The sequence below is a fragment of the Chaetodon trifascialis genome, chromosome 11, assembly GCF_039877785.1.
Source record: "Chaetodon trifascialis isolate fChaTrf1 chromosome 11, fChaTrf1.hap1, whole genome shotgun sequence".
In the NCBI taxonomy this organism is placed as follows: Eukaryota; Metazoa; Chordata; class Actinopteri; order Chaetodontiformes; family Chaetodontidae; genus Chaetodon; species Chaetodon trifascialis.
This window is the reverse complement of record NC_092066.1, coordinates 19,828,352-19,883,552: the sequence shown is the minus strand read 5'-3', so window position 1 is coordinate 19,883,552 and position 55,201 is coordinate 19,828,352. Positions and strand designations below refer to the sequence as shown.

General features: G+C 41.1%; 2 protein-coding genes and 1 pseudogene across 2 annotated transcripts in view; all 3 read left to right on the top strand.

The window, feature by feature from the left end:
- Nucleotides 1-9,982, top strand: part of LOC139338373 (solute carrier family 22 member 13-like) — a 13,857-nt gene extending 3,875 nt beyond the window's left edge. The window contains exons 8-10 of the mRNA XM_070973311.1: nucleotides 394-502; nucleotides 1,919-2,125; nucleotides 9,913-9,982. Of these exons, the coding sequence (XP_070829412.1) occupies nucleotides 394-502; nucleotides 1,919-2,125; nucleotides 9,913-9,982 (386 nt within the window). The remainder of the gene's footprint in view (nucleotides 1-393; nucleotides 503-1,918; nucleotides 2,126-9,912) is intronic.
- Nucleotides 9,983-17,635: 7,653 nt separating this feature from the next.
- On the top strand, nucleotides 17,636-31,851 carry LOC139338838 (solute carrier family 22 member 13-like). Its single transcript, XM_070974115.1, has 11 exons — nucleotides 17,636-18,010; nucleotides 18,100-18,203; nucleotides 19,255-19,409; nucleotides 20,149-20,317; nucleotides 20,404-20,524; nucleotides 21,502-21,596; nucleotides 23,192-23,406; nucleotides 23,496-23,604; nucleotides 23,747-23,953; nucleotides 24,410-24,420; nucleotides 31,430-31,851. Exons 1-11 carry the CDS (start codon nucleotides 17,636-17,638, stop codon nucleotides 31,849-31,851), a joined length of 1,983 nt encoding a protein of 660 aa, XP_070830216.1.
- Nucleotides 31,852-39,778: 7,927 nt separating this feature from the next.
- On the top strand, nucleotides 39,779-54,586 carry LOC139338836 (solute carrier family 22 member 13-like; annotated as a pseudogene).
- Nucleotides 54,587-55,201: the final 615 nt, after the last annotated feature.

The following is a 55,201-nucleotide window of genomic DNA, read 5'->3' as shown; positions in this document are numbered from 1 at the left end:
GACATCGTGCCAACTTAGGAGACAGGAAGTGTGCACCATTTCATACCATTGATGTAATGAGTAATCTTTTGTTAAAGAGTATCTTTGTCCATAGTTAACTTTGTTGTTGTGAGCATACTACCATGCTGACAATAGTATTACATTGAACTGTACCTAAGTACATACCTTTAGGCATTTTAAGGATTTTTTAGTTGTGCTTGTTGTTGCAGATCTCTAGTGATGGCACTTTGGTCATTCAGCCATTCCAGCACTTTTGTCCTAAGTGAAATATCTCAAGAAGTATTGGACAGATTGCCTCAGTCTAATAACAGAGTGCTCTCATGGCCGTAGACTGCATGTCTTGTTCTTCAGTAGTTTGTTTCATTCATCATACTCTGTGTTATTCTGTTCAAGGTAATGCTGTTGCTGTGACTGTGCTCGTAACCTCGGGACGTTTTTTCATAAACTGGGCAGGATCTGTATGCAATGTGTACGTTCAGGAACTGTTCCCAACATCAGTTCGGTAAGCTCCATCTCACTGCAGTGAATGATATAGTTCACCACTAGTTCACCAGAAATCACATTCACGAGCGAAGTAATGTATTAAAGATTTATTGAAGTTATGTTTAGTTATGGTTGCCAACTTCCTTCCTCATTCTCCGACATATGGTATCATCCGGGTTTCCCCAGAAGTTATAGCAACTAGAGGATATGATGCTGTTGACAGGCAACCAAATGCACTATTACCTCATATAAAACTACAAATGTATCTGGGTTTAAACATTGTGGGAAACATTTGGGATAATGTAAGTACACAACTCAACAGAATAAGTAACATAGGTCTAATTGTTTTTAGACATTTTAATGCAGAAATGTTACATATTACGTATATATTTAAATCAGTGCTGTCAGGCGATTAAAAAAATTAATCTAATTAATTACAGGATTTGTAATTCATTAATCTAATTAATCGCATTTTAATCTCATGTCTGCTAAAGGTCCCCAAATAAAGAATTTGAATTCTAGGGCATTACAATTCACTGACATTCACATTACAGCTGGTGAATTCTTTTCATCACTGTAGTTCTTGACGGTAGCTGGAAATTGGAGTCAGATGACGCTATCTGAAACGCCTCTTTTAGGCCCTCGTCTTCCACGATTGAAATCGGCCTGCAATCAGCAGCAACCCACTTTGCGATTGAGTTTGTCAGTTTTTCTGTCGTGGCTTTGCTCATTCGTTTTCCTAACTCAGCAAGTGTGGGTTGGCGGAGTGAGCTCACGGTAGCACTAGCGGCACTAGCAGCAACTACATGTTTAGCGTTTAAATGATAATTCAGGCTGGAGCTGCTACGGTGATAGGAAAATTCTTTTTTACACAAGGTACAAATCACTGCGTTCTTGTTAATAGTCCCGTCTTTGTTCTTTTTATAAATAAACTTGCCGTTCAAAGGTCCATGTAGGCTTGCCTCGCTCTCCGGTGTCGCATCCATGTCTGTTGTCACCCTGCTTTTGACTACTGGCGCAGGTAGGATGCGACCTGCCACTACCTGCCTACGGGTCACTCAAAGGGCCAAATTTAAAATGCTTGCGCATTGACTTGCCACTCATGATTAATTGCGTTAATTTCTATAGCGTTTTAATTTGCAGCGTAATTAATTAATCTAATTAAGGCATTAAACTGACAGCCCTAATTTAAATATTAGAGAGTGTACTAAATGTTAGAGAGTAGAGTATTAGTGACAAATATGATCAATATGTGGGTCAGCTCAGAAACTGTTGGAGCCACATATGGCCACGACAGTCCTCCAGTACCTTCAGTGTTTACTGACGCCTTAGTTCAAGTGTCAGTTGTTACAGTCAAACTGGTCTTTGGAAAAATAGTCTTTCAGGTACTACATGAACAAGCTGTGCATATCTGAGCTTTACATATCTGTTTCAGACAAACTGCCTCTGGTTTGGGTTCCATTGCAAGCAGAGCTGGTGGCCTGCTGTCTCCATTGCTCAACATGTTGGCCGTGTATCACTGGTCCATACCCACTGTAGTTTTCAGCAGTCTTTCTTTGGTCAGTGGAGCTCTCAGCTTCCTGCTTCCTGAGACCAGGAGAAAAGAGCTTCCTGATTCAACAGATGAGGCTGAAAGCAACAGGTAAGCAAGCTGCAAGCTAATAGCATTTTTGATAACACCTCCACCAAGGTCATGACTGTACACAGTCGATCCATCTGTTGGTGTTAGTGAAGTGTGCAGTATAACAACTCCAAGATTTATCACTGCATGTGTGAATTAGATAAGTCTGTCTGTAAATCTGTGTGTTGTGTATGCTTCAGGGGTTAAGCAGGAAAAGCCTGCTGACCCATGAGTGAAAGCCTGCATTCTGATAGCAAACTTTATTTGAATTAATGCAGTAATTATTTTAAAGATACATAATTTATTGTTGTTATTGCAATTTTTATCTTTGAAATGTCAACCAATATTAGCTACTTGTAGTTGTGGCGGAGGAGGGGGTCAAAAGGACCTTTAAATGTTGTCAACAACGCCACCCTGGGAATTTCACCCAGGGAATTATTTTTCCCAAATATAAGGCACACAGGTTCGTTCACTTAAGTCGGCATGAGACGTGGTTCCCAGTTTTAAAATGAACGTTTATTAAACAATTAATTTTAAAAGCAATAAAGGAACACACCATTCACACAGGATGAGGGAAGGGAAATAATCTAATCAGGGCTGGGGCCTAGTGGATGGAAAGGGGACTAGTGTTGGGGAGGAATCCACAAACGAAAGAAAAAGGGAGTCAACTCAAATCACCGGACAAACGTGTCAGACACACTCAGTGAGAAAACCTGCTCCCAGGACACAGCAGACAGGGGGGACGCCACCACCAACCACCGACACCTCCACCACTGGCCTCCAGCAACTGAAAAGGGGGGGGGGGGGGAATTAAGGATTTAGTGGGGTTGCAACCAAACGAATCACAAAAATAAATCAAATCAAACTGTAACAAAATATAATGGGCAAATCACAAGTTCAAAATTAACAAAATATTCCAACTAATAAATGCCCAAACTAAATAATGCAATCAATGGGGACGAATAAAGGAAAATTGAATTGAATTGAATTAAATATAGAAAATCTTTCAAATCAACCTAACAAATGATTAACAATACACAAAATCAGGATCAAACAAAAATATGCAACATAAGCCTATACAGATAACCCAGGAAAAAGAATGTAACCCGCACTGTCGCGCTCTCAGTCAGTTAAGAGGAACCAAACCCTGGTTAAAAGTTAGTGCTCTGGCCAGCGGCATCCAGGCAAGCAGCCGGCAACAAGTGTCTGTGCACACGCCGTTGTGACACGTGCGCGAGGCCGTGCCGAGAGAATCTGCAGCAGCTTCTGTAATGTGACTGAGGCAGCGGCGGAAGCGCCGTGGAGACAAGCGGCCGCGGAGACAAACGGCAGCAGAGACAAACAGCCGTGGACACAGAGCAGCAGTAGAGACAAAACACCCGTAGACAAAGCAGCAATGGAGAAAAGGCGCCGGAGACAAACAGCAGTGGAGACAAAGCAGCAGTAGCCTCAGCTATCAGGTTCCTGTAGCCCTGCACCAAGAACACACTATTAGTTTTGTAGGTTGTGCTAAAAATAATGCGGTGCACGCTACAGTAGGTGTACGTACCTTAATAGCAGCTACAGTCACACACACACACTTGCATGAGAGGAGGGAGGGAGAGAGCTCCACACAGCCGCCAGCGTTTACCTGTGACCACACCAGCGTTAGCAACTGGATAGCATCAGCCACACCGCAAAGAGAGAGGACACTTACCACAGCTGATACGCGTAGTCACACATACTGTACGGGGGCACGGAACCACACAAACAGTTGCCCTATGACAAACACAATGCCTTCAGCACACTGACAAGACCAGAAGCCGCGAGGTGAAGCAGCGTGCAGACATACCCGTAGAGCCAAACAAACCAATACGGAAGTGACGCAGGCGATGACGGGGGTGCAGAGAGAGAGAGAGAGAGCTGGTGGGAGTGCTGCCACTTTTAATACCGGCCCACCTCGTTAATGGCCAGCAGTAGCGCTCATGAGCAGCAGCCAGTCACCCAGAGGATAAGCACCTCTATGCTGCTACATTCTGCCCCTCCTCCTTGGATCGTCGTCCCGACAATCGACAAATTAAAGCTATCATAGCGAGCTAGCTCCAGGGTCTGAACAGGGCAGAAACCGCATTGGACACGAGAGCAGGCGCATTAGCAACCTGGGCATCCCCAGCTGCCCGTGGGAGATGGTGTACATTGGAGTGCTGGCCAGCGTTTTGCCGTGTGGTCCGGCGTGGGGCCACCTGGCTGGCACCAGGACCACTGACCAAAGGAGCTAAAGATGTTGATGCTCCTGAAGGTGAAACTATTAAAGGGGCAACCTGACAAGGGTCTGGGACTGGTGGTGGCACTGGGGGTTGGGACATGGTCGATCCAACGGATGGCACGGCAGAAGTAGCTGCAGAAGGTTGCTGGCCAAGCACAAGCAGGTCATAGTCAAATGAACACTCCCCTTCGGTTGATGGTCCTTCTGCAGAAGGCGAGTTATGGGAAGAGGCACGACTTGGCGAGTCCACTCCAAGGACAGCCTTCAGCATATTGCGATGGACCTGTCTGACCCTTGTCTCTTCATCCACTGGCACAATGGTGTACACCGAGCCACCCTCTTTAGGTGCCCTCAACACTCGGTACCTCACAGAACTCCATCGATCTCGGGTCTTATGGGGCCCCCTTGCGTTAAAGTCCCGCAAGAAAACAAGCTGCCCTTCACTCAGTGGCAGCCCAGAAAGCAAAAATCCATTGAATCAACATTGAGATATAGTCATGGCTTAAAATTGAATAAACATTGATGTCAGACATTGAAAGTTACATTGAAAGCGCTCGTTATGATCAACATTGAAATAATGTAGAATTTTCAATCAGTCTAAACATTGATTCAATATTTATTCAACTACATCATTTTCAACATTGAAACAATGTAGAATTGTCAATTAATCTGAACATAGAATCAATATTGATTCATTTATAAATGCATTGAAATTACATTGATTCTACATTGCAACAATGTTATTAATTAAAGGACCATTACAGCACTTTTCAGCCTTCATCTGTAGGTTTTAAATATGCTTCATGCAAGGCAAATTGCATGAAGCATACGCGATTTGAAGCGTCATTTTGCCGGGCGACGCGATGGACGCGATGCGCAGCGTGATGGACGCGTTGGCCGCGAAAATCGCTCTCATCGTGTCGCCCCATCGCGTTATCGCTTCATCGCTCGAGTTGAAATAATTGAACTTTTGCGGCGGATTCGCATGAAGACGCACCGCGACAGCCTATCAGCGTTGAGATCGTCACCGACGTGCTGACGTACGGACATGGTCGATGAGAGAATGAAATGGCGGAAGAAATGTTGTTGTTGGGCGGGCTTGTCGCGCGACGCGATGACGCCGCAAGGGGTTTTTGTACCAGCGTTAAAACTGGAGCGTCTGGCGCGACGTGATTTCATTTGGAGCGCGATTAAATCATTTTCATCGCGTTTGGTGGGAACGGAGCGTTAGCCTGGCAGGGGGCAAGTAAAGCCTGGTGGCCCGCCAGGCTTATAATACACTGGGGGAAACCCTGAACCCTCAGCGTAGCCTCTGCACACGGACACACTAGCGTTAGCTAGCGTTATCTAGAATGCTAGCGCTAGCTAATGCTAACGACGCTAATAAGCTACAACCTCACGGTAATAATTCACAAAGTTGACATGCTGGTGAAAATACATTGTGTTCTCATTAGGACTTACCAGTTTGTCTTCTTTTGTCACTCGAAGATAATAAAAGCCGCTAAAAGCTGCCAACCGCTGCCAACTGTTGACTGGTTTGAACTGGTTTGGTCTCAGGAGAGAGCAAGTCTCGTGGGCGGGGGCACAGGTGCACAACCACAACATGCCATACATTGAAACCATGTCTATTTAATGTTGACATTTCAACATTGAAAACCCAGCATCTATACAATGCTGATTCAACAACATTTTTTCAAATGTTGAAATGGTAGCTCTGATTCAATATTGAATAAACATACTGTAGATTTTTCAACTTCAACCAAAATTAACCAATTTCACCAAAATTCAACGTTGAATCATTGTATTTTGCTATCTGGGAGATCTCTAACGTGCTGGTCGTGGACTTTTTTCCGACGATCAGCAGTCTGTTGCAAACGTTCCCTGGCACCTTCAAATGCTACCTGCAGTCTGGCTTGGTGCTCTTGCACCCACTCGTGAACAGACCCACCAACAGGACTCTCAACTCTACCCAGCAAGAAGTCTATTGGCAGTCTTGGTTCTTGACCGAACATCAAGAAAAATGGAGACTCTCCGAGTAGGGACAGCAACGGTGTATTTACTGAAAACATCAGTCAAAACCAAGACATTTGACGCCATTCTGGGTGGGCTCTAGAGTGGTATAATCAATGGCAAGGATTTCATTCGCGCGTGAAGCCAACAAATGACCCATGAAGCCATGAGCTTGCTGCAATGGCTTGGGCATGGCAGTACCAGGAAGCATAGCTTCTACATTCTGGGGACCAGGTGGGTGTTGGCGTGACAGAGCATCCGCATTGGTGTTGCTCTTCCCTGACCGGTGCTTGATCTTGAAATCAAACGAGGCTAACTGGGCTGCCCACCTCTGCTCAGTGGCGGCCAATTTGGCGGTGGACAAATGACTGAGGGGATCGTTATCAGTATACACAACGCACTTATTACCCAGCAAGTACTCTCAAAACTTCTCCGTCATGGCCCACTTAAGGGCCAAGAACTCAAGTTTCATGGAGCTGTAGTTCACCACGTTCCTTTCTGTGGGTCTAAGGCCCCGGCTAGCATAGGCTATCGGTCTTACTTTGCCTGCCTGCACCTGAGAAAGAACCGCTCCCAAGCCACCATGGCTTGCATCAGCCTGCAGAATGAATGGGAGGGCAAAGTCAGCGTATGCCAACACTGGTGCGGTGGTGAGCTTAGCCTTCAGTGTCTCAAAACTCTGCTGACACTCATCAGTCCAACACCCGAGAAGCCGTTGATCAGTCTTCCTACCAGTCTTAGCACTACACTCAGCTACAGCCTTGTGCAGGGGTGCTGCCAATTTGGTAAATCCCACCACAAACTGACGATAGCAACTGGCGAAACCGAGGAAAGAACGCAGCTCCGAGGCAGTAGTGGGAATCGGCCAATTGGCAACCACTTCTATTTTGCTCGGGTCTGTGGAGACACCATCACCGGAAATCACATGGCCCAAGTAGTGTACTTCTTTCTGAAAGAAAGAACACTTGCTGAGCTTAGCTTTCAGACCTTCTTGTTGAGGCCACCACGAGACTGCCAACCACGATTGGAGGGAGGTCACGAGGAGAACTGCGAAGGATGGGGGGCACGCACTCCATCACATTCCTGTGCAAAATGTCCCGGCTGATTACAGCGCCTGCATATTATGGGACCAGTACGAGGTGGGCGACTGTATTGATGGGAGTTCTGCAGCTGAGCAATGCTACCCATGAGCTGGTCAAGTTGCTTTTGCTGACGCTTTAACATTTCTCTCATCTCACTCATCTCAGACACCGACGGGGACGGGACAACAGCCTGCGGCCTCGAACACCATACTGGACACCATACACTGAGGGGACCGACTGGCTGCGACCTCTCACACCACCAGGCAAGCCTTCACGCTCCCACCGGATCGCCTCTGCTCTAACTTCCAGCAGCGTGTAGTCAGACTGCCGACGCACCAACTGCTTCAACTCGCAGCGCAAGGAACTATTCAAAACGTGCTCAACAAACTGGTCTCTCAAAAGGGCTTCAGCATTGGGCATGTCAGCAGGCGTTTGCTGCTTCACCCTCTCCATGAGGCCCATCAAAGCAAGGGAGAACTCCTGAAGAGTCTCTCCTTCTTGCTGCCTCCTGGAGAAGAAAGCCTCCTGCAGTGCAACATAAGACTCTGAGCACCCATACAGCTCCTGTAAAATGGCAAGTATTCTAGCAGGGTTCTCTCTGCGGCAGAGCGGCTGGATAAATGTCGAGCCCTCATGCTCGCCTGCACCTCCTCTATCCACTCACTCAACCCTATACCTGTTCTTCCTCTAAAGATAGGACACTTCATATCCCTAGGCACAAAGACCAGTCTCTCTGCTACAGGGAGACTAGAAGTTCCTGGACTAGAAGTTCCTGGATCTCTTCCTCCATGATTGACACAAATGCACTACACTACCAGCAGTTAATATGGTGCAACGGCACCACAAAAACCTGAGCCTGTAGTAGGTACCTCACCAAAATGCTCAAAGAGATCCGCCTGGAGCCACTGCTGCTTTGTCTCCAAACTCTCCAATCTGCATACACAAAAAAAAACAATTAGGGCACAATAAAACAAAAAGAGAAATCAGTAAACACAAGACAGAAGGGGGGGGGGGGGGGGGGAACACACGTCTCAGCCGTTTCAAAGAGTGATCCTGCCAACAACGCCAAGTGTGACGGAGCGAAGCGGAGGAGGAGGTCAAAAGGACCTTTAAATGTTGTCAACAACGCCACCCTGGGAATTTCACCCAGGGAATTATTTTTCCCAAATATAAGGCACACAGGTTCGTTCACTCAAGACCGCATGAGACGTGGTTCCCAATTTTAAAATGAACGTTTATTAAACAATTAATTTTAAAAGCAATAAAGGAACACAGGACGGGGGAAGGGAAATAATCTAATCAGGGCTGGGGCCTAGTGGATGGAAAGGGGACTAGTGTTGGGGAGGAATCCACAAACGAAAGAAAAAGGGAGTCAACTCAAATCACCGGACAAACGTGCTAGACACACTCAGTGAAAAAACCCGCTCCCAGGACACAGCAGACAGGGGGGACACCACCACCAACCACCTCCACCACTGGCCTCCAGCAACTGAAAAGAGGGGGGGATTAAGGATTTAGTGGGGTTGCAACCAAACGAATGACAAAAATAAATCAAACTGTAACATTAATGGGCAAATCACAAGTTCAAAATTAACAAAATATTCCAACTAATAAATGCCCAAACTAAATAATGCAATCAATGTAATTAAACAAAGGTCAAAGAAACAAAAAACAAAACAATTACTAAATTAAATATAGAAAATCTTTCAAATCAACCTAACAAATGATTAACAATACACAAAATCAGGATCAAACAAAAATATGCAACATAAGCCTATACAGATAACCCAGGAAAAAGAATGTAACCCGCACTATCGCGCTCTCATTCAGTCAGTTAAGAGGAACCAAACCGGTTAAAAGTTAGTGCTCTGGCCAGCGGCATCCAGGCAAGCTGCCGGCAACAAGCGTCTGTGCACACACCGTTGCGACACGTGCGCGAGGCTGTGCCGAGAGAATCTGGAGAATGGAGAAAAGGCGCCGGAGACAAACAGCAGCGGAGACAAAGCAGCAGTAGCCCAAGCTATCAGGTTCCTGAAGCCCTGCACCAAGAACACACTATTAGTTTTGCGGGTTGTGCTAAAAAATAATGCGGTGCACGCTACAGAGAGAGAGAGAAAGAGAGAGAGAGAGAGAGAGAGAGAGAGAGAGCTGCCGCTTTTATACCGACCCACCTCGTCAATGGCCAGCAGTAGCGCTCATGAGCAGCAGCCAGTCACCCAGAGGATAAGCACCTCTATGCTGCTACATTCTTAATCTGAAAAGTACAACACGTCATCAAATATGAAAACATGAACCAGGAACATCCTCCATTTTGAGAATGAAGAAAGGACAACCAAACAGCTTTCATTTTGTTCCTGTAGTTTTGCTGAGAAAAACATTAGAGCAAAACTTATTATATAGATGGTAACATATAATACACTGGGGCACTGTCCAGTTGAACTAACCTTTCCATGTGTTACATTTTTCCATAGAAATAAGACCACCTTGAAGAACCAAAGCAAAGCAAACAAGCCTACACACGCCAAATCTACCAAACTGTAGTCTGAATACTTCCATGACTTTCCTGTTGTTGTTGATACTCAGCACGGTAATGTTGATTGGTCGGCTGGTTTGTCTGTCCAAGGCCCCACTTACATGGAATTTGCTGTAGAGAGTCATTGTTTTCAGAATAACTTCATAACTTATTAGTGCTTTAATGTTTTCTGTTTTGGACAGTCCATTATTTTTCTTGTAGTGCCATCATCAAGCAAAATGTCATCTTTACACACAAGATATCCCAAAATGTTGGGAGCTGATACTTTTGGAAGTTATTGCATTCTCCATTCATGCTCACAAGGTGACAGACCCTTTTAATTTCACTGACACCATGGTTTTAACTTTATTCTGTATTCCTATCCCCTTTAGCTTCTACAAAGTGGGCACTAGTCTACCTGGGGTCCGTACAAAACAAGAACAATAAAAAGACAACAATCAGAGTCACATCGTGTCAACACAAAAGCACAATCCATACCAAATACAAACATCAGAAAGCAAATGGCTGACTTTACACATGAAGTTGCAAACAGTAGCAATCTACAGTGGAAACAAGAACAAAATTTTAGGTGAGACTCACTAATTCCTTCTCCTGTGACTTTTTAAATAAGGATCTGTTTTCAATCTGCTTGATTGGCTGGGAGCATATTCCAGACAGAACCTCCACATGGAACAGTTCTCATTATGCAGTTTGTTCTGGTACTACCAGATGACCTGTGCTCTAGCTAATCTAGCAGCCCTCTTCTGTGCAGTTTGAAGTTTTGTTTTGTTTTGTTTTGTTTTTTAGATATTTTTTAGCAACACTTGACCAGATGATTGGGCAACATCAATTATAATAGAACACGAAAAATGCAAAATCTTTCTTTGCAAATATCTGTGGCCTGTCCCATCTTGGAGATTATGTAATCAGTCTTTTCAGACAGTTAATTATTTAACGTTCAACTGACTCTACTTCTTGTGCACAAATTTTCTATTTTCAATCAGTCAATACTCAGTTTTCACAGTATTTGCCTTGAAGTAGCATTGGAAATAAATTCCTAACTGTTTTCTTTTTTCCGAGATCTGGTTTCCTGATCCATATCTGATGATTTCTAAAGTTCCCAATAAAAGCAACACTTGACCAGATGATTGGGCAACATCAATTATAACAGAACATGAAAACCTGCAACATGCAAAACCTTTCCTTGCAAATATCTGTGGCCTGTCCCATCTTGGAGAGTATGTAATCAGTCTTTTCAGACAGTTAATTATTTAACGTTCAACTGACTCTACTTCTTCTGCCATCCTCAGCACAAATGTTCTATTTTCAGTCAGTCAATTACTCAGTTTTCACAGTATTTACCTTGAAGTAGCATTGGAAATAAATTAAGCTAACTGTTTTCTTTTTTCTGAACTCTGGTTTCCTGATCCATATCTGAAATATGATTTCTAAAGTTCCCAATAAAAACTGTTCACAGTGGTGTCGGTGGATTTTTCTGAATGACAGGCACATTGTGGAAATATATATATGTCTTTGGGAAATCACAGCTTCTCGAATGTAATTTTTTTAAATCCTTCATTGTATTTGGGCGATGACGCACATCTCAGCAGTGGAAATGTGGAACATCTGCACATGAAATGGAAACTGTAAATGTTAGATATGCTTTTTTTGTGCTGCTGGGGAAAATTTTGTTGTGACGGGCTGCAAGAACAAAATACATAGAAAAAGACAGAAAAACAACAAATAGACAAAATGAAAGTCTGAAAATAATATTGAATTGAGAAGGATGGCTCAGTTTCATGATGAAAGATTTTGAATTGCGCTATTGCAGTTGAAAAATATATAACACAGAAAAAAAATTTACAAGCACTGTGAAAAATATTACACAGGATACGTTGCACAGACGTAATGATATTACCATGTGTTGACATAAATAACAGGGTAATGCACAATGTAGGTTTGTGATGTAAAACAACATCAGCACAGTGCTACATTAAATGATTCTGGAGTTTAACAGTCTGACTACAGTTGGAATTAAGGACCTGCGGCAGTGTTCCTTCTTACAGAGTGGATGCAGTAGTCTGTTGCAGAAGGAGCTGCTTAGGGCCCCCACTGTCTCATGCCGGGGGAGAGAGGGGTTGTCCATGATCGATGTCAGCTTGGCTAGTATCTTCCTCTCACCCACCTCCTCGATGGTGTCCAGAGAGCAGTCCAGGGCAGAGCCAGCTCTCCTGACCAGTTTATTCAGTCTTTTCCTGTCTTTCTCAGAGCTTTCAGCCCGAGCAGACGACTGCAAAGAATATTGCAGATGCCACCACAGGGTCATAAAGTGTTTTTAACAGTGTCCTGCTCCTTCCAAAGGAGCTCAGTCTTTTTAGCAGATGGAGATGGCTTTGGTCCTTCTTGTCATCTATGGTCATCTATGGTCAAGACATCTATGGTCCTCTCCATGGCCTTCATCAGATGAGAAGAGGTTAAGGCTGCTGGACGGAGGTGGTTTGGATCTCTGGGGTGCACAATCTGTGGTCTTTGGAACTGGAACCATACAAGAAGTTTTCCACAGGGCTAGAACTCTTTCCAGAGACTGATGACATCAGGGCCTGTAGCCTTCCTCCTTGGGCTATTGCTGTTGAGTGCTGATGTGAGATATCTTTTTATTTTATTTTATTTATTTATTTATATATTTATTTATTTATTTATTTGTTTGTTTGTTTGTTTGTTTGTTTGTTTGTTGTTTTTTTAGCCTTTATGACAGTGACAGCTGAAGGCATGACAGGAAATGGGGCAGAGAGAGAGGGGCAGCAAATGAGATGCAGGTGGGACTCGAGCCTGCGGCCACTGCAGAGGACCGACAGCCTCAATGCATGGGGTGCACACCCTACTAGCTAAGCTATAGGGGTGCCCCTGATGTGAAATATCTTAAGCATATTCTTTGCTTTTATTGAACTGAGGGATTTGAGTACTGTTTTTCAGGACTCAGTGTTGGTACTTTACTTGCTTTACAAAATGTGTACTTCCGTACCCATGTTAAATTTGAAATGCAGGACTGCAGTATTTGAGTACTTTCCAACATATGACAAAATATGACCAGGTTGCAAACCAAACCACTGTTAGGAGTGATAACAGCTTGATTCAATAAGTAAAATTACTGTAAAACAGTCAATTTTAAAGACAGGGCACCAACATGAAATATTTTAAATACTATTACAGTTTTTCTCAGTGGCTTTGGTACATTTCTTGAATCATCCTTTACATTTGCATAACGGTTAGTGCATTTCTCAAAACAATTCGTACAAATAGCAAAACACCATGGATTACCTGCAAAAGGCAGTTACTTGCTCAAAATCCTTAGTTCATCTCTCAAAAGTAAATATCTGTGTCCATGAACATGTCAGTGCCATCAGAATGATAAGTCCTTGTGTCAATGTGTACAGATAAGACAGTCAAATTGCTTAGTCATGTTGTCAGTATAACAGTGTACTCTGGAGGGATGTTCTAATGTAAACTATGGCTAAAGTTTTAATGACAATTATTGTAAATTGGGAGTTACACCTTAGTATATGTGGGAGATTGATTGCAAAAGACTGGACAAGATTCACATTCACGCTTTTACTGTTTGTACTGTGATTTGTTGATAGACCATGTCATTGCAATACAGAATGGAAAAGACAGCACTGCACAGCACAAAGAAAAAAAAAAAAAAAGTAGAAATGTGAACATAGGACAATCTCCTTAGGGAAAACTGTACATGCAGTGCTATAGGAATTACAGTGCAGTCTTCCTTTACTTCCTGACGTTCCACAAATTTCCCTTCATTAGAGAAAGTCATGATTCACCTGGGAGCAATTTCCAATTCAGGACAGATTTAGGAAAAAAGTCTTGTGGAAATGTATAGAAATATGCTTGACATATTATGACAACTTGTTCAACCATTTTGTATGTAAAGACTGCGATGAACTAATGCCTAAATGTTGTGGGGGGGTGAGACTATTCAACAGAGACCCATTATAATACAGTTTGATCAACATGACATAAGCAATTGATAATGTAGGAAACAGCAGAGAATTGTACACAATCATTTGCATGGATGTACCCAAGTATTTAGAACTTGTTCAAAGAAATGAGAAACCACTTTTTTGATGTGTACATGTGACACAATGATGTGAAGATTGAACAAGTAGTTTTGAGAATTTCAATTCTGATCTGACAAATGTACCAAAGCGACTGAGGAAAAATTGTAAGATAGCACCACGTCCCGGTCTGTTGACATAGTTATATAAGTAAAGTCAAATTGAAGAGCAGTCAGCAACCCCAATTCCTGCTTGTGATGGTAAACACATCTATAAAGATGTTTGCTAAGATGCTTTTATTTATGTTCACATTCTATTCATTTGTCGGGGACCAAGTACAATAGTTGGTGCATGTCTAAAGGCAAGGCAAGGCAAATTTATTTGTATAGCACAATTCATACACTAGGCAATTCAAAGTGCTTTACAGAAGCATAAAAATCCATTAAAATCACACATTTCAAAGAAAGAAAGAAAGAAAGAAAGAAAGAAAGAAAGAGAGAGAGAGAGAGAGAGATTAGAAGAGAAGAGAATAGAAAAATAAAAATAAAAATAAAATACAATTAAAGGAAAATTAAAAACAGAAGCCAGTAAAAGACAATAATTTAGCATTTAAAATTATTGAGCAAATATATTTACTTTAAGTAAAAGCTGTAGCAAATAATAATGTTTTCAACCCTGATTTAAATGAGCTGACAGTTGGTGCAGACCTCAGGTATGCAGGGAGAACATTCCACAGGTGAGGAGCATAATAACTGAAAGCTGCTTCACTTTGTTTTGTTCTCATTCTGGGAACACACAATAGACCCTGTCCCTGATGACCTGGGAGGTCTGGATACTTCATATGGAGTTAATAAATCTAGAATATATTTTGGTCCTAGACCATTTAATGCTTTTTAGACCAACCACAACCAGGATTTTAAAGTCTATTCTTTGACTCACAGGAAGCCAATGTAGTGATCTGAGGACTGGTGTGATATGGTCCATTTTTCTGGTGTTTGTAAGGACTCGTGCAGCAGCATTTTGAATCAGCTGTAGTTGCCTAATTGATTTTTTGTTTAGGCCAGTAAAGACTCCATTGCAATAGTCCAACCTACTGAAAATGAATGCATGAACAAGTTTTTCCATGTCTTCTTTGGACAGACATCCCTTAATTCTGGTTATATTTTTCAGGCGGTAGTAGGCTGATTTGGAAATCAGCTTTAAATGGTTGCTAAAATTCAGGTCAGAATCAATAATTACACCAAGATTTCTGGCTTTATCTGTTGTTGTCAGTGACATGGAGTTAAGGTGAGCACTGATCTTTGACCTATCATTTTTGGGGCCAAATACAATCACTTCTGTCTTATTTGCATTAAGCTGAAGAAAATTCTGGCACATCCACTCATTGATTTGATGAATACATTCACTTAGTGAAAGTAAGGGACTGTAGTCATGTGATGACACAGAAATATAAAGTTGTGTATCATCTGCGTAAGTATGATAAGAAATATTATGATGCTCCATAATCTGAGCTAGGCGCAACATCTGTTATCTGTAAAAAAGGCTGCAAAATCATTGCATGACTTGTTGGATAGCAGCTCAGGAGGGACGGATGCTGTGGGGTTTGTCAGTCTATCCACAACAGAAAACAAAGTGTGGGCTTTATTACAGTTTCTGTTGATAATCTCTGAGAAGAATGCTTGCCTTGCCTTCTTTAGTTCATGGTTATAGATGTGGAGGAGTCTAAAGGAAGTGTTCACATAGACCTGTTGAGAAGATGAATCCAAAATTGGAAGGCATGCTGGTTAAACCAAGGTTTTATTTAGGGGGTATGAAAAACAAAGGAACATAGAAAAAAGAATCAGATTCATATAGGAACTGATTCTGTGTATGTCCAGAAGAGGGCGTTGGTCTATTGCAGGTTATATTGAAAACAAACTGGCTGGGCTTCCATCCAATGGTATCACAAATTTTAAATGAACTTCAATAAAATTGGCAAAAGAAAATGCAAATGAATGTTGGTTTCCATCCACTACCATTATGTGATTATTAGGAGTTGGTTTTTCAAGAAAAGCATTAGGTGGTGCTAATTAGTAATTAAAAGAGCAGCAGGTTGAACCTCAAACTGTTAAAAAAAGAGAAAAACATGATGAAAATATGACACTTGTGGGCTATTGTAAAGAGGCCTCTCTTATTGTTCAGCTAAAGAGGCTCAGATGAGAATGGCGGGAAGTAGAATTTAGGATGACCTATGCTACTCTTGACCAGCACCCATGGCTCCAAACTGGGAAAGGGTGGAGCAAGCTTGGGACTTGGTTTATCCCTGAAGAGGGTCCATGTGTTGTTGCCTGAAGACAGGGCCATGGCTGAGAGGATCGGCTTCCCTCCGCTGAATGTAAGATAGAGCCCAAAGTAATAGTCATGCAGAAATTAAGAAAAGGCTACTAAATAACACCCAAGTGTTTGGATATCCCAATAAGCACTGTTAATCAATAGTGAGGAAATGGAATCCGTCCCTCAAACTTCAGTGTCTCCAACAATCCAACAAATACACTGGAGGGGCTACAGAGGTCAGTAACTGAGAGTGAAGTCATGGCCTTATTACCAGTCAATCATATCAAGGGCTTTGCATAAAATTAGCCTGTGTGTCAGGCTGGCAAGAAAGAAACCATTATTCAAGTAAAACACACCACAACACACCTGGATTGAGCCAGAAAGCATGAGAATGACCCAGCTAACATGGGAGAGAAAGTATTGTGGCAGATGAGACCAAGAAAGAGCTTTTTGGCCAAAATGAAAAACTGCCTGTGTGCTCCAAACCTAACATTATCTCGACAAACAATATGCCCACATTGGAGTAGGGTGGTGTTAACAATACTCTGGGGATACCTTTTCTCAGCAGGGAATGGGCATTTTGTGAGAACTGAAGGACAAAATACAGGGAGACACTACAAGAGAACCTGTTTTAGCATGATGCAAAACTGAAGCTTCAGAGGAAGTTTACTTTTAATCAGGACAACAAGCCCAACCACAAGACCAGAGCAATACAGGTGATTAAACATAAACTTTTTATTTTACATTGGCCAAAGTGCAGACGTCAGTCTGATCGAGAATCTGTGGCACTTGTGGTTGACAAATGTCATTCAACCAATGTGAAGAACCTGGAACAAATGTGCCTCAAAGAATGGGGCAAAACACTCCCAAATAGTGTGCAATGTTGATGAGGTACTGAATCCAAATGACTAAAGCTGTTATTGTAGCAACATGGCTCTACCAAGTGTTAATGTGTAGGGGTTGAATACTTACGCAAGCAGCATTTTTCCTTAAACAGGTCTGTTGAAGAATAATTCATTTTACCTTTGAAGAATTACTTATTTACTTATGGGTTTAAAGAGGGTGGAATACTTTTGCAAGCAAGAGTAAAAGCATGGAGACAAAATGTCACAACAACATTCGAACTGGCAGATATTCTTCAAAATGAGCTTAAGGTAACACATTTTGCAGATGAATAACAGTTATATATTAACCAGTCATCTCAATAGTTAAGTTAAAAATCAGTGGATTAAACAAATGGTTTATATTTAAGCCTGTGGTGCAATCTATTTTAAACACAATAAGATAGCCAACATCGACATGGCTGATTTTGGAGAGATCCTAAGGAGCATTGGAGAATTTGGATTATTCCAGCAGCTTAATCTGATTGCACTTGCTTTACCAAATCTCAGTCAGTCTTTTTTGTTAGCAAGCCTTGTTTTTATCGAGTCAGTTCCAGAACGACACTGTAACACAGACTGGATCCTTAAGGCTCACTCTAACCTGACTGAAGATGAGCAGCTGAACCTGACGGTGCCCCGGAAGGAGGATGGGACCTTCAGCAGGTGTCGGATGTTTGTCCCTGTGGACTGGGACATCGGTGCCATCAGGGAGTACGGACTCAATGAGTCCACAGGGTGCCAGAATGGATGGGTGTACTACAACATGCATTATAAAGCTACCATAGTCACTGATGTAAGTAAAGACTGTAGACTAGCAGGCAGTTTTTATTCAATTACCTTCATGAAACATTTCAATGAAAATCGTCATTTTTTTTCTAACAGTTCAATCTAGTTTGTGACAAGGCCAACTTGGTGGAAGTGATACAGGCAGTGTTAATGGCTGGTATTTCTGTTGGTTCCCTGATATTTGGACCTTTTGCTGAATCGTAAGTGTATTTCATGAGTTATGGTCAAGTCAGTCAATCATATTTGTGTAGCCCAAATCACAAGTCAGTCAAGGGGCTTTACAATCTGTACAGCATATGATACCCTCTACCCTTAGAACCTTGATTTGAAGAGCGATCTCTCCCCAGAACGGACACATGTGCGACAGATGTTAAGTGTACAGAACAGACAAACATAAAATTTGAATATGGGCAATCAGGATGACAAAATTACAGACTGTAAGCATATGTGAAGAATGTGGATCTGTGAGGAAATGAAGCAACTTCACGGATCAGATGTATAAAGTAGAGGTCAACCAATGTGCTTTTGTTGGGACAAATCAATATTGATAATTAGTAATCAAGGAGTAATCAATATTTGGCCCAGATGGATATTTGTAGTAAAAATTAAAATCTTAGTGTCAAATCTTTGAATAACCAGTGGTCAAACGTAAGTACATTTACAGTCAAGTCAAATGTACTAGACTCAAGACTCAAGTTAGATTTTGAATGCAGGACCTTCACTTCAGTATTTCCACGCTGTGGCATTGTAACTTTTCCTGAAATAAAAGATTTGAGTACTTTTTTCACCACTGAGAAAAACTCTTTTGTTTTTAAACTTTGTTTACAAACACATGTTTAATTAAATACTCTGAAAGTGACCTTTTCAACATTATCTTAAAACTACACAGCCATCCCACCAGTATTTCTTATGAAGTTAACTGAACATTTAAAGTTCCCATGAAGTCAAACCATACCATTACAGTATTGTCTGTCCGCCTCATCTAATTTTACTCCTCTGCTCTCATCCACTAAAATGATAGAAAATCTACCATCTGTCAGAATCTGTGTAAATGCAGCATTAAAGACAAACATTTCCCAGTTTAAGCATTTCTCTTTCAATCATTAGTCATCAAGCTCATGGTTGCTCTTCCTGTCAATGTCTTCATAACTTCTCACATAACCAGCTGCTCTCTTAATTTAGTGTGTTTATCATCAACTGTTCTTGAATAATAATCAACGGAATCATTTTGTTCATCTCTTTCTCTTGCAGGTTTGGTCGCAAACGAGCAACTCAAATTCCACTTCTTGTATGCCTCATATTTGGTCTATTAGCAGCGCTATGCCCCAATGTCTACTTATATTTAGTAGCGCAGTTCTTGGTGGGAATTGGAGCTGGAGGATTTCATGTCAACTCTATTATACTGGGTATGTATACTGAGCTTACATATGTAGGACAGGGTAGCAACTTTTGACTGTTTTAATTATTGGTTATAATCACCAATTCATTTTTATTCAGTCTATGAAATGTAACTGGTGAAAAATGTCCATCAAAGTTTGTTAAAGGCCAAGTTGACAGTGTTTAGTGTTTTGTATGACCGCTATTTCAGTTTCTGAAGTTGACTGACTTTTGAGATTAATGAAACAATATAATATTTCATTTTAGAGGCATGACTGGTATGTCCACTGTGTGGAAACCTGGATGCTATCAGAGTTTAGTGTGGCTTTGACCTGATCTTTATTGGACTTGAACAACAGAAAATAGCGTAACATTTACCATAGGTAACACATAGGTTCGTCTTAGCTCTTGTGATGTCAAGAGTGGAAACACACAATTTGAAAATGTAAGTCAACACCCTAAGAGTTACTAAAAAAAATAAATAAATAAAAGCTTGATCTTAAAATTTTCCCTATTTTGTATTGTATGAGGACTTACTAGTAACTATAAATGCCATTCAAGAATTATGCCATGACTTAATTTTCATGTCTTACATGGCCATGTTGATGATTCTGACTTTGTACCTAAAGTGTGTAGCTTTGGTCTAAGTCTTTCAGCACAATGCTATGAAGATGGTCATTAAATGCATAACTCGTTTCCTACACTTATTTTACATGAGTGGTTGTTTTCATGTAACTGACCACAAATTTTATATTTCTTTCATTGCAGCCACTGAATGGATCGGAGTATCCAAACGATCATGGGGAGCATGTGTGTCTCAGATATTTGGTGGAGTTGGACAGTGCATCCTCGCTGGTGTGACATACGTCATCCGAGACTGGAGACTGATTCAGCTAATTGCAGTCGCCATTCTTCTGTTGCCTGCTATCTACATCTGGTATGCATTAACTTTTTAACAGCCCTTCACTGGTTGATTTGTAAATGACGAACTATTTAATCTGTCACTTTCTTTGTTTCTATCAGGTTTATTCCAGAGTCAGCCAGATGGTTGTTAAGCAGAGGACGGACAGAGGAGGCTAAACAGTTGATTGTCAAGGCAGCATCCATCAACAAACACACTGTGCCAGAGTCTCTGCTGAAAAATGTACAAAGGCGTAAATCTGCCACATGTAGCATTTAAGCATGTATTTTCTACTAGAATTTCTATGACACATGTATAATAACTGACACCAAATGAGATCACTGGTGAAATTTCCCTTCAGACAATCCTTCCAAGGGACCCCCTGAAGAGCTTGTTGATGAGCTGGTAGAGTCACCAACGCTGGGTCCTCAATTTAAATGTTTCTCAACCTCTTTTGAAAGTTCCACAATGAACATGTGGTTATTCATGCTCAAGTCAGCGGATACTGATTACTTGGATCTATTTATTTATTTATTAAGTTAATTGCCCCTTATTAATTAATTTAGAGAGAGAGAGATTTCTCATTTGATATTGATTTATTTTGTTATTATTAGTTATTAATACTCAATAACTTTTTTATTTCTTGTTTTTGTCTGTTGTATTATGCAAGTTTTTAGTAAAATATGAATGACTTAATACTGAAAAGTATACAGGATGTGTGTAGTTAATACATTTTCTGTGTTACATTAAATAATCAAATAAGAAACTTTTCAACCAACACTGTTCCCAGTAGAGATCTCTCTCTCTCTCTCTCTCTCTCTCTCTCTCTCTCTCTCTCTCTCTCTCTCTCTCTCTCTCTCTCTCTCTCTCTCTCTCTCACACACTCACACACACTCACACACACTCACACACACACACACACACACACACACACACACACACACACACACACACACACACACACACACAGATAATGACAACTTCACTTGTGTGATATCAGTGTGTACTAAACTGTGCAATATCCATATTTTCTATGTGCAATAATGTGAATTCAACCATTGCCCCGTTTTACTAATTCTATTGTTCACTTATGTGTTATATTATGTGTTTTTAACTGATACTTCTTACTTATGCGCTATCCCCTTTGCTTGTAACATTGCACATTCCTGTGCTGTGGGATGAATAACAGATTATTTTATCCTTTAATGTTTCTGCCACAGATTGCAGTCAAAGAAAATGTGAACAAAGGAGGCATAAAAATAATTTTTAGATCACCTCTACTGACCAGATATCTCTTCATTGTTGCATCGGCATGGTAAGTTGAAATGATACATAAACAGTTCTGTATTAATACTGATCACTAATATTGTAACCTTTGATTTATAGTCATTTTATGGTAGCACACTGTCACAGTCCTGTCTGGTTTGTTGTTTTCTGGGTTTTTGTTGTGTGTTCACACTGTTTCCCTCCTGTGTTCCTGTGCTCCTCCCCAGCCTGCATTTTCCTGCACACTTTCTCCCCACACACGCTTACTTTGCTTTAGTTTTAGTTAGTAAAATTAGTAAAACCACTGTCTGCCTACTGTCTCCTGCAATTGGGTCCACCTGCTCTGCACAGAGTGACTCTACCAATTATGGACCCAGCAGATGCTGTATCTGATTTCTGACCTGATTTCTGACCTTCTATAGTTACAAGAGTTTTGGAGGAAAGTCTCTTGTGAGGCACACAGGGAGGCAGCTATGTCTTTGGCACAAGAGACAGTGTTCTTAAAGCCTTGGTTAAGGAACTCCATACCTGGATGGGTCACGGACATTTTAACACCCCTGCTTCCCAGCCAGCTAGCATCCAGCATGCTAGCCTCCAGCTAGCTCTGCCTTTTCCTCTTTCTGAGTTTTTTCTGCTAGACCTTGCTCTAGAGTATGACAGCCTCCAGACTGCTTGCCTCCATCCAGTTCACCAATTTGCTACCACAGCAATAGTCAGTTCCCTGCCTGATTCTACCCTGGAGCCACTTTCTGCTATGTTTCCAGAAGGAAACGTTGCTCCTCTCAGCTGCCCAGCTCCTCATTCTCAATACTGCTGCCCTCCAGTCCTGCTGCTCTGCTGCTGGCTTCCAGCCGCCAGATCCCACTCTAAGCCTGCAGCCTCATTGCCAACCTCCAAAGTAATCCCACGTACACTTCCAGCCTCCTGCCTGACCTCCAGAGGGGTTTGGTTTTCATTGTAGGCCTCCTGTCTATGTTCTGGACAGTCTTTTGCTGCTGGACAAAAATTTTGTATCCTCCTTGGTGTCATGTTTCCACCACTGCAGACCTGCAGCCGTTAAATATGTATGATGACAGAGTCCTTTGACCTGGGAGTAATATCCAATTGTACCCCACTGAGGACAAAAGCCAGATGTTAGTGGGTGTTAGGTAGATATTAAAGCCTCTTTCACATTGGACAAAAAACCCACTGTCTACCAGATACCCTTGGACTTTGCTTTATTTCAGATTCTGCCACTCCCATCTGGCCTGCAATCACCTATTTCCCCTCACCTGAGCTTCATCATCCATCTCCCCACCTGCACCTCATTTCCTCAGAAGCCCTGGGACACAAATACCAGCCCCTTTTCCTCAGTCAGTAGTCAGACCATTGTAATTCCTTTGTTGCCTTGTTGCTTTGCTTTGGAGTGACTCATCCCTGCACTTTCCCGCCTGTTAAGTTACCTGTGTCTGCCTGTATGCTTATATGTATATTCAACTGATCATTAAGTCATTGAAGTGTTCCTTCTGCCTCCACTATCTACATTTGGGTCCATCTTCTGCTTCCTCACACACCAATCACGAATCTAGAACAACTAAGCAACTGTTTAAAAATCAGTGTACATCTGTTGTAGATGTTCTATAATGTGTTCTTCTTGTTTTTAAGGTTTTCACTGAATCTTTGCTACTACTGCCTCTACTTGAACATGGCAAACTTGGGCCTGAATGTCTTTGTGACACAGCTCATGTTTGGTGCTGTTGAAATACCGGCTAATTTACTCTCCATGTGGCTGTTGGAGGTTTTTGGGAGAAGAATTTTGTTCATTTCAACTCATCTGACTGGAGGTCTCTTCTGCATACTTATTCTAGCTGTTCTCAAAGGTGAGCCATTTGGTTTGGTTAGCAAAATGACAGTTTCATGTGCTTGTCCTGTTCATCAAGGTAATTGTTTTGTTTTGGTTTGGTTTCAGGACATGCCACTGCTCTCTTATGTTTAGTTGTTGCAGCACGTTTTTTCCTGATCTGGGCTCTTTCTGTATGTAGTGTATTTCTGCAGGAGCTGTTTCCAACATCTGCTAGGTAGGTGTCAGGCTAATGAGACATATTTAAAAACAATGACCATTATCAGTTTCTTGGCATACTGGCAACAAGTTATGAAAGGTTAAAAGCAAATGTGCTATTTGACCTGTATGTGGAAGTGTTAACTGTTATAACATTTCAGACAAACGGCCACAGCTTTAGGAGCCACATCAGCAAAAGCAGGTGCATTACTGGCTCCACTGCTCAACATCTTGGCCATATACCACTGGTCCATACCCACCACAGTCTTCAGCAGCCTTACACTGGTCTGTGGAACCCTCGGCTTTCTGCTTCCTGAGACCAGGAGAAAAGAGCTTCCTGAGTCAGCTGAAGATGCCAAAACCAACAGGTGGGCAAATGTGTTACTTCATTTTATATGTTGTTGGACAAGTTGGTATCTTTCAATTTTCACCACTTCCTCCCTTGATATCTCTCATCTGTCCTTTGTCTTTCAGAAATGGTGTCTCCACAAGAGGAGTGAAATCAACTGAAATCTGAAATCAACAGAGTTTTAGACATGTGTCAGATCATTTTTTTTTTTAAATTCAATATTAATTTGCTTCAAACAATACATCAGTCATCACTTTTCATAAGGTCATAAGGAGATATTGCTAAATTTTAAGGGGCAACAAACCAAAAAGGGTGGGAACCACCGACTTACATCATACCATGTAAACAGACCTTAAACAGTTGCAATAGTATGGAGCTATATATACATGTTTTGGACATGTATTTTCTATATTTGTCTTTTGTATCAGAACTGGCCTCTAACTGACCTTCTCTTACCCTCTCTGCATTCCTTCAGGAGAAATGGAGGTAAAGTATCCCAACTTTCAAGAGCTATTGACCATTTGAACTGTTTACAGGGAAGGTGTTAATTTCAGAGACAAGATGTCTGGTTCAGAGACATCTCCACACTCTTTTGGGGGAGCAAGAGACACAGACACCTCAACATCAAAGGTTGCCTTTTGCCCCATGTTTCTCATGGAGATGCTAATGCTTTCTTGATAACCCCATGAGAGATTGGGACAATAAAACTGTCTGAATGAAAGGTGCCAGGTCCCAGAGGAACCTACAAAAATCAGATAATGCTGATGGGTTGTAAATTAGACATTCCTGAAGCAAACTGTTTGTATGTCTGTGTACCTTCTTTCTAATACACCAGGATAACTGAATCTCTATGTTAGATTTAAGTTTGGATTTTCTTACAGTACCAAGCCCACAATATGGATGATATCAATGTTTTTGCGGTGGTTCTAGCTTGTAAAATGACAAAGCTGTGATTTTAAGTTTTCCTACTTGTCTGTGTTTTTACCATGGAACTGCCATCTAGAGGTTTGTAACGATTAGGTTGAATACGCTCGACGTGATACATTTATTAATAAGTAACCGTAATAGTGATAATCATTTTTGGCAAATATAGTCTGCCCTTCTTTATTTCTTTATTTTGTGTTAGTTATACCTTGAGTCATCATATATATTAGGATGAGTATTAGAAATTGTTATCATGATTATCGTTTAATGTTGTTATCCAACACGCCTAACGCATGTTGTGAGCAATGTTGAAATGCCATTGAAAATCATCCATTCAAAATATATGTGACTGACCATAGTGAGAAGCAGATGAGCCCCTTTTTCGAATCATTAATTAATCCTCCTCAATAAGGTGAAATCACATCGCTCACCTGAAAGCCGTCCCACATGCACGACAGCCTATTGGTGGTTAGACACACCCTGGAGCGAGTTTTAAATGTCTGCAGTTGCAGTTAGAATTTAGTTTAGTTAGTTTTCGTTAGTTATGTTTTTGGTTGTCTTTTAGTTTTTTCCGTCTGTCCTCTTCTAGTCTAGTTGTCCTTTTGTCTTTGTGTTTTTGTTCCGTTGTTTTCTGAGTCTCTTGTACTGATTTCATTCTTCAGAAGATGTATTTTTCAAGTTTGCTCCCCTTAAAACTTTAATTTTTACTCACCATGCTAAGCCGCATGATTTGTTTTGTTTTAAGTAAAATTCTTGTCAAGTGATAATAATTTTGGAGACACTTTTCGACTGGCCATCAAAGAGGTTATCAATCTTAATGTTGTTAAATTTAAAGTCTTGCTTCCAACCAAGTTGTTACCAACCAAGCTAAACACCTGCAGCCTGCTGCTAACCCGCTGGTCCGGGTCAGATAACCATCCAAAGCTGTTCCTCGCGTGTCACTGACGCCGTCGAAATCCAGTTCCTGAAACATCACTGTCCAATATCAACCTTGGTGTGCCTGTGTCTTCAACCGGACTGCCGAGCAGACCGAGCTACGGACAGACACTGGAAGCATCTTTGGCTATTTCGGAGTAGGCCTCTACAGGAACGTTGCTGACAAGCAGGCATACATTAAGCAGGTTTGAATAAGAGGTGGTCTGTGAGGTTATGATACTGTTAATTTACCTAAATTCTCTCAACCATTTATACAAGAAATTAACTCTCCATTTGCGTCCCCATTTCCCCCTTAAAACTACTTCTCACTATTGCCAAACTCATTCTGCCATTGTTTTGCCATAAGTTTCTCTCTCCAATTGTTTGTGCTATGCCATATCATCAACATCTTCTGTCGTACTATTCATGATACATTATTCATTGTCCATAATTATGCTTAATAAATGATATTTTGATTTAAGTCGTGGTTAGACGGTGTCCTTTTGAGCTGAATATAAACGATCCCTGTATCCAGAGTATCTGTATCCACTTCAGATTATCAGACTGGTTTACTGTTAGTTAATTCGTTAGTATTTCATCAGCGTTATAGCAGTTAATTTCTGCAGTCCTTCTTAGCTGAGGAAGGTGGTGCCCCGACATTTTATCAACGAATGCAACATCAAATTAAGTGAATTCCCCTACACTTTAAAGACTTGTAATATACTGATATCATATTGCAGCTCATACTTAGATTACCCTGACAGTACACTCACTCAGTTATGCAGACATTTTAGCAACATAAAGAATTGCCCACACGTTACAGTACCAGGCATACAGTATTTCCATAGATACAAGGTACCACTATTCCATAGACAGAGCAGTTAGCATTTCAGAAGGTTAATGTACCTAGCTTAACCATCATCAGGTACTCAACTTCATTATTTCATAATACACAAACAGACTATTCTCCAAATAACCATTTATTATTTTATCTGAATGATAAATGTGCCTATTCAGCTAAAACCCTGATCCGAAAAAGGTTGTGATTCTATGTAGAACATAAATGAAACAAAATGTGACAGCTTGCTGATCCTTTTTGACATTTACTCAGTTGAAAACAGAACAATATACAAGATACTGTATTGAATGTTTTACCCCATCAGATTCAATGTTTTTTGTAAGTATATGCATATTCTGAATTTGTGGCAGCAACAAATTTCAAACAAGTTGGGACAGGAGCAACTTAAGTCTGGGAAAGTTGTGGAATGCTCCAAAAACATCTGTTTGGAACATTCCACAGGTAAACAGGTTGATTGGTAACATGTTTGGGTATGAAAGGAGCATCCTGGAAAGGCTCAGTTGTTCACAAGCAAGGATGGAGAGAGGTTTACCACTTTGTGAACACATGATTGTATTCATGTTTTACATACTGTCCTGTCCTTTTTTGGATCAAGGTTGTATTCTGTTGAAGTGTATAAATAGTGTGTATTCAGCAGCTTTAAACACTTTTTGTGTCCAGATTATCAACTTAGTATGCTACATGTCCACAAATTGTCTAACCAAAGTTCTGTCTGAACTGAATGTCTTTTAAATGTTTTAACAATGTGTTATTTCCAAGATAATCCTGATATGCACATAAAAGCAATCATGCAACATCTCTGTGATTACTATTACATTATGACATCCCACCCTGATGCCAACATCCACTTTAAAATCAGTCAAAATGATCACGTTAACATCCCAGTCAGAACTAGATGTCTATAATGTCTTAGCAATGTCCTCTGGACCTGGAATGAAATTATTTATATTTAAATCATGACTTTTTCACTGCACTAAAAAACAGAAACATGCATCTTGACATTTGGACAATGCATTTTAATACAAACTTGCCAACAACATGACATAAATATGTTTTTCATATTTAAAAAATGTGCACTAGTAATACTAGTTATACTTAGATGTTCATAGTAATGGCCATCTGATGGCAGCAATTTCAAAACAAATAAATTGTTATTCAAATGTTGTTTTAAAGAAATAAAGACACATGCATCTGCTCTGACGGTCTGACAGGAACATTATTAGACATGCAAATGTCAACACCTGACCATCTGCCTCATAGCCACATTGCAAGAGACTGACAAGAACCATTTTTGACCAGGGACACAACATCACCATCCTCATAATGTTTGCAGAGCTACTATGAGGGACTCATACCTGAAAAGGGGAGTATCTGAATGAAGGATCCAGATGCACAAACTTTCCTCAGATAATGTGTACGATGACTGGAGGGAGGAAGTGAGGTGTCCCTTAATGTAGCTCAACAGGGCTATGCTTCCTCCTGCTGGAGCCCTCTGGTCACCACTCCTACTTTACGACTACTACTACTACTACTCCTCCTGGTGTTAGGATGTCAGTCAGTCTTGAACATAAGAAAAGATCAAAACACTGTGCTCCAGCTGCTGCAACTGACAGTACACATTATAACTGTAAAAATGTGTCTTTTCCTGAACATTTACCTTAACCTCACTTGAGTACGCCATGAGGTCATAGAAAGATGTAAAAGAGAATTGATAAGGACCTAGGAAAAGAAAAACAACTTATGTTGAGTCTGCCATGGTCGTATTGAATGCTGCTGTCACAAGCAACTGTGGGACGGCTTTGTCTCCTTTTCTTTGGTAAAGGATGGTCATATGTACTCTATGCCAAAGGAGATAAGAAAGGAACCACTGAACCACCTTTCTTTAACATTTAGACAATTCAACCAGCTCTTATCATGGCCTAACTCTTTGCAAGAAAGCAAGCACATTTCCAAAAATGTCCAACTATTGCTTTTAGAGCCTCGTGAAATAACGGCGTGCCCTGGAGTTCAGTGTGAACTACATGAGATGCTGTCTGGTGTTTACATTTGTTCAAACTTTAAGGGGTCATCAAACAGCACTGCCTCAGTGCTTAAATTTGCAATTTTATTACACAGTAATTATCAATCAGTACATGTCAAACAAGGAATTTTCGTATCAGAATATTTGGAATTTTATTGTCTAGACTGTATACAGACATTCAACAGTTAAATCACACCTAGTTATCACTCTTGAATCCCTGACTGTATTCCCTATTTATTCATTTATTCAACAATGCATACTGTGTTCTTCAGCTTAAACTCCTATGGTCAGTTGAGAAGACAGGTGATACTGGCCAGCATCGATATTTTGAGCAAACCATACAGACTTTGTTTTTTCTAGATAAGCCTCCAGCCTGTTAGATATTGGAGATTTATTTGTTTTCGAGGTGGCTGCTACATTTGTCTGTTCAGACATCTCGCGTGTGACAGTTTTTACTCTTTTCTTGTGTGTGTGTGTGTGTGTGGGGGGGGGGGGGGGGCAAAGAAGCCTGGCACACTGTTGGAGAGATGCTGTCCTGTAAATGCCCTGATTTGGGTGGATCACTCATGGGTTTTGATCCTTTGAGGGTAACTTCTCAGATGAGTTATAACGTATTGTCTTAGATTGTTCCTTTACCTCTGAAATAAAGGAGCTTGACAATTTTCTCCCTTTATCTTTCATTTCTCCACCATGGTTGATCTGTTATTGGCTGTTGTTTGAAAGGCTCGTATTAGATGTTTTGCCAGTGACAAAATCATTTTTTTCACGTGTCGGCTGCACTGGATTAACCGCGGTACTCTTCTTCTCTGGTGGCCAGCTAATTCTTAGTTTGCCCTTTACATCAGCATCGCTGTTATACCCCAGCTCCCTTGCAGATGACTTTATAACAAACACACCAGCAGAGGACTCTCTGGGGCTATCAGGTTTGTTTAAGTTGCTTTTTGTTATTTTGGGAGTCGACACAGCATCTGGCTCATCTGGGCCTTTATTTTTCTGAAGCCACTGGTCTTTATGTTGCTTGTGGCCAAATCCTTGATCATAATTTCCTTTCCTTTTAAAAAGCTGTTGGTAGTGAGAAATGCAGTAGAACTGTCTGTAAGGAGATGAATAGTTGTGTATGCTGCAATAAAGTAACATAAAACAAATATTGTGAACATATAGTTTAATTTCTATATTCTTCAATAATTATTTGTGCCAGGTCAGTTGCTGTGAATGATTTCAATGCATTGGAGATTTGCAATCATAATGTCATTTGTAAAATCTTCTCTGATCTCTGATCTTCTCTCTTCTAATAATTTCAAAAATCATTGTATTGATTAGTGCGAATATTGTTGTTACTGTATGATTGTTGATTTGAGTCATTTTTATCATACTGTGAAAAGTATCTCACCTGAGCTTCTTCTTACAGTGTTTACAGCAGAAACAGTTGTTATGCAGGACAAGTTTATTGGCCAATATTTTTTCCATTGGATAGACAGTTGTCAGACACATTTCCTTGCCTGGTAACTGAAACTATGATGATAAAACAAATTCAGTTTAAGGTAACAAAGATTTTGCTGTACGTTAAACATTTGAATCTGGACAATCAAATCAACTAATGGAAGGAGGCAGAAAAAGAAGAAATTTCATGTAAGAGTGTGAATTCCTTGCGTTGTTCAAGACTGTTACAATTTTTTGAGGACTCAGAGGCAGCAGACTCCTGTCCCAGATCGTTATTTGCATCATGGCAACTTTGAGAATGACTTTCTGTTTTTGGTTTAAATGTTGACACGGGTGACTTTGGTTGTTCAGCAGGCCTTCTGGCAGCTGAGTGAATGGAGATAAATGACGGGGAAGACTGGAAAGACAACTATCTGATAAGTGGCTTCGTGCTCACTTGTCTGGGCACTTTTGTTTAGAAGGACTTGAATATGAAACTCTTTGCATATTGACATCAGATGGATCTTTGATTTGACCTGAGTTGGCCTTGCCTGACACAATACTTATCTTCCTGATGTTGTTGGCAGGTTGAACGTTTTGCTCAGATTTTAAAGATTCATCAAATAGTCCTGACAACCCTGCGATGTCAATCTCGGATTTCAGATTGGAGACAGAGTACAAAGCCTTTTTAATTGCCTCTTCAATGTCAAGAAGTTTTGCTAATGTTTGCTCCTTCAGATTTATTATTTCCTCGCTTCCTTTTCCAGATCTTCAAATGCAGTCTCGACTGAGGAGATGCTTTCTAGATCATCGTCCTGTATCTCTATTTCAACTTTCTTTTCCTCCATTTTACTTTGCTTTGCATTCTTGGATGGTGTTTCCATCCAAGCATGGTCATTGTCATATAATGTCTTCAAGCAGCTAACATATGCACCGCTGGTTTCTCCCTCTATCTCTTGCAATTGAGACAGGATTCCTTTGAGTTCCTCTTGTTTTCTCAAATTTTCAAAGATTTCCATTGCAGCTTTCACATTTCCTTTCATGATCTCCTCCTTGTGGATAGAAAGTCTTTGCCGTCTTTCATCAGCCGTCTCCTTTAATTTCTTCTCTCTTAAAACAACTTTTTCCTCAGGTTTGGCTTGCATTCCATTTTGCTGTATATGGCATGCGTCAACTGGACTTTTGGTCTTTGATGTTTGCTGTGTGTCATCAGAGTTGTGTTGTCTTTCGGGATGTGATTTGTGTGACTGAGCAGTGGTTTTGTTGCTTTGTTCACACTCACTAACATTAACATTTATTATTTATTTATTGCTTTTATTATTTACCTTCTTGGACAACAAAGGGGCTCTTTTGTCCAGAGTTACAGCCCAGTTCGTCTCCACCCAAGGGGCACCTATATTCCCTGTCTGCACCCGAGAGACCAGCTATGGAAAGCTACATTATTGACTCCTTGGTGGCACGCATTATCTGGCCATCATCCTCACCAGCAGGGGCAGGCTTCTTCTTTGTGGGCAACAAGGATGGATCCCTGAGACAATGCATTGTCTACAGAGGGCTTAATGACATCACCAGCAAAAGCCTGTATCCACTCCCACTCATCTTGTCCGCCTTTGAACTATTCCAAGGGGCCACAGTCTTCACCAAATTGGACCTCCGTAACACCTACTACCTGGTTTGCATTCAGGAGGGGGACGAGTGGACGACAGCCTTCAACACCCCCTACCAGCCAACCAATGCCCCAGCAGTGTTCCAGCAAATGACGTCCTCAGAGACATGCTAATCCGCTTTGTATTTGTCTACCTCGATGAAATACTGATTTTCTCTCAGTCATAGGAGGAACATATTCATCATGTCCAGACCATCCTACAGCGTCTCTGGAGAACTCGCTTTTCGTCAAAGCAGAGAAGTGGGAATTCCATGCCCCTTCTATCTCCTTCCTGTGATACATCATGGCCAAAGACAGAATTCAGATGGATCTAGCGAAAGAGACAGCCTTCCAGATCCTCAAGGCATGGTTCACATCAGCACCCATCCTCCAAATCCCCAACCCAGAGTGCCAGTTCATTGTGGAGGTGAACGCATCAGATGTAGGAGTGGGGGCTGTGTTATCCCAATGCTCAGCCAATGACCAGAAGCTCCACTCATGTGCCTACTTATCCCGAGGTCTGTCTCCCACAGAGAGAATGACATTTGTGTGGCGGCACCTTCCCAGGTCTGGACCCACCATTAAGATCTAGAATACATTTGCACAGCCCAAAGTCTCATCTCCAGACAGGTTCGGTGTTCGCTGTTTTTCACTCGTTTCAATTTCTCGCTCTCCTACCGGCTTGGATCCCGCAACATCAAACCTGATGCCCTTTCTTGTCAGTTTCAAATAAAGGAAGAGAGAGATACTACCACCACTCACATTCTGCTTGCTTCCTGTCTCATAGTCCCCATCACATGGGAGATTGAAGAGAGAACGGCGTGGAAGGAGCGGACCAAGCTTGGGACTTGGTTTAGCCCTGAAAAGGGTCCACGTGTTGTTGCCTGAAGACAGGACCATGGCTGAGAGGATCGAAAGAGTCACATTGTTGGGTACAACACCTGATGAACAGGGTGGCACCTCTGTTGCCACTGCAGGAGGAACCCAGTGCAGAGAGGTTTTTGGCTTATGCAGTAGCAATGGATAAAAAACCCAGGATTAGCTCATCCCTGTCTGATCCCACTTCAGCCGTCTGATGTTGTCTTATAATTGTGAATATACCAGCAGGCAGTGTCCACAAACAACCATGTTGAAGTTTAGGTGTTTCAGAGACCAGCTCGCAATAGCAATAGAAACCGGTCTAAAAACAAACCTACACCTCATTTCAAGATCAGCACACCCATGGGCACACAGATGGGTGCAAGTACATTTATATATGTATATTGGCTGATCAGACCTTTTGGAAAACAAAGGGGATAACACCCCTTATCTGAAGACAGTCAAGTCAGGCAGGATTATTTAGCTCTACCTCCCGTATTGTCTACATTTTCCACAAGTTCTAGTTTCGATGGGAAATGCATTTGCAGGTATATAAAAAAAGCAATGATATGATTTCCTAAATACACCGCCTCTACATAGTTAGAAAATTATGTGTTACTGTATTCAACATAAATCAGAAGGTGAAAGCTGGACTAAAAACGCATGAAACTGTTGTGCCACAGCGATGCATTCATTTAACTGTAGCAACCTGTGCACTACAATATAGAATCCACTCTCAATCACCATTTCTTGCCAAACAACTGCCAGATTGTGACGTGCATGCGCGAGCATAACATGTCTGGGGTGACCAATGATAGCCCGCTGTGACTTCTTTTCAAATGCAAACGTTTTTGTTTTAAGGGTTTCATTAAAATGCTGATTTTAATGTTAAGAAAATCTTAAATGTTAAGAAAATTCTCCAAGTCATTTAGGGTGGGCCAGTTGTACAAATGGGACCCAGGTCAGTCAGGCCCACTCCTAACGCCGCGCCTGGTGTAGGATAATCATGCCAGCTGTGTGGCAACAGTTGCAGAGAAGTCGAAAACTAGCAATGACACTTGTGGTGCCCTGTACATTGTTTTGCACTAAGTGTAAGATAGAGCCCAAAGTAATAGACATGCAGATATAAAGAAAAGGCTACTAAATAACATCCAAGTGTTTGGATGTCCCAGTGAGCACTGTTAATCAATTGTGAGGAAATGTAATCCATCCCTCAAACCTCAGCGTCTCAGCAGGAAGGAGACTTGGAAGGGAAGCCACCAACAATCCAACAAATACACTGGAGGGGCTACAGAGTTCAGTAACTGAGAGTGAAGTAAAGGCCTTACCAGTCAATCATGTCAAGGGCTTTGCATAAAATTAGCCTGTATGTCAGGCTGGCTTGAAAGAAGCCATTATTCAAGAAAAACACACCACACAGTGGCACAGTGGAACGGTGGAAACGTTGTCACCTCACAGCTAGGTTCGATTCCTACCTAGGGCGCTCTGGGCGCTGAGGGCATGTCCTCCACCATGCCTTCGGTCCTATGCCTATCTTGAGGAAAGGAGCCTTTCTGTGTGGAGTTTGCATGTTCTCCCCGTGTTCACCTGGGTGATCCTCTAAAAAACATGCATGAAGATCACCACCTGACCAATGGTGACAAAAAAGAAACTGGGTCCCCGGGCGCCGTTCGGCTGGCAGCCCACCGCTCCTGGTCTGCCACAGAGGAAGGACTACCAGGATGGGTCAAAAGCGGAGGAAGAATTTCACCAATGCTTGGCGTGTGTGTAGCATGTTCTATGTTGTGTGACAAATAAAGGGATGTCTTTCTTTACCTTTAAGCAGGACAACAACCCCAAGCACAAGACCAGAGCAATACAGGTGGTAAAACATTAACTTTTTGTTTTACAGTAGCCAAAGTGCAGATTTCAGTCAGACAGATCGAGAATCTGTGGCACTTGTGGTTGACAAATGTCATTCAACCAATGTGAAGAACCTGGAACAAATGTGCCTCAAAGAATGGGGCAAAGACACTCCCAAATAGTGTGCAAAGTTGATGAGATACTGAACCCAAATGACTAAAGCTCTTGTTGTAGCAACATGGCTCTACCAAGCGTTAATGTGTGGGGGTTGATATTTACGCACCAGCATTTTTCCTTTAATAGGTCTGTTGAAGAAAAATTCATTTTACCTTTGAAGAATTACTTATTTATTTACTTATATAGGTTTGCAATGAAAATACTGGACAATGTTAATGTGTACAGGTAGTCAAAGACAGTCAAATTGCTTAGTCATGTTGTCAATATAATAGCGTACTCTGGAGGGATGTTCTGATGGAAACTATGGCTAAAGTTTTAATGACAATTATTGTAAATTGTGAGTTACACCTTAGTGTATGTCGGAGATTGATTGCAAGAGACTGGACAAGATTCACATTTACACTTTTACTGTTTGTACTGTAATTTGTTGACAGACCATGTCATTGCAATACAGAAAGGTACGGTGGCCGACAAGGGCAAACGCGCCGCAAACGGCAAAACACTGCAAACAAACACAAACACATAAAACAAATGCAACAGAAAAAGCCTGCAAGAGAAAAATGCTGCAATCACAGAAACGATTGCAGCAAATGTGAAAGAAAAATGCTGCAAATATCAAAACACACACAACCCCAAAACAACTGCAAGAGACAAACGCTGCAAATTCTCTCCACAAAACGGAAGTGAGCCAGGCCACTAGGGGGACTCGACCTGAGGGATGGACCAGTCCTGTAGGACCAGACCATAGAGATATAAAGAGTAGACGCCGCATCGACTACTACTGCCTGTTGGTGCTGATGAGCCGTGGGGCCACCGTCTTCGACCAGTCACCCGCTCCACTCAGTGCTGTTTGGCAGGCGCAAAGAAGTGTCAGCGCATTTAATCCATCTTATACCACGGTCTGAGTGAATATTCGATTCTGATTGGCTGCAGGGTGTCCATTAAAAAGTGTTGTAGGACACCTATAAAAAAGTTCCGGTCAAATAGCCTGATTGTTATAAATTATTGCGCTGGCTCAAACGCTAGTTGGTAACCGTGGCAACAGAAACTCAGAACATATGTTAACATACGTCATTTCACAGTTTATTTATCACAACGGCACACAAAGGCTATATATAAATATTTACAAATATAAACAAAATACTGACTAATGAACACATTATATCCCAGAAAGCAAAAATCCATTGAATCAACATTGAGATATGGTCATGGCTTAAAATTGAATCAACATTGATGTCAGACATTGAAAGTAACATTGAAAGCGCTCGTTATGATCAACATTGAAATAATGTTGAATTTTCAATCAGTCTAAACATTGATTCAATATTTATTCAACTACATCATTTTCAACATTGAAACAATGTAGAATTGTCAATTAATCTGAACATAGAATCAATATTGATTCATTTATAAATGCATTGAAATTACATTGATTCTACATTGCAACAATGTTATTAATTAAAGGACCATTACAGCACTTTTCAGCCTTCATCTGTAGGTTTTAAATATGCTTCATGCAAGGCAAATTGCATGAAGCATATGCGATATGAAGCGTCATTTTGCCGGGCGACACGATGGACGCGATGCGCGGCGCGATGGACGCGTTGGCCGCGAAAATCGCTCTCATCGCGTCGCCCCATCGTGTTATCGCTTCATCGCTCGAGTTGAAATAGTTGAACTTTTGCGGCGGATTCGCGTGAAGACGCGCCGCGACAGCCTATCAGCGTTGAGATCATCATCGACGTGCTGACGTATGGACGTGGTCGACGAGAGAATGAAATGGCGGAAGAAATGTCTTGTCACGCGACGCGATGACGCCGCAAGGGGTTTTTGTACCAGCGTCAAAACTGGAGTATCTGGCGAGACGCGATTTCATTTGAGGAGCGATTTTAGGCGTTTGGTGGGAACGTAGCCTTTTTGTACCAGCGTCAAAACTGGAGCGTCTGGCGCGACGCGATTTCATTTGGAGCGCGATTAAATAATTTTCATCACGTTTGGTGGGAACGTAGCGTTAGCCTGGCAGGGGGCAAGTAAAGCCTGGTGGCCCGCCAGGCTTATAATACACTGGGGAAAACCCTCAACCCTCAGCGTAGCCTCTGCACACGGACACACTAGCGTTAGCTAGTGTTATCTAGAATGCTAGCACTAGCTAATGCTAACGACGCTAATAAGCTACAACCTCACGGTAATAATTCACAAAGTTGACATGCTGGTGAAAATACATTGTGTTCTCATTAGGACTTACCAGTTTGTCTTCTTTTGTCACTCGAAGGTAATAAAAGCCACTAAAAGCTGCCAACCGCTGCCAACTGTTGACTGGTTTGAACTGGTTTGGTCTCAGGAGAGAGCAAGTCTCGTGGGCGGGGGCACAGGTGCACAGCCACAGCATGCCATACATTGAAACCATGTCTATTTAATGTTGACATTTCAACATTGAAAACCCAGCATCTATACAATGCTGATTCAACAACATTTTTTCAAATGTTGAAATGGTAGCTCTAATTAAATATTGAATAAACATAGATTTTTCAACTTCAACCAAAAATAACCAATTTCACCAAAATTCAATGTTGAATCACTGTATTTTGCTATCTGGGAAGGTACATACAAGTTTTTCACCGCAGGGCAATGATTTAAATAAAGTTAACATTAAGTCAAACAATGACTGCCAGGTGATGGTGGTGATTATATTCTCAATGACTTACCAGTTTGTATTGCTCGCACACAGAGAAGAACTTTAGACACGGATGGTTGAATTATGGCAACTACAAGCCACAAAAGCGCCTTTGAAAAATGAAGTCCCTTGAGATCTCACTGGTCTTGCAGAGGGAGGGAGGGAGGAGGCGAAGCAGTATCAGCACCACACATTGAAATCATGTCAATTCACTGTAGGGCATTTCAACATTGAAAAGTCATCATCTATTCTACATTGATTCAACAACGTTTTTTCAAATGTTGAAATGGTATCTGTGATTAAACATTGAATCAACATAGCTTTTTCAACCTCAACCAAAAATAACCAATCTGACCAAAATCCAACATTGAATTAATGTCTTTTGTTATCTGGGATTTCTAATCCTTAATCGTATATTGTCTCTTCAAATTATTAAAATAGTTGACTTTAGCGCCACTATCTGCTTCTCTATCATATATTAGTGTGTGTGTGTGCGTGTGTGTGTGTGTGTGTGTGTGTGTGTGTGTGTGTGTGTGTATTTACAGTCTAGGCTACATCAGAATATTCTATTACTTCTATTACGCCGAACCATTTGTCCTGTATCATAGCTACATGTATGACGTTTGCAGCAAAAAAAACGTGTGAAAATCATTTTAGTATTCAGAGAGTTACGATGGATTAAATGCGCTGACACTTCTTTGCACCTGCTAAACAGCACTGAGTGGAGCGGGTGACCAGTCCAAGACAGCGGCCCCACTGCTCGTCAGCGCCAACAGGCAGTAGCGGTCGATGCGGCGTCTACTCTTTATATCTTTATGGTCTGGCCCTACAGGACTGGTCCATCCCTCAGGTCGAGTTCCCCTAGTGGCGCACTTCTGTTTTGTGGAGTGAATTTGCAGCGTTTGTCTCTTGCAGTTGTTTTGGGGTTGTGTGTGTTTTGATATATGCAGCATTTTTCTTTCACATTTGTGTTGCGTGTTTATAAGTTTTTGCTTCTGCTTCATTTCTGTGATTGCAGCATTTTTCTCTTGCAGCGTTTTTCTGTTGCATTTGTTTTATGTGTTATCGTGTGGTTTTGGCTTTGCATCATTCCTGTGTTTGCAGCATTTTGCTGTTTGCGGCACGTTTGCCCTTGTCGGCCACCATAGAAAGGAAAAACAAAGAAAAAAACAACAAAACAAGAGTAGAAATGTGAGCATTCCTTAGGGAAAACTGCACATGCAGTGCTGTAGGAATTACAGTGCAGTCTTCCTATACCTCCTGACGTTCCACAAATTTCCCTTCATTAGAGAAAGTCAAGATTCACCTGGGAGCAATTTACCAATTCAGGACAGATTTAGAAAAAAAAGTCTAGTGGAAATGTATAGAAATATGCTTGACATATTATGACAACTTGTTCAACCATTTTGCATGTAAAGACTGCGATGAACTAATGCCTAAATGTTGTGGGGGGTGAGACTATTCAACAGAGACCCATTATAATACATTTTGATCAACATGACATAAGCAATTGATAATGTAGGAAACAGCAGAGAATTGTACAAAATCATTTGGATGGATGTACCAAAGCATTTAGGACTTGTTCAAAGAAATGAGAAACTGCTTTTTTGATGTGCACATGTGACACGATGATGTGAAGATTGAACAAGTTGTTTTGAGAATTTCAATTCTGATCTGAGAAATGTACCAAGCGACTGAGGAAAAACTGTAATATGAATGTCTTCATATGTGGACATCATTTTTCTCAGAATTACATCATGTAAAAAGACAATTCTTTGTTTTTACACTCATCAGGTCCCAATCAGCCCAAATAGCAAAGAGAAATTAAAAATGCATGCCATGCAAGAGTTTGGGTCTTAGGAGGTTAAAGAGGGTGGAATACTTCTGCAAGCAGGAGCAAAAGTGCTGGCAAAGAGACAAAATGTCACAATGACATTCTGACAGATATTCTTCAAAATGAGTTCTAGGTGACACATTTCGCTCCATTCAGATGAATAACAGTTGAATATTGACCAGTCATCTCTATATCAAAGTGTTACACAATTAAGTTAAAAATCAATGGATGAAACATCCATCCATCCATTTTCTATGCCGCTTATCCCTTTCGGGGTTGCGGGGGGGCCGGAGCCTATCTCGGCTGTCAACGGGCAGGAGGCGGGGTACACCCTGGACCAGTCGCCAGCTGATCGCAGGGCACATACACACAACCATTCACATTCACACTCACACCTAGGGGCAATTTAGAGTCACCAATCAACCTAATGAGCATGTTTTTGGTCTGTGGGAGGAAGCCGGAGTACCCGGAGAGAACCCACGCATGCACGGGAAGAACATGAAAACTTCACACAGAAAGGCCCGACCCGGGAATCGAACCTGCGACCTTCTTGCTGTGAGGCACGCACACTACTTGCTGCACAGTGCCCATGGATGAAACAAATGGTGAGTATTTAAACCTAAGGTGCAATCTTTTTTAAACACAAAATTGACATCAAGCAATCAACCAACATTGACATGGCTGATTTTGGAGAGATCCTGAGGAGCATTGGAGAATTTGGATTATTCCAGCAGCGTAATCTGATTGCACTTGCTTTACCAAATCTCAGTCAGTCTTTTTTGTTAGTGTAGCAGAGAGAATCTCAGGCCAGACTGCAGCCTCTCCAAAAAGTAGGTCAACTCCTCCCCTTTCCCAACCCCCGAAATTGGCAGAGCCTATTTAAGACACCTGTGGCATGTAGGCTGCCTCTCTCCCTTTGTCTGTGCCTGGTGGCTGCCTCATGGTCATGTCTCTGAGTTTCCTGCCTTTCCTGCACTGATGGCGTGGTCTTCTTGGTGCCCATGAACATTGATTTTAGTGGTGAATTGTGCTGAACTGAGTGAAGGACATTAGGGTAAATGTTGTACCTGCCCAGACACAATCGGCTGCTGTTTTGTGCTGTTTTAGCTGTTTAGTTTTGTTTTTTTATGTCTTCTAATCATGACCTTTTAGTGAAATTGTTATTAAAATTGTCTTTTAGCCTGAACCAACTGGTTTAATATAGTTTTAGTGGTTTCTTTGTTTAACATTTTCTTTCTTGTCCTTGCAGTGCAGTGGTTGCTGGCTAGCGGTGGAGGCTAGGCACTCTGGGTGGTTCCCTGCACCGGTTTGTTGTAGTGATAAGGGCACTGGGACACGATAGTCTGCACCTGTTTGCTGTGAGTTCACGAGTGGTGGGTAAGTACACTCCTGGGACACTTCCTTTGGTAGTTTGCCTCCCCCTTGCTAGCTTCCACTCACTCCCCCTCCCCTTTTTTGATAGTTTTTAATCATTTACTGGAAGCGTGTTCAGTAAAGTTACTGTTAAAAGAATAAATTATAATAAATTTTCATACATTCTTCCATAACTTGGACTTGCATTTATTGCCGATTTCTAATCCTCTCTCTTTCCCTCCACAGACACTTCCAGTTTAATAGTATTATTTTTTTGCTTAAACAATTAATAAATAGATCTTGATTTACTTTTGAACCACATCTCTGTCTCGTAGTGTTTGAACCTGTGTTTGCCTTATTGCTTAGAATTGGGTAAAACTCCTTGGGTGAAAGTCCCTAGGTGGCGTTGTCTGGCTTGCAATTGGCATCATTCTGTTATAACCCTCTGATAATATAAGCGAACCACCCCACTACACTGCCACATTAGCAAGCCTCAAGTGTTTTTACCGAGTCAGATCCAGAACGACACTGTAACACAGACTGGATCCTTCAGGCTCACTCTAACCTGACTGAAGATGAGCAGCTGAACCTGACGGTGCCCCGGGAGGAGGATGGGACCATCAGCAGGTGTCGGATGTTTGTCCCTGTGGACTGGGACATCGGTGCCATCAGGGAGTACGGACTCAATGAGACCACAGGGTGCCAGAATGGATGGGTGTACTACAACATACATTATAAAGCTACCATAGTCACTGATGTAAGTAAAGGCTGTAGACTAGCAGGCATTTTTTTTATTCAATTACCTTCATGAAACATTTCAATACAAATTGTACTTTTTTTTTTTTTTCTTTTTCCTAACAGTTCAATCTAGTTTGTGACCAGGCCAACTTGGTGGAAGTGATAGACAGTGTTAATGGCTGGTGTTTCTGTTGGTTCCCTGATATTTGGACCTTTTGCTGAATCGTAAGTGTATTTCATGAGTTATGGTCAAGTCAGTCAATCATATTTGTGTAGCCCAAATCACAAATCAGTCAAGGGGCTTTACAATCTGTACAGCATACGACACCCTCTACCCTTAGAACCTTGATTTGAGGAGCGATCCCTCCCCAGAACGGACACATGTGTGACAGATGTCAAGTGTACAGAACAAACATAAAATTTGAATATGGGCAATCAGGATGACAAAATTACAGACTGTAAGCATATGTGAAGAATGTGGATCTGTGAGGAAGTCAAGCGACTTCGTGAATCAGATGTATTAAGTAGAGGTCAACCAATGTGTTTTTGTTGGGACAAACCAATATTGATAATTAGTAATCAAGGAGACTGATTGCCAATATTTGGCCCAGATGGACATTTGTAGTAAAAATGAAAATCTTAGTGTCAAATCTTTGAATAACCAGTGGTCAAACGTAAATACATTTACAGTCAAGTCAAGTGTACTACACTCAAGACTCAAGTTAGATTTTGAATGCAGGACCTTCACTTCAGTATTTCCACGCTGTGGCATTGTAACTTCCTGAAACAAAAGATAACCCTATCCCTCCGCCTCACCTAATTTTACTCCTCTGCTCTTATCCACTAAAATGATAGAAAATCTACCATCTGTCAGAATCTGTGTAAATGCAGCATTAAAGACAAACATTTCCCAGTTTAAGCATTTCTCTTTCAATCATTAGTCTGCATTAGCTGCTCTCTTAATTTAGTGTGTTTATCAACTGTTCTTGAATAATAATCAACTGAATCATTTTGTTCATCTCTTTCTCTTGCAGGTTTGGTCGCAAACGAGCAACTCAAATTCCACTTCTTATATGCCTCATATTTGGTCTATTAGCAGCGCTATGCCCCAATGTCTACTTATATTTAATAGCGCAGTTCTTGGTGGGAATTGGAGCTGGAGGATTTCATGTCAACTCTATTATACTGGGTATGTATACTGAGCTTACATATGTAGGACAGGGTAGCAACTTTTGACTGTTTTAATTATTGGTTATAATCACCAATTCATTTTTATTCAGTCTATGAAATGTAACTGGTGAAAAATGTCCATCAAAGTTTGTTAAAGGCCAAGTTGACAGTTTAGTGTTTTGTATGACTGCTATTTCAGTTTCTGAAGTTCACTTACTTTTGAGATTAATGAAACAAGATAATATTTAATTTTAGAGGCAATCAATTAACCAACCAATCAATCAATCAATCAACTTTATTTATATAGCACATTTTAAAAAACCACAGTAGCCAAAGTGCTGTACATTGGGGAAAAAAAAACAATAATTGAGTTAAAAGTTACAAGCATAAAAGCAAGCAAGCAAGCAAGCAAACAAACAGGCATGACTGGTATGTCCACTGTGTGGAAACCTGGATGCTATCAGAGTTTAGTGTGGCTTTGACCTGGTCTTTATTGGACTTGAACAACAGAAAATAGCGTAACATTTACCAAACACATAGGTTCGTCTTAGCTCTTGTGATGTCAAGAGTGGAAACACACCATTTGAAAATGTAAGTCAACAGCCTAAGAGTATTAAATAAAAATAAAAGCTTGATCTTAAAATTTTCGTTTCCTACACTTATTTTACATTAGGGGTTGTTTTCACGTAATTGACAAAAAATTGTATATTTCCTTCATTGCAGCCACTGAATGGATCGGAGTATCCAAATGATCATGGGGAGCATGTGTGTCTCAGATATTTGGTGGAGTTGGACAGTGCATCCTCGCTGGTGTGACATACGTCATCCGAGACTGGAGACTGATTCAGCTAATTGCAGCCGCCATACTTCTGTTGCCTGCTATCTACATCTGGTACTGTATGCATTAACTTTTTAACAGCCCTTCACTGGTTGATTTGTAAATGACGAACTATTTAATCTGTCACTTTCTTTGTTTCTATCAGGTTTATTCCAGAGTCAGCCAGATGGTTGTTAAGCAGAGGACGGACAGAGGAGGCTAAACAGTTGATTGTCAAGGCAGCAGCCATCAACAAACACACTGTGCCAGAGTCTCTGCTGAAAAATGTATGAAGGCATAAATCTGCCACATGTAGCATTTAAGCATGTATTTTCTACTAGATTTTCTGACACATGTATAATAACTGACACCAAATGAGCTCACTGGTGAAATTTCCCAGACAATCCTTCCAAGGGACCCCCTGAAGAGCTTGTTGATGAGCTGGTAGAGTCACCAACGCTGGGTCCTCTATTTAAATGTTTCTCAACCGCTTTTCCACAATGAACATGTGGTTATTCATGCTCAAGTCAGTGGATACTGATTTACTTGGATCTATATTTTGTTGGTTATTTATTTATTAAGTTAATTGCCCCTTTGTGACGGAGCGGGAGAGACCGCTTCGTCCATCTCCGTTCCCGCGGGCCTCTCTCCCTTGTCCAGGAGAGAGACCGCGGCAGCGCGCTCATCGTTCACCGGCAGTCTGCTCAGACTGTTTCCCCACACAATCTCCCGCAAGTCCGCACTCATGCGTTCCTGCTCACATATTCCCTGTCATACACACTGTCGCAGTAGGGCGTTCGAGGGTGCACACTCGGCGCCCACACGTTTCCCCACATCCCACACAAAACGGTACAAGGACGCTCACCTGCTGATGCTGAGTTGGTCCGCCTCTGGTTCAGGGGCCAGTCCGAGACGCTACCTGGGTGCAGCTTAAATAGCGCATTGGGGCGCGCTGTTAGGCCAGCACGATAACTGGACTGATCCATTTGTTTGGTATTGAGTTGTTTTCTTATTTGCGGGGTTTTGTTAATTATTTAAGAAGCCATATGATGGGCATTTATGTTCTATTCTGTTCTGTTCTATTTGTACAACATGGTGGTAGTAATTGTGTCATTTTTTTTCCTGTGTGTTTTACCCGCAATTGTGAAACCACCCCATTTAGTTATTGTTGGTCCGCCCGGGGGAGGGGCTATGGGATATATAAAGGGAGCATTTCTGCTCTGCCTGGTGAGTGTGAGTTGGAGCTGCAATGAAAGCTGGAGTTGTTGTGAGTTTTTTTTTGTACATACTTATTTTTGGGTTGTTGCTGATTTTTGGTTCCTGGGAGTTTTTTTTTTCCACTGGTTGTATTTTGGTGACAATAAAAATCCACCAAACGGGACTTTTGCAGCTGTGCCATCATTTTTTATCCATTGCATTCAACGAACCCATGACACCCTTATTAATTATTTTAGAGAGAGAGAGATTTCTCATTTGATATTGATTTAATTTGTCATTATTAGTTATTAACTTTTTATTTCTTGTTTTTGTCTGTTGTATTAATGCAAGTTTTTAGTAAAATATGAATTACTTTATACGTGAAAAGTATACAGAATGTGTGTAGTTAATACATTTTCTGTGTTACATTAAATAATCAAATAAGAAACTTTTCAACTAACACTGCTCCCAATAGATCACACACACACACACACACACACACACACACAATGAAAAAGTCACCTGTGTGATATCAGTGTGCAATATCTATGCAATATTCATATTTCCTATGTGCAATAATGTGAATTCAACCATTGCCTGGTTTTACTAATTCTATTGTTTACTTACATGTTATATTGTGTTTTTTTTAACTGATACTTCTTACTTATGCGCTATCCCCTTTGCTTGTAAAATTGCAAATTTCTGTGCTGTGGGATGAATAACAGATTATTTTATCTTTTAATGTTTCTGCCACAGATTGCAGTCAAAGAAAATGTGAACAAAGGAGGCATAAAAATAATTTTTAGATCACCTCTACTGACCAGATATCTCTTCATTGTTGAATCGGCATGGTAAGTTGAAATGATACATAAACAGTTCTGTATTAATACTGATCACTAATATTGTAACCTTTGATTTATAGTCATTTTATGGTAGCACACTGTCACAGTCCTGTCTGGTTTGTTGTTTTCTGGGTTTTTGTTGTGTGTTCACACTGTTTCCCTCCTGTGTTCCTGTGCTCCTCCCCAGCCTGCATTTTCCTGCACACTTTCTCCCCACACACGCTTACTTTGCTTTAGTTTTAGTTAGTAAAATTAGTAAAACCACTGTCTGCCTACTGTCTCCTGCAATTGGGTCCACCTGCTCTGCACAGAGTGACTCCACCAATTATGGACCCAGCAGATGCTGTATCTGATTTCTGACCTGATTTCTGACCTTCTATAGTTACAAGATTTTTGGAGGAAAGTCTCTTGTGAGGCACACAGGGAGGCAGCTATGTCTTTGGCAGAAGAGACAGTGTTCTTAAAGCCTTGGTTAAGGAACTCCATACCTGGACGGGTCACGGACATTTTAACACCCCTGCTTCCCAGCCAGCTAGCATCCAGCATGCTAGCCTCCAGCTAGCTCTGCCTTTTCCTCTTTCTGAGTTTTTTCTGCTAGACCTTGCTCTAGAGTATGACAGCCTCCAGACTGCTTGCCTCCATCCAGTTCACCAATTTGCTACCACAGCAATAGTCAGTTCCCTGCCTGATTCTACCCTGGAGCCACTTTCTGCTATGTTTCCAGAAGGAAACGTTGCTCCTCTCAGCTGCCCAGCTCCTCATTCTCACTACTGCTGCCCTCCAGTCCTGCTGCTCTGCTGCCGGCTTCCAGCCGCCAGATCCCATTCTAAACCTCCAGCCTCGTTGCCAACCTCCAGAGTAATCCCACCTACACTTCTAGCCTCCTGCCTGACCTCCAGAGGGGTTTGGTTTTCATTGTAGGCCTCCTGTCTGTGTTCTGGACAGTCTTTTGCTGCTGGACAAAAAATTTGTATCCTCCTTGGTGTCATGTTTCCGTCACTGTGGACCTGCAGCCGATAAATATGCATGATGACAGAGTCATTTGATCTGGGAGTAATTTCCAATTGTACCTCACTGAGGATAAAAGCCAGATGTTAGTGGGTGTTAGGTAGATATTAAAGCCTCTTTCACATTGGACAAAAAACCCACTGTCTACCAGATACCCTTGGGCTTTGCTTTATTTCAGATTCTGCCACTCCCATCTGGCCTGCAATCACCTATTTCCCCTCACCTGAGCCTCATCATCCATCTCCCCACCTGCACCTCATTTCCTCAAAAGCCCTGGGACACAAATACCAGCTGCTTTTCCTCCGTCAGTAGTCGGACCATTATAATTCCTTTGTTGCCATGTTGCTTTGCTTTGGAGTGACTCATCCCTGCACTTTCCCGCCTGTTAAGTTACCTGTGCCTGCCTGTATGCTTATATGCATATTCAACTGATCATTAAGCAACTGTTTAAAAATCAGTGTACATCTGTTGTAGATGTTCTATAATGTGTTCTTGTTTTAAAGGTTTTCATTGAATCTTTGCTACTACTGCCTCTCCTTGGCCATGGCAAACTTGGGCCTGAATATCTTTGTGACACAGCTCATGTTTGGTGCTGTTGAAATACTGGCTAATTTACTCTCCATGTGGCTGTTGGAAGTTTTTGGGAGAAGAATTTTGTTCATTTCAACTCATCTGACTGGAGGTCTCTTCTGCATAGTTATTCTAGCTGTTCTCCAAGGTGAGCCGTTTGGTTTGGTTAGCAAAATGACAGTTTCATGTTCTTGTCCTGTTCATCAAGGCAAATTGTTTTGTTTTGGTTTGGTTTCAGGACATACCACTGCTCTCTTGTGTTTAGTTGTTGCAGCATGTGTTTTTCCTGATCTGGGCTCTTTCTGTATGTAGTGTATTTCTGCAGGAGCTGTTTCCAACATCTGCTAGGTAGGTGTCAGGCTAATGAGACGTATTTAACAATGATGTCCATTAGAACTACTATCCTACTCAGGTGTTCAGTGTCTTGGCATACTGGCAACAAGTTATGAAAGGTTAAAAGTAGGAATGCACCGATCTGATATTGGTATCGGTATCGGTTCTGATACTAAAGAAAAGATCTAAATCTGGTATCGGTGACAATGGACCCGATACATAGGGGCCGATCTATTCAGTCTAACGCTATGCTATAGGCACTGTGAGTTGCGTCATGCGCAAGGAACACGCAGTGCTGAAGCTCACATAATGTGGACCGCGTTGTTTTCAAAATAGAGCAAGCGAAAGGATCAGCTGTCTGGAACTTTTTCACACTACCTCAGCTCGACGGCTGCTTGCAATACCAGCACAGTAAATGTTTCGAGGGTCGGTGGTAAAACGTCAAGTTATAACACAACCAACTTAATCATTCACCTACAGAGATTTCATGCCAGGGAGCACGCTGACTTCATTGAACTGAATAAACAAAAAGGAGGTGGTAAGATGCAGCTAACTTTGAAGGAAAGAGGTGAAAAATTTAAACCTAATGGTGTGCAGGCAACAAAAATCACGGAGAGGATGTCCTGTGTCACTTTTAATTTTAACTGCACACCGGCTGGATGAGAATTATGTGCAACACAGTGCAATGCTCAATGCTACAAACTTCCGTGGGTCACACACCAGCGACGCGATCGCAGCTACGCTGAAGGACATGTTTGACATACGTTGAGTAAAGTCCACGTGATTCTAAGGGACAACGCCAGCAACATGCGAAAGGCATTGCACACACTATGCAGCTGGTTTTCAACGAGAGACTTCTATCACAGCGCTGCGAGTGATGCCGTTGCAAGTGGGAGACAGATTGTTGCACACTTTATATTCCTTTTATATTCCTATTTGCACTAACTGAACCAGTTACACTTGTTATATTTTTTTACATGTTGTTTGACCAAGCTAGAGAAGCATTTGATTTAAGATTGTTGTACTGGTGCATAGTTATTAAAAAAATAACTACATACCTACAAACATACCATTTGTTAGGTAATTCAGTGCTGTTTTTCTGGATCGGTATCGGATCGGTATCTGCTGATTACTAAACCTTAGATACCTGTATCGGTATCGGAGGTGAAAAAAGCGGATCGGTGCATCCCTAGTCAAAAGCAAATGTGCTATTTGACCTATACTGTATGTGGAGGTGTTAACTGTTATAACGTCCGTCTTTCAGACAAACGGCCACAGCTTTAGGGGCCATGTCAGCAAAAGCAGGTGCATTACTGGCTCCACTGCTCAACATCTTGGCCATGTACCACTGGTCCATACCCACCACAGTCTTCAGCAGCCTTACACTGGTCTGTGGAGCCCTCGGCTTTCTGCTTCCTGAGACCAGGAGAAAAGAGCTTCCTGAGTCAGCTGAAGAGGCCACAACCAACAGGTGGGCAAATGTGTTACTTCATTTTATATGTTGTTGGACAAGTTTATATCTCTCAATTTTCACCACTTCCTCCCTTGATATCTCCCATCTGTCCTTTGTCTTTTAGAAATGGTGTCTCCACAAGAAGAGAAAATCTGAAATCAACAGAATTTTACACATTCAGTATGAATTTGCTTCAAACAATACATCAGTCATCACTTTTTGTCCATCAGTGTTCCCAACCTCTGATGTGAGGTCATAAGGAGATATTGCTAAATTTTAAGGGGTAACAAACCAAAAAGGGTGGGAACCACTGACTTGCATCATACCATGCCAACAAACCTTAAACAGTTGTGATAATTTGGAGCTATACATACATGTTTTGACCACATGTTTTCTATATTTGCCTTTAAAGACTTGTAATATACTGATATCATATTGCAGCTCACACTTAGATTACCCTGACAGCACACTCACTCAGTTATATAGACATTTTAGCAACATAAAGAATTGCCCACACGTTACAGTACCAGGCATACAGTATTTCCATAGATACAAGGTACCACTATTCCATAGACAGAGCAGTTAGCATTTCAGAAGGTTAATGTACCTAGCTTAACCATCATCAGGTACTCAACTTCATTACTTCATAATACACGAACGGACTGTTCTCCAAATAACCATTTATTATTTTATCTGAATAATAAACGTGCCTATGCAGCTAAAACCCTGATCCGAAAAAGGTTGTGATGCTGTGTAGAACATAAATGAAACAAAATGTGACAGCTTGCTGATCCTTTTTGACATTTACTCAGTTGAAAACAGAACAATATACAAGATACTGTATTTAATGTTTGGATCAAGGTTGTATTCTGTTGAAGTTTATATAAATAGTATGTATTCAGCAGCATCAAACATCCTTTGTATCCAGATTATCAGCTTAATATGCTACATGTCCAGAAATTGTCTAACCAATGTTATGTCTGAATTAGTGCTGTCAATTGATTAAAATATTTAATCACGATTAATGGCATGAATGTCATAGTTAACTCGCAATTAATCACAAATTAATTGCACATTTTTATCTATTCTAAATGTCTTGAATTATCATTTTAATTCTGTGATCAACATGGAAAGTGGATAGGCTTGCTTCGTGCATATGTTTTTTAATTGAAAACAACAATCTGTAGTGTTATTTTTCACACTAATATTCTCACTTTGAGCAGTCATTCACATTTGGATGAATCAAATCTCACACAATTTAACACTGTCAATAAACAGATAACAAAAAAAAAAAAATACTTGGTTACAAAGTGCACATCATTGTAAACTAGGACTCAGGCTATAGTGCAGTTAAAACATGGCTTAAACTTTCCTTTCATAAGTTTTCTTTGAGCATAATAGCATCCATACACCTCAGTCGAAAGCCATCCATTGTTACCTGGTTTTGACAAGGAAGCGGCGAATTCGCATTTGCCGTGTGTTTGGCCATCAAGTGGTATTTCAGACTGGATGTGCTACGGTGATAATTCAGTTCACACAGACAATACACACAGATAACTTTAGTCTTGTCAGTCGACCCATCTGCCAACTTTTTGAAACTAAACTTTCCATTCAGAATCTCGTTCGCATCCAATTTGGCGTTTCGCGCTTAAATCACACCTAGTTATCACTCTTGAATCCCTGAGCCGCATTGTTGGAAAGATGCTGTCCTGCAAATGCCCTGATTTAGGTGGATCACTCATGGGTTATGATCCTTTGAGGGTAACCTCTCAGATGAGTTATAACGTGTTGTCTTAGATTGTTCCTTTACCTCTGAAATAAAGGAGCTTGACAATTTTCTCACTTTATCTTTCATTTCTCCACCATGGTTGATCTGTTATTGGCTGTTGTCTGAAAGGCTCGTATTAGATGTTTCGTCAGTGACAAAAATCATTTTTTTCATGTGTCGGCTGCACTGGATTAACCCCAGTACTCTTCTCCTCTGGTGGCCAGCTAATTCTTAGTTCTCCCTTAACATCAGCATCGCTGTTATACCCCAGCTCCCTTGCAGACGACTTTGTAACAAACACACCAGCAGAGGACTCTCTGGGGCTATCAGGTTTGTTTAAGTTGCTTTTTGTTATTTTGGGAGTGGACACAGCATCTGGCTCATCTGGGCCTTTATTTTTCTGAAGCCACTGGTCTTTATGTTGCTTGTGGCCAAATCCTTGATCATAATTTCCTTTCCTTTTAAAAAGCTGTTGGTAGTGAGAAATGCAGTAGAACTGTCTGTAAGGAGATGAATAGTTGTGTATGCTGCAATAAAGTAACATAAAACAAATATTGTGAACATATGGTGTAATTTCTATATTCTTCAATAATTATTTGTTCTAGGTCAGTTGCTGTGAATGATTTCATTATGTAATTCATAAAATCTTCTCTGACATTTTTTTGCTGAGTAATGTCCATATATTCATATCATTTCAAAAATCATTGTATTGATTAGTGCGAATATTGTTGTTACTGTATGATTGTTGATTTGAGTCATTTTTATCATACTGTGAAAAGTATCTCACCTGAGCTTCTTCTTACAGTGTTTACAGCAGAAACAGTTGTTGTGCAGGACAAGTTTATTGGCCAATATTTTTTCCATTGGATAGACAGGTGTCAGACGGGCAGAACACATTTCCTTGGGTGGTAACTGAAACTGTGATGATAAAACAAATTCAGTTTAAGGTAACAAAGATTTTGCTGTATGTTAAACATTTGAATCTGGACAATCAAATCAACTAATGGAAGGAGGCAGAAAAAGAGAGGACTTTTGAAATTTCATATAAGAGTGTGAATTCCTTGCGTTGTGCAAGACTGTTACAATTTTTTGAGGACTCAGAGGCAGCAGACTCCTGTCCCAGTTCGCTATTTACATCATGGCAACTTTGAGGATTACTCTCTGTTTTTGGTTTAAATGTTGACACGTGTGACTTTGGTTGTTCAGCAGGCCTTCTGGCAGCTGAGTGAATGGAGATAAATTATGGGGAAGACTGGAAAGACTATCTGATAAGTGGCTTCATGCTCACTTGTCTGGGCACTTTTGTTTAGAAGGACTTGAATATGAAACTCTTTGCATTTTCACATCAGATGGATCTTTGATTTGACCTGAGTTGGCCTTGCCTGACACAATACTTATCTTCCTGATGTTGTTGGCAGGTTAATGTTTTGCTCAGATTTTAAAGATTCATCAAATAGTCCTGACAACCCTGCAATGTCAGCCTCAGATTTCAGATTGAAGACAGAGTACAAAGCCTTTTTAATTGCCTCTTCAATGTCAAGAAGTTTTGCGAATGTTTGTTCCTTCAGATTTATTATTTCCTTGCTTCCTTTTCCAGATCTTCAAATGCAGTCTCGACTGAGGAGATGCTTTCTAGATCATCGTCCTGTATCTCTATTTCAACTTTCTTTTCCTCCATTTTACTTTGCTTTGCATTCTTGGATGGTGTTTCCATCCAAACATGGACATTGTCATATAATGTCTTCAAGCAGTTAATGGATGCACCGCTGGTCTCTCGCTCTATCTCTTGCAATTGAGACAGGATTCCTTTGAGTTCCTCTCATTTTCTCAAATTTTCAAAGATTTCCATTGCAGCTTTCACATTTCCAGTGTCGAGGGCCAGTCAGTGGTTATGAACAAACTCTTGCGCTGACTTTTTTTTTAATTTTATTTTTTTTTGCCAAATGCATCCGGCCAGCAGGAACAAAGCAAAAGGGGTTGGTGTTCAGAAAAGGTGTTTAACAATGTGATTGGGCCTGCTCAATGTCAATCAAGCCGCTGATCAACTGTCTGGTATTATGGGCCAGTCAGACCAATATTTAAAATAAAAAAAAAAGTGGCCGACTATTGGCCCAAATAGCATGTCAGCCCACCGGGAAAATGCCCGCTATGCAGGATGATCAGTCTGTCCCTGACCTTAACTGTCTGTGAAGGTAATCTGGGGATGGTCAAGTCAGTTAGCTCTACCTCCTGCATTGTCTACATTCTCTACAAGTTCTAGTTTTGATGGGAAATGCATTTGCAGGTATAAAAAAAAGCAATGATTTCCTAAATACACCGCTTCTATATAGTTAAAAAATGATGGGTTACTGTATTCAACATAAAACAGAGGGCGAAAGCCTGACTAAAAACGCATGAAACTGTTGTGCCATAGCGATGCATTCATTTAACTCTAGCAACCTGTGCCTACAATATAGAATCCACTCTCAATCACTACTTTTTGCCAAACAACTGCCAGATTGTGACATGCGTGCAAGAGCGTAACATGTCTAGGGTGACCAGTGATGGCCCACTGTGACTTGGCTAGACCTCACGTGATAATAGCCGAATAAGTGTTGCATATTTATCTTTTTTTTTTATCAAATGGAAACGTTTTTGTTTTAAGAGTTTTATTAAAATGCTGATTTTAGTCATTAAAAATAAATGTTAAGAAAATTCTCCAAGTCATTTAGGGTGGGCCCAGGCCCATCAGGCCCACCCCTAAAACCGTGCCTGTTGTGGGACTATCGTGCCAGCTGTGTGGCAACAGTTGCAGCCATCACAATGACAAGTCGAAAACTAGCAATGACACTTGCGCTGCACTGTACGTTGTTTTGCACTAAGTGTAAGATAGAGCCCAAAGTAATAGACATGCAGAAATTAAGAAAAGGGTACTAAATAACATCCAAGTGTTTTGATGTCCCAGTGAGCACTGTTAATCAATTGTGAGGAAATGGAATCCACCCCTCAAACCTCAGCGTCTCAGCAGGAAGGAGTGCCACCATTAAGGAAAGCCACCAACAATCCAACAAATACAATGGAGGGCTACAGAGGTCAGTAACTGAGAGTGAAGTAATGGCCTTACCAGTCAATCATGTCAAGGGCTTTGCATAAAATCAGCCTGTATGTCAGGCTGGCTAGAAAGAAACCATTATTCAAGTAAAACACACCACAACACGCCTTGATTTTGCCAGAAAGCATGAGAATGACCCAGCTAACATGGGAGAGAAAGTATTGTGGCAGATGAGACCAAGAAAGAGCTTTTTGGCCAAAATTAAAAGCTGCATGTGTGATCCAAACCTAACATTACCTCAACAAACACCATACCCAAATTGGAGCAGGGTGGTGGTAACAATACCTTTTCTCAGCAGGGAATGGGCATTTTGTGAGAACTGAAGGACAAAATACAGGGAGACACTACAAGAGAACCTGTTTTAGCACGATGCAAAACTGAAGCTTCAGAGGAAGTTTACCTTTAAGCAGGACAACAAGCCCAAGGAAAAGACCAGAGCAATACAGGTGGTAGAACATTAACTTTTTGTTTTACACTGGCCAAAGTGCAGATGTCAGCCTGATTGAGAATCTGTGGCACTTGTGGTCGACAAATGTCATTCTACCAATGTGAAGAACCTAGAACAAATGTGCCTCAAAGAATGGGGCAAAGACACTCCCAAATAGTGTGCAAAGTTGATGAGGTACTGAACCCAAATGACTAAAGCTGTTATTGTAGAAACATGGCTCTACCAAGCGTTAATGTGTTGGCATTGAATACTTATGCAAGCAGCATTTCTCATTTAACAGGTCTGTTGAAGAATAATTCATTTTACCTTTGAAGAATTACATGTGTACTTACTTATATGGGTTTGCAATGAAAATAATGAACGGAAAAATCTTTGTCTGATATCTTTAACCTCCTAGGGCCTTGCATCCACACATGTGGACATCACATTTTGGGTTGTCTGGACTAAATTTTGCTATTCAAATTTACAGTTTTTCTCAGTCGCTTTGGTACATTTCTAAAATCATCCTTGACATTTGCAAAACAGTAAGTGCATTTCTCAAAACAATTCGTACAAATAGCAAAACACCATTGATTACCTGCAAAAAGCAGTTACTTCCTCAAAGTCCTTAGTTTATCTCTCAAAAGTAAATATCTGTGTCCATGAACATGTCAGTGCCATCAGAATAACAAGTCCTTGTGTCAATGTGTACAGATAAGACAGTCAGATTGCTTAGTCATGTTGTCAGTATAACAGTGTACTCTGGAGGGATGTTCTGATGTAAACTATGGCTAAAGTTTTAATGACAATTATTGTAAATTGTGAGTTACACCTTAGTGTATGTTGGAGATTGATTGCAAGAGACTGGACAAGATTCACGTTTACGCTTTTACTATTTGTACTGTAATTTGTTGACAGACCATGTCATTGCAATACAGAAAGGAAAAGAAAGCACTGCATAGCACAAAGAAAAAAAATAATAAAACAAAAGTAGAAATGTGAACATAGGACAATCTCCTTAGGGAAAACTGTACATGCAGTGCTATAGGAATTACAGTGTGGTCTTCCTTTACCTTCGTAACGTTCCACAAATTTCCCTTCATTAGAGAAAGTCAAGATTCACCTGCGAGCAATTTACCAATTCAGGACAGATTTAGAAAAAAAAATTGTGGAAATGTATAGAAATATGCTTGACATATTATGACAACTTGTTCAACCATTTTGCATGTAAAGACTAATGAACTAATGCCTAAATGTTGTGGGGGGTGAGACTATTCAACAGAGACCCATTATAATACAGTTTGATGACATGACATAAGCAATTGATAATGTA

Excerpts from the sequence above, each read along its gene's own strand:
- LOC139338838 (XM_070974115.1), top strand. The coding sequence starts at position 17,636 with ATGGCTGATTTTGGAGAGATCCTAAGGAGCATTGGAGAATTTGGATTA. Across the intron at positions 20,525-21,501 it reads CAGAGTCTCTGCTGAAAAAT|ATTGCAGTCAAAGAAAATGT; the intron begins GTACAAAGGCGT and ends TTTCTGCCACAG. Across the intron at positions 23,407-23,495 it reads TATTCTAGCTGTTCTCAAAG|GACATGCCACTGCTCTCTTA; the intron begins GTGAGCCATTTG and ends GTTTGGTTTCAG.